The following is a 71,458-nucleotide window of genomic DNA, read 5'->3' as shown; positions in this document are numbered from 1 at the left end:
TTGGACTAGGGGGAGGGGCTGTGCCCCTCCTTCCTTCTCTTCTCTTCCCCCTTTCCTTGACTCCTACTCCCACTACTTGGAAGGGGGGGGGGGAATCCTACTCCCGGTGGGAGTAGGACTCCTCCTTGGCGCGCCCTCCTTGGCCGGCCGCCCCCTCCCCCTTGGCTCCTTTATATACGGGGGCAGGGGGCACCCCATAACACACAAGTTGATCTTCATGATCGTTCCTTAGCCGTGTGCGGTGCCCCCCTCCACCATATTCCACCTCGGTCATATCGTAGCGGTGCTTAGGCGAAGCCCTGTGTCGGTAGAACATCATCGTCGTCACCACGCCGTCGTGCTGACGGAACTCATCCCCGACACCCTGCTGGATCGGAGTCCGGGGATCGTCATCGAGCTGAACGTGTGCTGAACTCGGAGGTGCCGTACGTTCGGTGCTTGGATCGGTCGGATCGTGAAGACGTACGACTACATCAACCGCGTTGTCATAACGCTTCCGCTTACGGTCTACGAGGGTACGTAGACAACACTCTCCCCTCTCGTTGCTATGCATCACCATGATCTTGCGTGTGCGTAGGAATTTTTTTGAAATTACTACGTTCCCCAACACTAGGGCGGTACAAAACTAGCTCTAGTTCATAAAATATAATGTTGGCATGTATGTCGTAAATAGTCATACGTGCTTATGGAAAAGAACTTGCATGGCATCTTTTGTCCTACCCTCTGGTGGCAGCGGGGTCCATAAGGAAACTAAGGGATATTAAGGCCTCCTTTTAATAGAGAACCGGAACAAAGCATTAACACATAGTGAATGCATGAACTCCTCAAACTATGATCATCACCGAAAAGTATCCCAATTACTGTCACACTGGGGTTTACGGATCATAACACATAATAGGTGAATATGACTTTCAAGATCGGATCTATAATGGTGAAAACATAGATGGTTCAGATCTGAAATCATGGCACTCGGGTGCTAGTGACAAGCATTAAGCATGGCAAAGTCATACAAACATCAATCTCAGAACATAGTGGATACTAGGGATCAAGCCCTAACAAAACTAACGTGATTACATGATGAATTTCATCCAACTCATCACCGACCAGCGAGCCTACGAAAGAATTACTCACTCCCGGTGGGGAGCTTCATGGAATTGGCAATGAAGGAGGGTTGGTGGTGACGAAGACTGAAGATTCCCCTCTCCGGATCCCCGAATGCGCTCCAGATCTGGCCTCCCGATGAAGAATAGGAGGTGGCGGCGGCTCCGTATCGTGAAACGCGATGAAACTTCCTCCTTGATTTTTTTCTCCAAAAATAGGTATTTATGGAGTTGGAATTAGGGTCTGCGGGGCCACGAGGTGGGCACAACCCACCAGGGCACGCCAGAGGGGGGGAGGGGCGCCCTGGTGTTTGTGCCTATCCAGGGGCCCCTCTGGTGGTTCTCCTATGTTTTTATTTTATTGTAGAATAATTCTCCAAAAAGTTTCGTTCCATTCTAAGAACTTTTATTTCTGCACAAAAACACACAATGGTAGTTCTACTGAAAACATCGTTAGTCCGGGTTACTTTCATTAAAATTATGCAAATTAGAGTCCAAAACAAGAGCAAAAGTATTAAGAAAAGTACATATGACGAAGACATATCAGCCTCCGTGTGGGATTGATCGTTTTTCTGAGTCATATGTGCCACATCAAAGTCGTGGATTGGTTATCTAAAAAAGTACACATCCGTTTCATACATACATGTTCGGTCCACATGCATGCATTGGTGGTCCTGGGACATTCCGTCGTGCAGTTATCAGCTATGTGCCCATTGGTTAGCCCGCGAAGGTTATTAGTTTCCACCGACAATGAGAGGCATTTGACCGAAGGTGGATTCATCTTCGCATGTGTTACAGTGTGGATCATGTTGAGATTCCATATCCAAGTTCAGGCACATGCGTACACATGAGTCCCTCCCACCGGCTCGAAGTGGGGGTGGGGGTGGGGGGGGCTACGCGTTGTCAACCTCTATGTAGTGCGTTTCCGGTTTGCGAAGCATGTGCCACATCAAAGTTGTGCCTTGGGTATTCAAATATCACACAACACCTCTTTTGGGCACATGCACGCGGTGGTTGTCCTTTGACACTCACTCGCATGTGACTCTCTCTGTGGGCCATGAGGTCGTTGTCGATCAGTTGAACCTATAGCGAGAAACAGGTTAATTTGACAAAAAGGATGGTTCTTTTTTGGTTTGTGTTACATATATGCATGATAGGAGTATGTAGTACATGTCAAAGAGGGGGCAATATATATCTATGCATCATGAACCTCGCTCCATGTGGGGACTTTCTGGTTCCTGAGGCAGGTGCCACATCAAAGTTGTGCATTGGTATTCAAACATCACATACAACACCATGCAGGCAGTGGTTGCCCTATAGGAACTCACTCGCGTGTGCGCTTCCATCTGTGGGCCCGCAAGGTTGTCCTCCATCACTTTGACCCAACGAGAGAGGTTAATTTGACCATCAAGGATGATTCTTTTTGGGTTGTGCTACGGTAGGAGTATATACCACGCGTCGAAGGGGGGGGGGGGTAGCACATACCACGCATCATGAACCTCACTCTCTGTGGGGACTTTTCAGTTTTTGAGGTATAGGTGCCACATCAAAGTTGTGCATTGCGTATTCAAACATCACACAAACACCTCTCTAGGCCACATGCAGATGGTGGTTGTCCTATATAGGACGCTCACTCCTTTGTGGCGTATGCTTTGCTCCTATGGGCTCACGAGGTTATTGTCCATCACTTTGACCCAGCGAGAGAGAGGTTAGTTTGATGAACAAGGAGTATTAATATTTTTAGGACCATGTTATGGCAGGAGTATATAGTACGTGTCAACGAGGGGATGGGACCAACATATACTAGGCGTCATGAACCTCACGTCGTGTGGGCACTTTATGGATTTCGAGGCAGATGCCACATACAAGTTGTGCATTAGGTATTCAAAACGTTACAACCACACACCTCTCCATGCATATGTTTGGCACACATGCAAGCGATGGTGGTTGTCCTCTGGCACTAACTCACGCGGTTATCGGTGATGCTTCCATATGTGGGCCCGCTTGGTCCATCACTTTCACCGACAATGAGAGAGGTTATTTGACTTAGGAGGGGATTAATTTTTTGTTTGTCCCACGGTATAGGTCATGATGTGAGATTGCATAATTGTGCATGTGTACACATGAATCCATCCAGCTGGATCAAAGTGGGGGGGGCGAGCACACGACACGTCATGAACCTCTTGCTCTGTGTGGGGCCTGTGCGATTTTCACCGCATGCACCACATCAATGTTGTGCATTGGGTATTCAACACATATGCATGCATCACGCACCTCCATCAATATGTTGGGGACACATGCATGCGATGGTTGTCTTTGAACACTCTCACTCACTTGGTTATCAGCGGCAAGCCTATATATTCGTGGGCCCATGTGGATGTCCATCATTTCGACCGACAACGAGAAAGGTTACCAGGGTGGATTCTTCTTCTTTGGTTCGTGTTACCATATAGTAGGTTGATCATGGTGAGATTCCAAACCTAATTAAGTTTGAGCGCATGCTATGTGTTGTGAACCCTCGCTCAGTGTGGGGATTCTACGATTCCAAAGCACGATGCCACATCAAAGTTGCGCATTGGGTATTCAAACACCACATACCACTTCCATATACATATGTTTGGGCCACATGCACACAGTGGTTTTGTCTTTAGGCACTCCCTCGGGTGGTTATCGATGACAAGCTAGCCCATTTTGCGGGGCCGTGTGGACGTCCATCACTTTGACCAACAACGAGTGAGAGAGGTTATACGACCAAGTTGGATTTTGCTTGGTCTGTGTTATAGTACTTCTTGGTGAGATGCTCTCTCCCACTGACTCAATGTGTGTGTGGGGGGGCTACTTCGCACTTCCTGCAACCTCCATGGGGCCGGGGAAGTCCGGTTAATTTGCGAGGCACATGTGCCATATAAAAATTGTGAATTGTGTATTTAAATATCACACCACACCCTTTTCATGCATATAGTAGGGCCACCCGCAAGTGGTTCGTATGTGGTCTCACCCATCTCGTGCCACAAGCACACATTTGCGGGCCGGCACACGGTCCACCATTGTCCAGAACTGAAAGGGGGGTTTGACCATGATGGACTCCTATAGGTTTTGTGTTACGGTAGGGTGAGATTTCATACCTAGATATTTGGGGGCATGCGTTCATAGCTAGGATTCCCTTACCGCCGACATGAAGTGGGGTTCATAGGGGGTGGCGAACTAGCAATACTGTGCATTTTGTGCGAGAGGTGCCACATCAAAGTTGTGCATTGGGCATTTGAACGTCAAACCATCCTTTTCATACATATATTTGGTCCACATGCAAGTGTGTTCGTGTTCTGACCCTTTCCCGTGTTTTTTTTGCCAAATTTATAAATAGCAGACGAGTTATGCAGCAACCATCTCCGATTGGGGACACAACAGACACGGTTTGCTCAGACTACCCACGTGCCACGCCCATGCCCCTGTCACTCACATCAACACAGTAGATTGGGCTCCACGAGGCTTCCCTCCTGCTCTCGAAAATATCTACTACCTTGCAATCTCGAAAATATCTACTGCCTGGAGGGTTTTTTTGTTTGATAGCACACGATTAGTATGTGTGGACCGTGTGTGATGTGTGTTACTCCCGCTCTACTTCAAACCCTTGATTCAAATTTTCAATAGCCCCGACATTTTACTCCTGCCTGTATCCTTCGCAATCTCAAAAATATCTGCTCACCTGGAGGTTTCTATTTGATAGCACACGATTAGTATGTTTTGGCCGTGTGTGATGTCTGTTACTCCCGCTCTACTTCTATCCCTTGATCCAAATTTTCAGTAGCAGTACTCCCGCCTGCATCCCTCGCAATATCAAAAATATTTGCTCGCCTGGAGGGTTTTTCTATTTGATAGCACACGATTAGTATGTTTTGACCGTGTGCGATGTCTGTTACTCCCGCTCTGCTTCAATCCCTTGATCCAAATTTTCAGTAGCCCTGTCATTTTACTCCCACCTGCATCCCTCGCAATTTCAGAAATATCTCCTCGCCTGGAGGGTTTTTCTATTTGATAGCACACCATTATTATGTTTTGATTGTGTGTGATGTTTGTTACTCTCGCTCTACTTCAATCCCTTGATCCAAATTTTCAGTAGCCCCGGCATTTTACTCCCGCCTAGTAAATTTTTCAGTAGTCGTGGCATTTCCTCAAACACCACCTTGGCCCCACTCCCCCCCCCCAAAGCCTCCACTCACACAGACACACACTACCCTCCCTCGCTCGAAACCATTGGTAGGTCGCCGCCATCATTGTCGCCGCCGCCTCCATCGTCAGCCTCTGCCTGTCTGCCGGGGAGCTCGAGGAGCGGATTGCGCAAAAGAGGTTTATCGCGGCCTCTTCTCCCGATGTTGGCGAGGTGGCCTCCGAGGCTTCCCCGTCATCCTCTGCGGGATCTTTATCGAGCCGCCATTGCCATCGCCTGATCCACCCGCTGTTGCGCCCCTATGCCGGTTTGAGGACTTCCCTATCTTCCCTCGGGCCCGACCACCAAAAAGGTCCTACCTTGGGGTCCGGCAGCTGCGGTGGGGGACGTGGGTCACCAAGATTACGGATTGGGAGACCCACATGCGCATGTGGCTCCGTAGCTTCCACACTGCCGAGCTCGCAGCCATGGAGTATGACCGCTGGCAGGTCCGCTACCACGGCGTGGCGGCTAGGCTCAATTTCCCCTTCGGCACATGTCCGGTTAACCTCGTCCCGCCGGATCCATGGGTGGTGAGCTTGGCTATTGCATGGCAGGACCATGAGGCGAGGGAGCGCCTCGAGGCCGAGGTCACCGACGAGGCCTACATGCAAGAGTTCCACCGGTAGCACCCGGAGCTCGTGGAGGCGGAGCGGATGATCTTTGCTGGAGGAGGGCGGCGAGGTTATCGTGCTCTCCTCTGAAGATAAGGTCCAAGGCAGCAAGTATGGCGGCGTAGAGGGCGTCCAGGTGGGTGGCGAGGATGTGGAGATCGACGTCGACGAGTGGAGGAGTGTCTTCCCTAACGACAACACTAATACGCCTCCGCAATATATATAATTTTTGATTGTTTCATGCCAATATTCTGCAACTTTCATATACTTTTGGCAACATATTATTATTATTTTTGGGACTAACATATTGATCCAGTGCCTAGTGCCAGTTCTTGTTTGTTGCATGTTTTTGTTTCACAGAATATCCATACCAAACGAAGTCCAAACATGATAAAAATTTATGGCGATTTTTTTGCAATATATCTGATTTTTCGGAAGAAGAATCAACACGAGACGATGCCCGAGGGGCCCATAAGCTCGAGGGGCGCCCCTACCCTGGGCGCGGCCATCAGGCTTGTGGGGCCCCTGTAAGGCAGTTGATGCCCTTCTTTCGCCGCAAAAAGAGAATATCCAGAAGAAAATCGTGTTAAAATTTCAGCCCAATCGGAGTTACGAATCTCCAAGAATTTAAGAAATGATGAAGAGCCAGAAAAATAGGAACGCAAAACAGAAGAGAAACAGTGAGATAGATCCAATCTCGGAGGGGCTCCCGCCCCTCCGCCACCATGGAGGCCATGGACCAGAGGGGAAACCCTCCTCCCATCTAGGGGAGGTCAAGGAAGAAGAAATAGGGGGCTCTCTCCCTCTCTCCTAGTGGCGTCGGCATACCGCCGGGGCGAGGAGCGTGACGGCGATCTACACCAACAACCTCGCCACCATCAACACCAACTCTCTCCCCCTCTATGCAGTGGTGTAACACCTCTTCTCCCTGCTGCAATCTCTACTTAAACATGGTGATCAACGATATATATTATTATCCAATAATATGTGTCTATCCTACGATGTTTGAGTAGATCCATTTTGTCTTACGGGTTAATTGATTATCGTGATTGGTTGAGTTGCATCCTTTATTTTGGTGCTGCCCTATGGTGCCCTCCATGCCACGCAAGCCTGAGAGATCCCCGCCGTAGGGTGATGTAGTATGTTCATGATTCGCTTATGGTGGGTGGCATGAGTGATAGAAACATAGACCCGAGTAAGTGGTTATTGCGTATGGGAGTAAAGAGGACTTGGTACTTAATGCTATGGTTGGGTTTTACCTTAATGATCTTTCGTTGTTGCAGATGCTTGCTAGAGTTCCAATCATAAGTGCTTATGATCCAAGTAGAGAAATTATGTTAGCTCATGCCTCTCCCTCATATAAAATTGCAATAATGATTACTGGTCTAGTTATCGATTGCCTAGGGACAAATAACTTTCTTGTGACAAAAAGCTCTCTACTAAAACTAACTTAATTGTTTCTTTATATAAACATCCCTTATCTTTTATTTACATGTTCTTTATTATCTTGTAAACGTATCCCTTTACTCCTACAAAGTACTTCTAGTTTCATATTTGTTTTGTTCTAGGTAAAGCAAACGTAAAGTGTGCATAGAGTTGTATCGATGGTCGATAGAACTTGAGAGAATATTTGTTCTACCTTTAGCTCCTCGTTGGGTTCGACACTCGTACTTATCGAGAAAGGCTACAATTGACCCCCTATACTTGTGGGTTATCAGGCATCAGCCCAGACCCGGCTCCCGGCACACCGTACCTGACGAGAAGGATTGGCTCGACCTCCACTTCGACCGAAAGCAGTTTAGTTTAGTTTAAATTTATGTTTTATGTTCGGTTATGGAAAACCATCTATCTTTATGTTTGAATGCATGCTACTTTCGATTGAACCTACTTGGAACTTGATCAAATTGAAGTTTACTCTGTTAATTTTGGGGATCGACTTGAAACGACCAAAAATTGCTGGAGTATATATATATATATATATATATATATATATATATATATATATATATATATATATATATATATATATATATATATATATATATATATATATATATATATATGTTGTTCAATTTCATCAATAACAGTTTCAACAATACCACTATGAATGACAATATTTGGTTGTTGTTAAGGATGTTCTAGTTAACATGCCTTTCCTTTTTATAACAATAACTAGTGTACTTTAGACCTGCACAATACCAGTTTGAATGACTATATTTGCTTGTTTTTAATTGTTATGCATGTTGCAGTTAATACCCATTGTCTCCAACGTATCTATAATTTATGAAGTATTCATGGCATGTTTACAACAATTTTATATGGTTTCGGTATGATTTGAATGGAACTAACCCGGATTGACGATGTTTTCAGCAGAACTACCGTGGTGTTGTTTTTAGTGCAGAAATCAAAGTTCTCCAAATCAGCTAAAACTTTTTGACGATTTTTTTGGAACAGAAGAGGCACTAGAAGCTTCATGGGGGGCGAGAAGGTGAAGGAGGTGGCCACCACCCACTGGGGCGTGCCAGGGGCCTTGCCCGTGTGCTGGTGGGTGGTGGCCCCCTCGTGGCCCATCTTCGCATGAAACCAATGCCAAAAAATCCGATAAATATAGAAACCCCTAGAATTAACCCTAGATCAGAAGTTCCACGGCCGCAAGCCTCTGTAGCCACGAAAATCCAATCTGGACCCTGTTCTGGCACCCTGTCGGAGGGTGAAATCATCACCAGAGGCCATCTTCATCATCCTGGTAGCCACCATGATGAGGAGGGAGTAGTCCACCCTCGGGGTCGAGGGTTTGTACTAGTAGCTATGTGTTTAATCTCTCTCTCTCTCTCATGTTCTTGATTTAGCACGATCTTGATGTATCGTGAGCTTTGATAATATAGTTGGATCATATGGTGTTTCTCCCTCTTTATCTTGTTGTGATGAACTGAGTTTTCCCTTTGAGATTTCGATATTATCAGATTGAATACTTTTATGGATTTGAGAGCACTTGATGTATGTCTTGCTATGAATACCCATGGTGCCAATTGGGTATCATATTGATTCACTTGATATGTGTTTTGGCACTCAACTCGCGGATTCCTGAGGTGACATTGGGGTAATCTATGCATAGGGGTTGATGCACGTTCTCGTCCTTGTTTCTTCAGTAGAAATCTCGGGGCACTCTTTGAGGTTCTTTGTGTTGGACTGAGTATTATGAATCTGAAATTGTTTGATGCGTATCATATAATCAACTCACAGATACTTGCGGTGACATTGGAGTATCTAGGTGACATTAGAGTTGGTTGATGTGTGTCATATGGTGTTATTTTAGTATGAACTCTTAGATAGATCGATCGGAAAGGATAAGTTGGTGTTATTTTAGTATGAACTCTTGGATAGATCGATCGGAAATGATAACTTTGAGGTGGTTTCATACCCTACAAACAATTTCTTCTTATGTTCTTCGCTAGATAAGAACTTTGGAGTGAGTCTTCATCGTACGTTGAGGGATGGTTATATGATCCAGTTATATTAGCATTGTTGAGAGATTGCACTAGCGAAAGTACTGATCCTAGGCCTCATTTTCAAGCATTGCAATACCGTTTGTGCTCACTTTTGTTACTTGCTACCTTGCCATTTTTTATTGTTCCTATTACAAAAATTAATATCTAATATCATTACTACACTTGTATCACCATTTATTCGCCAAACTAGTGCACCTATACAATTTACCATTGTATTTGGTGTGTTGGGGACACAAGAGGCTCTTCGTTATTTGGTTGAAGGGTTGTTTGAGAGAGACCATCTTCATCCTACGCCTTCCATGGATTGATAAACCTTAGGTCATTCACTTGAGGGAAATTTGCTACTGTCCTACAAAACTCTGTGCTTGGAGGCCCAACACGAGTCTACAAGAACAAGTTGTGTAGTAGACATCAATGGGGCAATGACATATTCATGAACCAGCATCAACTGAGGAAACTAATAAAGATTGTTAGTAAAATGGGTCAAAAGATGTCAATTGAACTATTTGTTTACGCTTTATCCAAGACAACAGTGAACGGCACCATGGTAATTAGGAACTCTTGTAACATCCCAATTTTATTAAATTTGGATGTTAGTAGGATCATTCGATGCATATCATATTTCTTTGCATTTTGGAGTTTTCAAATATTCAAATAACTTTCCACTCGAGAAGAACAAATGATAGGGGATAAGATGACTTCCTCAAATTGTAAAAGAGTTGGAAATTTCATTTTGAATATTAGTTGGAGTTTCTGTAGTTTGTTTGGTATTTATTCGATTTACCAAAAGTGCATTAGTAGCATTAGAAAATGTTTTTTCTGTGCGTAGATTAATGTTCACTATGCTCTAGAAATTCCAAGATAATTTTAGAAATTATCGTGGTATTTTTAGGATTTTGTTTGAAATGTTTCGAGCCATTTTAGGCTTTGGTTTAAAAAAACACGCATGCGCCACCGCAGCCTGGACCGAAACTGGGTTTGGCCCAGGTGCGTGCCAACCGGCCCAGCTGGCCATTTGGCCCACAGCGACCTCCTAGCACTCGAATCTCCCCGCCCGGTCGACCGCCCGCACCTACCTTCACTCGCTACCCGCCGCCGCCACTGACTGGTGGCCCCCGCTCCCCATCGCCTCCAACCTCCCACCCCGCCGCACGGGACAGAGCCAGGAGCGCGCTCGTCCGCAACCGCCGGCGAGGCCTCTCGGGATAATGTTTATCCCGCAACCCCGTGCTCCCTCTTCGCGCCTATATAAGCCCCTTGACCCCCTCGTTCGATTTCGCCGTCTCGCACAACTCCTCGCTCCTCACAGCCGCCACACTGCCTCATTGGATCTCGCCGGAGTTTTCCATCGTCGTAGACTCCTCTACCTTCATTTTGTTTCTGTCAATCTTTTTTACTCGCCGAGGCACATCTTGTTGACATGTTTTTGCCGCCTAGGTATCACTGGAACCGCCGCCCCGACGACCTGCATCCTCGCCGGAGCACGGAGCCGTTGTCCCCGCGCAGCACAACCTCGACGTCCCCGACGTGCACCGTCACCACCACCATGACCCCCTCGTCGCGCTAGTACCATTCGCCTCCTTCTCCGCCGCTGAGGACCACCGCAGCTGCCGCCCCGTCACCGCCCAACGCCAGCGCCGCCGCCCCTGTACGTCATCATCATCATCGAGGTGAGCGAACCGCTCGCTGGCTGTTAGTTTGGTTTTTTAATTTTCCAGATCAGTTTAGTTTGCTATTTTTTATTAGATCAGTCCATCCGGTTTTGGACTAAACCGATTAGTTTAGATAAACCGATCTCGGTTTTAGTTTTTTTTCTAGCCATGGTAGCTGTTTTACTTAAGTAGCGGTCGTTCACCGTATACGCTTCCGCAGCGAACGCTGCCAGCCACTCGCAGCCTGCCACGTGGCCAGGGGCCTGCATGTAGTAGATTTAATTTTCTGTTTCACTCTTTAGTCCTTGTTATTAGCAGATTACTCCCTCATCTTGAATTAGCCACAACTTTTTAACCGTAGATCTAAACTCGATGAAACCAGCGGCAAATTATTCGTATTGTTTAGATCTATCCAGTAGTATCCTTTTTGGTAAACTTTGGTCAGATTAAAATTTGAATTTATTCAGATTCAAATTCAAACTTCAAATTGCCATATCTACAAAACCATAGCTCTGATTAAGTTGATTCTTTTTGCATTCTGTCACCGTAGCCAAACCCTATCACCTGGACCTTTGTCGCAATAATTTTCACACACTAGGATCTGTCCATTAATATTTTACTAGTATGCCTAGAATGCACTATAGTTCACATCACTTTTTGAGCCATATGCCTAAGTTGTTTTGCACTCAGAATATTTTCATGCTAGTTAAGTGTGTGGTTTGTTCATTTGGTTTTTCCGAGACCTTTTCCTTTTCTTGATATTTTGGTTCTTCGGAATGTTTTCTTATTTATAATTATTTTACTTTGATAGATTGCCCGGAGTGCGAAGCAGAATACTATCAGTCTTTAGAATTCAACCAGCAGTACCAAGGCAAGTTGCATCTTGATCATGTTCCATTACCTATGTTTTTATTATGCACTTAGTTCTTTGCGGTAGGACTGCATGGTAGGAATTTATGCCAGATGGCTATGCTTACATCTAGTAGTTCATTGAGGTAGGTCTGAAACTTATCACATTGTCACCACCGTTTTACATTATGTTGCTTCGCTAAGTAGACGTGGATTGGGGAGTGAACATTGTAAAGTATGAGTGACAATGTAGTTAATAGGACCTAAGATAATTAATGAACTACCTGGGCGGAAACTGGTTGGGATGGTGGCGAAGTACAATGGGGCACGCATGGGAAATCCATGGTGGTGCACCACTAGTGGTCCGTCCGTTCAGGCTCAAAGAGATCAATCGTATTCTCATGTCTAGAAGCTTACCTGTGCAGCCGCAAGCCAATATGGGCTCTGGCTTAGTTGAGTAGATAGTGTGACCCCTTCTAGGATAGGCTAGCAGATGTAGAATGAGTAGGTGTACCGGCCTATCCGTAGGTTAGGGGAAACATTTTCGAAAGGCTATGTCTCGACCGTCCGATCATGGATGTGGTCGAGTCTTGTGTGGAAAAGTGTGCAACCTTTGCAGAGTGTCAACCTAATCGATTAGATGTGTCCCCGGTTACGGACAATTTGAGCATCTAGTAGTGGAAATGTTGTAAGATCTCATCACCTTAATTAAATAGTTGGGATTATAAGTGATAACTTTGGTAAAGGATTGAGTTGGGTTTGCCAACTCATCCTATGCTAATTTCATAGTTGTAGAACACTTACTTTGCAATAGGAAAAAACTAGCTTTATGCCAAACTAAACTTAGAGCTTTCCACCAGCCAAATTGCATGTACAAATAGGTTCATTTACTCTTGATGTGACTTGCCAGTACATTCAACGTACTGACCCATATGGCTACAACTTATCACGTTGCAGATATATCTGACGAGGATTAAGGTGCGATAGGTCGATGTTCTACACTCAACTTGCTCGTGGAGTTGGACTCATTTACTACTTTGCTTCCGCAATAATTTTTTTAGGCTCTATGCCCTATTATGTAATAAATGTATTGCTCCTGGACTATCGATGTAATAAAGAGATGTGTGTTATTTCTGTTATTTCATCGAGTACTGTGTGTGCTAGCAAGTCGATCCAGTGACTAGCATGGTAAGCACAGAGACTTTGACTCTTACCGGGTCGGGTCGCTACAACTCTGTAGCCTTCTTTTTAATACCCATAATGAGTTGTGTTAGATGACAATATCTGAAACTTTTTCCTTTACTGTGGTTCCCGAAGTAGTTTAGTCAAGATTACCTCTCAAACTACATGATTGGCAGTCGGCCATCACAAAGGGTTGGACTAGACTCGTGCGTGCCTTCTGCATGGAGGAGAGCTCATTAGGGACATTTCGCTTCACCTTGTTCAACAACCAGAATGTCTCTCGCCTCTTTATTTACCATCTTTAATAGTACAAGTATACAACCCTGGTTCATCATTCTTTATTTGGTGCTTATGTAATTCTCTTTTTGATGTAATTCTTGAACGTATGTACCTTTGAATCGAATTATGCATTGGTTGTTGAACCTGATGGATATGAATGAAGTTATAGCCTACTTTCAAATTGAAGTTCGGTACAATTTTAAATAGCACCAATTAAATTAGGATGAAAATACGCTCTGTAGGTCATTATGGCGCACACGGTCTATAAGGCACAACATGTGTGATATACATCATAATCCGACATGGTTCACAAAGAGGAAACATGTGCGATGTCAGGCAATATCACAAATGGTGCGAGAAAACTAAATGTTTGTGATAGTCGCCTTATCGTACACGCTTTACAATCACGAACTGTTTCTGATGTGACATGCATCGTAAATGTTGCACCACAGAATACCGACTGTAATGATAATGCGAGCACAAACAAGTAGCAAGGATGGAGCATTTTGGATACGAGTAGCTATGAACGGAAATGAGAGGAAGAACAAGAAGGAGAACACCAAGAACAACAAGATCTAGATCTAGGGGGTTCCCCTCACATGGAGGAGAAAGTGATTGGTGGAAATGTGGATCTAGATCTCCTCTCTCTTTTTCCCCAAAACAAAGCAAGGATCCATGGAGGGATTGACAGATAGCAAGCTCAAAGAAGGTCAACACTGGGGGAAGAACACGAGCTAGAACGATAGGGACCATTGGGGAAGAAGGCCCCTTAAAGAGGCCCCCCGTATCCAACCGTTACGCCCACAAGTCGTGCTCAAGCGGTACCACCGTTTGCGGGAGCGGTACTACTGCTTAGCACGGTTAAAACAACCCAATGAGATATAAAAACATGAATGGTAGTTATGCCAGAGAGGTAGTACCGCTCGGGGGAGTAGTACTAGTGTTTAGAGAGGTACTACCACTCTACTGCCGCTCAAGCGGATTGGTTAATAAAAGCAAAAAAATAAGAGAAAGTGGAAGCAACATTGGTCAGTGACAGTATCGCCTAAGAGGTACTATCGCTCAGGGGAGAGGTACTACCGCTCGAGCTGAAAAACTGCCCAAGCAAAACAGAAGGAGCAAGAAAACCAGAAATGCCATAACTTCTGCATATGAGCTCCGAATTGAGAAAACTCAAGCTTGTTGGATAGATGACGACGAGTACTATCCAAACAGCGACAGTAGAAAAATTCTAATGATATAGATATGTGAAACCTCTATGAATGAAGAACCGGCAAAAACTCCAACATAAAAAACATCATAGAAGATGCATATGAACTCCATTTTGATGAACTCGAGCTTGTCGTGAAGATGACCATAAGCTCTAGAACTCACAAAGAGAAACAACAAACAAGAACCAAGAAAGATTGTGCAAGGATGCAATGGATTGAGATCTCTACGAATGATATGATCAAGCTACTTACTTGAGAGCCCCCCTTGATAGTACGACAATCAATCCTGTAACCCGGTCTCCCAGCTACCACCATGATACCGGTAAAATAGAAAACCCATCAAGGGAAAACCTTTGCCTTGCAAATAATCCACTTGAGCTAGATGATGACGATCTTGAATTCCTCAAGTTGGACCACCTTTCTTGATTGTGTTGGCTTGATGAAGACAAGTAGATTGCTCCCCATACTCCACTATGGGTGAGCCACTCTTCGGCATATCTTCACAAGTCCATTGTCACCACAATGGACGGCAAGCTTCAAGCATGATCTCTTCGTGATGCTCCACTTGAACTTGCACACCACAATCTTGATGACGATCACCACTTGATGTCATCCTCCATGGGTTGTATGAGATCTTCCTCTTGACGCAAGCCCATGGAAGCATACCTAACCCCATATAGAACTCTCACATAGACCATGGGTTAGTACACAAAGCGTAATGGACAATGCTTACCATACCATGGGATCACTTGACCCCTTTCGGTACATCTTGTATGCTTTGTGTGTTGATCAACTTGATTCACACTTTGACTTAGTATTGATCAACCTTGTATCATGTCTTCTACATGACCAATCTTTGGATGCTTCCTTGAATAGCACCTTGCTCATCTCATAAACTCCTTGAAACGAACACATGGACTTCAAGAAATGCCTATGGACAAATCCTTAAAATATAACTCAAGGCGGCCATTAGTCCATAGATATTGTCATCAATTACAAAAACCAAACATGGGGGCACCGCATGTTCTTCCAATCTCCCCCATTTTGGTAATTGATGACAAACATTTTAAAGAGAGTTTATATAAGGAATTGAGCATCACCATGCAATGCAACAACTAGTAATGCATGCACATAAGATGCAAATGCTTAGGAACAAAACCAAAGCAAGAAGAAATATGTGACGCCCTGACTTAATCATGCACTAATCATACACGCAAATGCGCACGATCAAGATCAAAGACTCGTGTGAAGATATCACAACACAACTCTAGACACCAAATAAAATAATATAAGCTTTATATTACAAGCCAGGGGCCTCGAGGGCTCGAATACACAAGAGTCAGTAGAAGCAACAATATCTGAGTACAAACAGAAGTAAACAAGTTTGCCTTGATAAGGCTAGCAGAACAATGACATCTAGATCGAAAAGGCGCGGACCTCCTTCCTGGGAGCCTCCTAACTACTCTTGGTCATCGGTGATCTCCACGTAGCAGTAGGCTCCACCAGGGTAGTAGTAGTCATCGGCGGGATCCATTGACTCTTGGGCTCTGTCATCTGATCACATCAATCGGGTAGAAGGGAAAAGAGGTAGCAAAGCAACCGTGAATACTCATCCAAAGTACTCACAAGACTTACATCAGATCTATACTAAGTATGCATCAGTATCAAGGGACTGGGGCTATATCTTTGGACTGAACTCCAGAAATGCCAGAAGAGAAGGGAAAGGCCTAGCCTATCGAAGACTAGCATCTTGAAGCATCTTGCAACATTAGAAGAGTGAAGATTAACATATTATAAAGTAGTAAGCGTATTTGTAGTAACGCCCAGAGATCGTTCCTAGACTCCCTGCTAGAAAGCAATCCCAGAGCCATCATATCCATTTCATGTCTCCAGCTGTATCCAGTTCAAATGGTGCAGAGTGGTTCTCGATCCATGGAAAGGATATTTAGCTATCAGATGAAAGAAGAAGGTCTCGGTCTAATAGTATTTGTACCTACAGTTGATAACCCACAAGTATAGGGGATCAATTGCAGCCTCTTTTGATAAGTAAGAGTGTCGAACCCAATGAGGAGCTAAAGGTAGAATAAATATTCCCTCAAGTTCTATCGACCACCGATACAACTCTACGCACGCTTAATGTTCGCTTTACCTAAAACAAGTATGAAACTAAAAGGACTTTGTATGTGTTGTTGGATAGGTTTGCAAGAATATAAAGAGCACATAAATAAAAACTAGGGGCTGTTTAGATAAAAAAGCAATAAAGTTAATATAGCGAGTGTGGAAAAGTGGTGGTAGGAGTTGTGAAATTGTCCCTAAGCAATTGACTACTTTATTAAACCGATAGCAAGTTTTATGTGGGAGAGGCCACTGCTAGCATGTCATCCCTGACTTGGAATTCTATGCACTTATGATTGGAACTATTAGCAAGCATCCGCAACTACTAACGTTCATTAAGGTAAAACTCAACCATAGCATTAAGATATATTGGTCCCCCTTCAATCCCGTATGCATCAATTTCTATGCTAGGTTGAAGCTTCTGTCACTCTTGCCCTCAAATACATAGTCCTATCAACATACAACTAACCCTATGGTGTGATCCATGTGCACGCTCATATGATGGGCACCAAAGGACAGCAACATAACCACAAGCAAATTAAACCAATCATAACAATTGACCAATTACCGATAGGACAACGAAAATCTACTCAGACATCATAGGATGGCAACACATCATTGGATAATAATATGAAGCATAAAGCACCATGTTCAAGTAGAGGGTACAACGGGTTGCGGGAGAGTGGACCACTGTAGATAGATGGGGGAAGATGATGGAGATGTTGGTGAAGATGACCGAGGTGTTGGTGTAGATCACAGTGATGATGATGGCCCCGGCGGCGTTCCGGCGCCATCGGGAGAGAGGGGGAGAGAGCCCCCCTTCTTCTTCTTCTTCTTCTTCCTTGACCTTGTCCCTAGATGGGAGAAGGGTTTCCCCTCTGGTCCATGGTCTCCATGGCGTGGGAGGGGCGAGAGCCCCTCCGAGATTGGATCTGTTTCTCTGTCTCTCTCTGTTTCTCTATTTCAAATTCTGGCGTTTCACCATTTCTTATATTCCCGGAGATCCGTAACTCCGATTGGGCTGAAATTTTAACACGATTTCTATCCGGATATTAGCTTTCTTGCGGCGAAAGAAGGGCACCAACCGCCTTACAGGGTGGCCACGAGGGCCCAGGGCGCGCCTGACCCCCTGGGGCGCGCCCCCTACCTCGTGGCCCCCTCAGACATCGTCTCGCATTGATTCTTCTTCCCAAAAATTATAAATATTCCTAAAAAAAATCTCCGTCAGTTTTTTTCCCGTTTGGACTCCGTTTGTTATGGTTTTTTGCGAAACAAAAAAAAATGCAACAAACAGGAACTGGCACTGGGCACTGGATCAATATGTTAGTCCCAAAAATAGTATAAAAATTTGCCAAAAGTATATGAAAGTTGTAGAATATTGGTATGGAACAATCAAAAATTATAGATACGACGGAGACATATCAGCATCCCAAAGCTTAATTCCTGCTCGTCCTCGAGTACGTAAATGATAAAGAAGATAATTTTTGATGTGGAATGCTACCTAGCATAATCTTGATCATATATCTAATCATGGCATGAATATTAAGACACGAGTGATTCAAAGCAATAGTCTATCGTTTGACATAAAAACAATAATACTTCAAGCATACTAATAAAGCAATTATGTCTTATCAAAATAACATAGCCAAAGAAAGCTTATCCCTACAAAATCATATAGTTTGGCCATGCATGACTTTCGTGACACAAAATGCTCCCATCATGCTCAACCCCAGTTTCAGCCAAGCAATTTGTTCATAATTTTTAACGCGCTTCAGCCTTTTCAACCCTCACATAATACATGAGCGTAAGCCATGGACATAGCACTATGGGTGGAGTAGAGTATGATGATGGAGGTTGTGTGGAGAAGACAAAAAGGGAGAAAGTATCACATCGACGCGGCTAATCAATGAGCTATGGAGATGCCCATCAATTGATGTCAATGTGAGGAATAGGGATTGGCATGCAACGAATGCACTAGAGCTATAAGTGTATGAAAGCTCAAACTGAAACTAAGTGGGTGTGCATCCAACTTGCTTGCTCATGAAGACCTCGGGCATTTGAGGAAGCCCATCATCGGAATATACAAGCCAAGTTCTATAATGAAAATTCCCACTAGCATATGAAAGTGATAACTCAAGAGACTCTCTATATGAAGAACATGGTGCTATTTTGAATTACAAGTGTGGTAAAAGGATAGTAACATTGCCCCTTCTCTCTTTTTCTCTCATTTTTTTATTTTTTATTTTCTCTTTTTTTATTTTTTGGTGGGATTCTTTGGCCTCTTTTTTTTGGGCTTATTTGGCCTCTTTTATTTTTCATAAAGTCTGGAGTCTCATCTCGATTTGTGGGGGAATCATAGTCTCCATCATCCTTTCCTCACTGGGGCAATGCTCTAATAATAATGATCATCACACTTTTATTTACTTACAACTCAATATTACAACTCGATATTAGAACAAAAATATGACTATATGAATGCCTCTGGCGGTGTCGCGGGATGTGAAATGATCTAGGGTAACAATGACATCAAAAATGGACAAGCCATGAAAACATCATGCTAGCTATCTTACGATCATGCAAAGCAATATGACAATGAATGCTCAAGTCATGAATATAATGATGATGGAAGTTGCATGGCAATATATCTCGGAATGGCTATGGAAATGCCATAATAGGTAGGTATGGTGGCTGTTTTGAGGAAGATATAAGGAGGCTTATGTGTGATAGAGCGTATTGTATCACGGGGTTTGGATGCACCCGTGAAGTTTGCACCAACTCTCGAGGTGAGAAAGGGCAATGCACGGTACTGAAGAGGTTAGCAAATTGCAAAAACGTAAGAGTGCATATAATCCATAGACTCACATTAGCCATAAAGAAGTCATATACTTATTGCAAAATTTTATTAGCCCTCGAAGCAAAGTACTACTATTCATGCTCCTAGGGGAAGGGTTGGTAGTATTTAACCATCGCGCGATCCCGACCTCCACTCATAAGGAAGGCAATCAAAGAACACCCCATGCTTCAAATTTGTCACACAACGGTTACCATACGTGCATGCTACGGGACTTGCAAACCTCAACACAACTATTTCTCAATTTAACAATTACTCCACTAGCACGACTCTAATATCACCACCTTTATATCGCAAAACTATTGCAAGGAATCAAACATATCATATTCAGTGATCTACAAGTTTTATGTAGGATTTTATGACTAACCATGTGAATGACCAATTACTGTCATCTCTCTAAATAGATATAAGTGAAGCAAGAGAGTTTAATTCTTTCTACAAAAGATATGCCCATGCTCTAACAAATATAAGTGAAGTAAAAGAGCATTCTACAAATGGCGGTTTTCTATGTGAAGAGAAACAGGCAATCCAAACTTCAAATAATATAAGTGAAGCACATGAAGCATTATATTAAGCCATACTCAAAAGACTTAAGTGAAATGCAATGCAAATTATATAAATCAACCATGTACTATCTTATACCAGCATGGTGCATAAAATAAAAGTGAAAACTAAATGCAAAAGACGCTCCAAGATTTGCACATATCGCATGAACGAAACGAATCCGAAAACATACCGATACTTGTTGAAGAAAGATGGGATGCCTTCCGGGGCATCCCCAAGCTTAGACGCTTGAGTCTCCTTGAATATTTACTTGGGGTGCCTTGGGCATCCCCAAGCTTGAGCTCTTGCCTCTCCTTCTTCTTCTCACATCAAGACCTCCTCGATCTTCGAACACTTCACGCACACAAAACTCAACAGAAAACTCGGCAAGATCCGTTAGTATAATAAAGCAAATCACTACTCTAAGTACTGTTGCAAACCAATTCATATTTTGTTTTTGCATTGTAGCTACTGTAATATAACTTTTCCATGGCTTAATCCACTGATAGAAATTGATAGTTTCATCAAAACAAGCAAACTATGCATCAAAAACAGAATCTGTCTTAAACATGACAGTCTGTAGTAATCTGAACATTCACCATACCTATGTTACTCCAAAAATTCTGCCAAAATTAGGAAAAATAAAAAAATTGTATAGAAAGACAGTGCAAAAAGTTTCAGAACCGTTTGACATTCCAGTAAAAATTGTAAAATCACGCATGACAGCCAAAGTTTCTGTCCTTCACCATACAAACCAACAAGCATTGTAAACATCCTAAAGGCAAACGTTGGCACATTATTTTTATTATATAATGGAATTGTACAAGGGGATAATTATTTTTGTTGAAAAGTTTCTGTAATCAAGATTCATAAAGTTTTCGTGAGCATGAACAAAGTTCAAGGCTATCTCACACTTTAACAATGCTCGTCTTTCTCACATTCGCTTTTCTTTTTGAAAAAGTTTTGGGTTCCCCTCTTCTTTTTTTTGTTTTTAAACGTTATGAAAGCACACAACAGAAATGAATGACTCTCTAAAACTTCCGGGTTGTGTCCCTGGCAGCGCTTTTTTTAAAGCCATTAAGCTAGGCATATAGTGCTCAAGTAATGGATCCACCCGGATCCCAAGGTATATCAAAGCCAATTTTAATTAACAATGATTTATGATATAGTAGTGAGCACAAAGTAACATATATCAAGCAACAATGAAGTCTAAATCTCTTCCTATGCATCGGCATGTCATAAAAGAACAATTCATGCACACATACTAAAGGCCAATGCATAGTATAAATAGTTTCTTGCAATTTTATCATATTGGAAACATGGAGAGGCGGAGATGTAGTTCCTCTCTCATAATAATTGCAAGTTGGAGCAGCAAGCACATGCATATTGTATCTATCAAAATCATCATGTGTAGTAGTAAAACGCAACCCATCAATATAATCCTTAATAAGCACAAACTTCTCTGATATAGTGTAGTCGGGAGAATTCAAAAAGATAATAGGACTATCATGCGTGGGTGCAATAGCAACAATTTCATGTTTAACATAAGGAACTATAGCAAGTTCATCTCCATAAGCATAATTCATATTGGCATCTTGGCCACAAGCATAGCAAGCATCATCAAAAAGGGGTATTTCAAGAGAATCAACGGGATCATAACAATCATCTTTCAGTAAGCACGAAGGGAAATTAAACAACATATGAGTTGAAGAGTTACTCTCATTAGAAGGTGGGAACGGGTGATCAATCTGCTCTTCCTCCTTTTGTTCTTCGCTCTCCTCCTCATCTTTTCCATCCAATGAGCTCACAGTTTCATCAATTTCTTCTTCCATAAACTCCTGCAAAATATTAGTCTCTTCTTGGACAGCGGAGACTCTCTCAATAAAATCATCAATATCGGAATTGAATTCATAATCATCATAGCAAAATTTTCAGGTCTGTAAACAACATCATCAAGATTTTCACACTCTTTAAACAAAGATTCAATTTCATAAGCACCCATAAAAGCAAAAAATTCTTCTATTTGTTCCACATCATAGTAATCATATATACGATTAGCATAAGAAGCCAAGGTTTTATCATCATTAAATTTGCATGAAAAGGGAAGGTGTGGAGCCTTCATCCTAGAGCAACAAGTATAATCATATCTCAAGCATAGTTCCCGAGCATACCAATGCAACATATGAATTTGATCCCATAATAATTTCCCTTTTTGAGTCAAGAGATAACCCCTGAAGTATTCATGTTGATCCAACGTGTCTCCCATTACATAATTGAATGGGGTTTTCTCGGGATAATTAAAGTAGTACATAATATTTTTCACATAACCAGCATCGAGGGTTTGAGGAGGTTCCCCATCTCCATGAGTAGCAAGTACACCTAATTTTTTTTGGTATTTCGTGTTCCATGTCCATAACTAAAGATAGAGAACAACTTAGAACATCAAATAAAATATACTTAGTGATAAAGCAAACAAGCACACACGAGAATATTCACCCCACGTTATAACTCCCCGGCAACGGCGCCAGAAAAAGGTCTTGATAACCCACAAGTATAGGGAATCAATTGTAGCCTCTTTCGATAAGTAAGAGTGTCGAACCCAACGAGGAGCTAAAGGTGGAACAAATATTCCCTCAAGTTCTATCGACCACCGATACAACTCTACGCACACTTAACGTTCGCTTTACCTAAAACAAGTATGAAACTAGAAGGACTTTGTAGGTGTTGTTGGATAGTTTGCAAGAATATAAAGAGCACGTAAATAAAAACTAGGGGCTGTTTAGATAAAAACACAATAAAGTTAATATAGCGAGTGTGGAAAAGTGGTGGTAGGAGTTGTGAAATTGTCCCTAAGCAATTGACTACTTTACTAGACCGATAGCAAGTTTTATGTGGGAGAGGCCACTGCTAGCATGTCATCCCTGACTTGGAATTCTATGCACTTATGATTGGAACTATTAGCAAGCATCCGCAACTACTAATGTTCATTAAGGTAAAACCCAACCATAGCATTAAGATATATTGGTCCCCCTTCAATCCCGTATGCATCAATTTCTATGCTAGGTTGAAGCTTCTGTCACTCTTGCCCTCCAATACATAGTCCTATCAACATACAACTAACCCTATGGTGTGATCCATGCGCATGCTCATATGATGGGCACCAAAGGACAGCAACATACCACAAGCAAATTAAACCAATCATAACAATTCACCAATTACCGATAGGACAATGAAAATCTACTCATACATCATAGGATGGCAACACATCATTGGATAATAATATGAAGCATAAAGCACCATGTTCAAGTAGAGGGTACAATGGGTTGCGGGAGAGTGGACTGCTATAGATAGATGCGGGAAGATGATGGAGATGTTGGTGAAGATGACAGAGGTGTTGGTGTAGATCACGGTGATGATGATGGCCCCGGAGGTGTTCCGGCGCCACCGGGAGAGAGGGGGAGAGAGCCCCCCTTCTTCTTCTTCTTCTTCCTTGACCTTGTCCCTAGATGGGAGAAGGGTTTCCCCTATGGTCCATGGTCTCCATGGCGTGGGAGGGGCGAGAGCCCCTCCGAGATTGGATCTGTCTCTCTGTCTCTCTCTGTTTCTGCATTTCAGATTCTGGCCTTTCACCGTTTCTTATATTCCCGGAGATCCGTAACTCCGATTGGGCTGAAAGTTTAACACAATTTCTATCCGGATATTAGCTTTCTTGCGGCGAAAGAAGGGCACCAACCGCCTTACGGGGTGGCCACGAGGTCCCAGGGCGCGCCCCCTGCCTCATGGCCCCCTCGGGCATCGTCTCGCGTTGATTCTTCTTCTCAAAAATCATAAATATTCCAAAAAAATCTCCATCAGTTTTTATCCCGTTTGGACTCCGTTTGATATGGGTTTTCTACTAAACAAAAAAACGTGAAACAAACAGGAACTGGCACTGGGCACTGGATCTATGTTAGTCCCAAAAATAGTATAAAAAGTTGCCAAAAGTATATGAAAGTTGTAGAATATTGGCATGGAACAATCAAAAATTATAGATAGGAGAGAGACGTATCAACAGTCTATATATAATCTTACACATTCACAAATCTTGCATTATGAGATACTTCATATTGCACTTTTTAACAAGATAATGTTAATTGCCACACTTTTTGTGCTTTGGAGAGTTACACTTCGAGAACCTATGAACCCTGACCCAATTTTAAACATAAGAATCACCTTCCAACAACTTTACACGTTGTTTTATTTTTAGTTGTGCTTTATTCCAAAATACCAAAAAACACACATTATTTTTTGATAGCCTTATACAACTATCAAGACTAGCCAGGATTGTTGGGGTACACAAGCCAAGTTTCATTGTGTTGCAGGGCATTCAACGGTTGCAAGATATTGGTACCTCCCCGGACTGATGCATTGGTTTATCAGTGAGGAAAATTTTGTTTCATACTACAAACTCCTACATTGGGGAACCCAACATTGCTAGGATTACTAGAAATAACCACCAGGTTCAGTGGAGGTTATCATCCCACAATGCCAGAAGGCGCACGCCACCGTGAGCCAGGGAGCCACCATTGTTACCCACCTGGGAACCGACCATAACGCTGCATTAGACGTTGATCAGGGACCCACCGCCAGCCGCCGGAGACCGCACTAGTTAGCACATGCGAGAATATCCCCTCCGCCACCACATGCTTGGGAGCCAACACCGTCGTTGCATTCACCTCAGACTAGGGACCCACCGCCCGCCGTCGGAGACAACATGTGCTAACACAGAAGAGAAGGTGGCCGCCATCGCATAGGCTTTGCCCGGTGATGTCCGCTAGTGGCGGCGAAAAGGGGATGCTCGTGTCGCCTAGGTTTCAGTGGTGCGGAACTACCCTTTTTTGTCATTGAGTCTAATGATGATTGTATTGGGATCACCAGTTGCGTTCCAAGAGAAGCATACACAATGATACAAAATTTAACCTCATCAGAGAATGCATCAACATCTTGGTATGGATGAACAACTTGCAGATCTTCTTACCAAAGGCGCTTGGGTGAGTGAAATTTGTTGAAATGAGGCAAAAGTTCCATGTCATCGAGATGAAGGTTGTGCGGCGTGTTTAAAGGGATGTTTTGTTATGCACATAAACCCATAGCCCAAGTTTCTAGCAAGTACTTCCTCCGTTCCGAATTGTAAGTTGTTTTAAATTTTTTTTGAATCAAATGTATATAAACACGTTTTAATGTATTTGTTCACTAATTTTAGCCTATATGTAGTCCATATTGAGATCTAAAACATCTTAGAATTCGGAAGAGAGGTGACAGTTTACATGTATCGGAATCGTGTGAAGCCGGAAACTTGGTCTTTCTGTGTGTTCGTTCCCTGACAGTGTTGCGGCGAGTTCGCGTTGAGTTCTTGAGATGCTGCAACTACATAGATTTAGAAGAACTTTGAAAGAGGAGTTGATTAATTATTTCACAGGGCGAAAAGAAAGGACTACCTTCTTTGATAAATTTCATAGGTATTCACCTACTGTATAGGTTCATATCATTTTCTACAAGCTAGAGTGGCTTCTGCCATCTTCAATGGGAATTAGAAGTGATTGAATTGTTGAAGCAATAGAGCTTGATGGATCGCTTTTCCCGTGGGAGACGATCCACATATTGTTCATTGTGTCTCGAATCTCTTAAAAGTTACATAAAACAACTTTACACGGCAACAGTACCATGCACTAGAATATATAGGAGCTAAGCAGTCAACATTGTAGCCTGGAACTCGATAGAGCACGCGACCCACCTTGTCTGAACTTTCTGCCAAATCCTATAATCAACTCATGGATACTCGCGGTGACATTGGAGTATCTAGGTGACATTGGAGTTGGTTTATGTGTATCATATGGTGTTATTTTTGTATGAACTCTTAGATATATCAATCGGAAAGGATAAGCTGGTGTTATTTTAGTACGAACTCTTGGATAGATCGATCGAAAATGATAACTTTGAGGTGGTTTCATACCCTACAAACAATTTCATCTTATGTTCTTCGTTAAATAAGAACTTTGGAGTGATTCTTCGTCGCACGTTGAGGGATGGTTATATGATCCAATTATATTAGCATTGTTGAGAGATTGCACTAGCGAAAGTACGGACCCTATCACTACTGGAATCAGCTACTTTGCCGTCCGCCATGGCTAACGGCAAAGGCATGTTCAGTGGACGGCAAAGGCCTTTGCCGTCCGCCAGCAGACGGCAATAGGTCCGGTTGAATAAGCGACAACACAGGGTTCTTTGCCGTCTGCTGGCGGACAACAAAGATGAAATGGTCTTTGTCGTCCGCCAGTAGAGGGCAAAGAGCCTGGATGGCACACGTGGCAGGTTAGGTCCATTAGGTGGCTAACGGCATGCTTTGCCGTCTGCTGGCAGACGACAAAGAAGCAAAGGTCTTTGCCGTCTGCCAGCGGACGACAAAGTGTCCAGATGCACAGAAGGCAAATCTCCTTCTTTGCCATCTCTGTCATTGATTTACAGTATGTTCAGCAATTCATATTCATATGTATAGCCCATGCATATATCACAAATATCAACACAGACCACACAAAAATAAGAACATCACAAGATCATCCATAAAAACATATATATCATATGACCTGTATCACAAAGTAAGACGAGATCACACAAGTGTTGACAAATAAGATCACAAAGGTGGCCTCCACAGAACACAAAACTTAGGTGAGCATCATGGGATCTAGCAACAATAGCACCTAACCTACTGGATGGACACTGCAGTAAAGACCCAACTCCGCAAGCACACTACATACACTGCAGTCTAGACCCAACAGGTCCAGGTTGTGGTCATCAGCCTTCTTCATGCCATCAGCATGATCACCATTGCCTCCCACACCCCGTCATCATCAGGCTGATTTGCTGCTGCTGCTCGTCCTCCTACTCCATCTGCATGGGCAAGAGCAAGTTAGTTGAATGGCATGCGCGATAAAACTGCAAGGCATATATATTCATCTACATTAATTCTACCACAGTGTAGATTTTGCGTGGATGGGTTTTGACTTCAACAGAGACTGAAAGAAGAGCATTTTCTCCTCCTAATCCAAAACCTATTGTACAAGTACAGCTCAAAGAGAAGGAATCGTGGTACAACAGGAGGTGCTCCAAATCTAACTAAATCTCAGTTTCTTTATTTACCTAAGAAACAGCACAACCATAACTTCTGCCAAGCAAGCAGTTATCATACTATCAGCTAAAGAAAAACAAAGGAAGATCGCGTGTCACTTTCAGGGAAAACATCAGAAGTAGATGATAGGAAAAAGTAGACGACCATAAAATTCCCTCACACTCAACAGTGAATAATGCTACTACTATTGATAGCAAGGACTAACTATTCCCACTACCTGGATGGAGTGTCCTTCATTTTGCAAACAAAAAAAGAGCACATTATCCAGTTCCTTCACATACATAAATGAATAGCAGCAACCAAATTCAACGGTACTACCAAAATCAAATTACTAATATAATAGCTGGACGCCCATCATCAAAATTGGTAACATAATCCAAGAACTTCAGTAACTAGAATTAATTAATATAATCTAGTTGATTAAGAGGAGCAAGCATGGATTGGGTTTGAAGCAGTCAACCTACAAGGGTCCAAACCTCATCTTCTCGTCGATCTTTAGGATGGTCTCCTACAAGGGTCCTACAAGTAGCTGATACGTCTCCAACGTATCTATAATTTTTTATTGCTCCATGCTACTTTATCTACTATTTTAGGCAATATTGGACTTTATTATCCACTTTTATATTATTTTTGGGAGTAACCTATTAGCCGGAGGCCCAGCCCAGATTTGCTGTTTTATGCCTATTTCAGTGTTTCGAGGAAAAGCAATATCAGACGAAGTCAAAACGGAACGAAATCAACTGGAGAAGTTATTTTTGGAAGGAAACCAACCTGATGGACTTGGAGTGCACATCAGGGGAGTCACGGGCTGCCCACGAGGGTGGGGGCGCCCCCCTGGGCGCGCCCCCTACCTCGTGAGCACCCCGGAGGTCCACCGACGTACCCCTTGCACCCATATATACCTACGTACCCTAAAACTTCCAGAACAGAAGATAGATCGGGAGTTCCGCCGCAAGCAAGCCTCTGTAGCCACCAAAAACCAATCGGGACCCTATTCCGGCATCCTGTCGGAGGGGGATCCCATCACCGGAGGCCATCTTCATCATCCCGGTGCTATCCATGACGAGGAGGGAGTAGTTCACCCTCGGGGCTGAGGGTATGTACCAGTAGCTATGTGTTTGATCTCTCTCTCTCGTGTTTCCTCTATGGCACGATCTTGATGTATCCCGAGCTTTGCTATTGTAGTTGGATCTTATGATGTTTCTCCCCCTCTACTCTCTTGTGATGAATTGAGTTTCCCCTTTGAAGTTATCTTATCGGATTGAGTCTTTTATGAGAACACTTGATGTATGTCTTGCCATGATTATCTGTGGTGACAATGGGATATCATGTGCCACTTGATGTATGTTTTGGTGACCAACTTGCGGGTTCCACCCATGAACCTATGCATAGGGGTTGGCACACGTTCTTGACTCTCCGGTAGTAGCTTTGGGGCACTCTTTGAGGTACTTTTATGTTGGTTGGATGAATCTGATATTGTGTGATGCATATCGTATAATCATGCCCACGGATACTTGAGGTGACAATGGAGTATCTAGGTGACATTAGGGTTTTGGTTGATTTGTGTCTTAAGGTGTTATTCTAGTATGAACTCTTTTATAGATCGATCCGAACGAATAACTTTGAGGTGGTTTCGTACCCTACCATAATCTCTACGTTTGTTCTCCGCTATTAGTGGCTTTGGAGTGACTCTTTGTTGCATGTTGAGGGCTTGTCATATGTTCTATCTATGTTATTATTGTTGAGAGAACTTGCACTAGTGAAAGTATGAACCCTAGGCCTTGTTTCCTACCATTCCAATACCGTTTACGCTCACTTTTACCGCTCGCTACCTTGCTGTTTTTATTATTTCAGATTACAAAAACCTATATCTACTATCTATTTTGCACTTGTATCACCATCTCTTCGCCGAACTAGTGGACCTATACAATTTACCATTGTATTGGGTGTGTTGGGGACACAAAAGACTCTTTGTTATTTGGTTGCAGGGTTGCTTGAGAGAGACCATCTTCATCCTACGCCTCCTACGAATTGATAAACCTTAGGTCATCCACTTGAGGGAAATTTGCTACTGTCCTACAAACCTGTGCACTTGCAGGCCCAACAACGTCTACAAGAAGAAGGTTGTGTAGTAGACATCAGTAGCCCTTTTTCATGAAAGGAGTACAAGTAGCATTACTTTGATTCTAATTGTAATTCCTAGTTGATTATCAAAATTCTGTATGAGCAAATATCCATTGCCAAATACTCCTACATGACAGATCTAGCACATGACCAAAAGAAGTGCTCCATAGCCACAATCGGACTGACCAAAATGTAACTAAATATGACCAATAACTACCAACTCATGGATGATGATCTGAACCTGCACCCGCCGATGCTCACCGTCAACTCCGCCATCAGCGCCAAGATGACGCCGTTGAGAATCTTGAAGGGCTGCGACCATCCCGACCATGCCGACATTGATGTGCCCACAGCAACATCAGCTCGACGCCACTGGGGCCTTCTCTAAACAAGACTGAAATAAAAAGCATGTACTTGCATGTAGAGACATTTGAAGTTCGTTTCATCAGTAGGAGTGCAAGTGGCAGCCTACTTCGTCCCACGAAACTCATCCATTAGTTCAAAATTTGCTCAACATTTGCCTAAAAGTAACACCACATTTGTACTACTATGTTACTGTCCACTAGCCCACCACACTTGCATTGCATCCTTAATTTGAAGTGATTGATGAACTAGCTAATAAATGTCGTTTTGCTTGTACCACATAACTAGTCAGTTTTGTGATGCCTTTTGATCCCTAACCTGTGACGTGAAGGCTTTCTGGAGCTACTGTCGAAACAGTGCTCTGAACTGGCGGGCTGCAGCCAGGGTCTCGTCCAGCTTGGCCTTCTTAGCCATGAGGTCGGCCTTCCTGGCTTCCGCAGCCCCGATCCCGGCGTCGTCCGAGTGCAACCCGCTGCTCTGCATCTCCTGCAGAGCTGCCTGCAGTTGAGACACAAAGGCCTTGAGCCTCTGCACTTCCTGACGAGCTCCTGCCTCGAACTGCTGCGACATCGCCCGGAACTCCTCCATCTCCTTCCTCTTGGACTCCTAGAAGCGGTCCCACTCCTCCGCCTTCCGCTGCGTGTCCTCGATCTCGCTGTTGGTCGAGCTGATGTCACGGGCGACGGCGAGGCAATGCGCGTGGGTGGCGTCAATGTCGGCGCGGGCGGCGAGGGCGCAGGAGGCGAGGTCCACGGCGTGGCGCTCGAGGATGTCCGGACGCGCTCCTCGAAAGCAGATGACAACTCCATCGCGTAACTCTCCTGGGCGAGGAGAGAAACAGGACGGTGGAGATGGTGAGCGGGGAGAGGTGACCTCGGGGAGGAGAGCTGGCGGTGGGGAATGGCGGGGATCGCCGGAATCTTGCAGCGGCGTGGGGGTGTGATAACCCACAAGTATAGGGGATCGCAACAGCTTTCGAGGGTAGACTATTCAACCCAAATTTATTGATTCGACACAAGGGGAGCCAAAGAATATTCTTAAGTATTAGCAATTGAGTTGTCAATTCAACCACACCTGGATAACTTAGTATCTGCATCAAAGTATTTAGTAGCAAAGCAGTATGATAGTAATGGTAACAGTGGCAAAAGTAAAGAGAGCAGTTTTGTAATAGTTGTAATAGTAGCAACAGAGAAGTAAAAAAGTGAAACACAATATGTGAAAAGCTCGTAGGCATTGGATCAGTGATGGATAATTATGTCGGATACGATTCCTCATTAATAGCTATAACATAGGGTGACACAGAACTAGCTCCAGTTCATCAATGTAATGTAGGCATGCATTTCGAATATAGTCATACGTGCTTATGGAAAAGAACTTGCATGACATCTTTTGTCCTACCCTCCCGTGGCAGCGGGGTCCTAGTGGAAACTAAGGGATATTAAGGCCTCCTTTTAATAGAGAACCGGACCAAAGGATTAACACATAGTGAATACATGAACTCCTCAAACTACGGTCATCGCTGAGAAGTATCCCGATTATTGTCACTTCGGGGTTGTCGGATCATAACACATAATAGGTGACTATAGACTTGCAAGATAGGATCAAGAACTCACATATATATTCATGAAAACATAATAGGTTCAGATCTGAAATCATGGCACTCAGGCCCTAGTGACAAGCATTAAGCATAGCAAAGTCATAGCAACATCAATCTCAGAACATAGTGGATACTAGGGATCAAACCCTAACAAAACTAACTTGATTACATGGTAAATCTCATCCAACCCATCACCGTCCAGCAAGCCTACAATGGGATTACTCACGCATGGCGGTGAGCATCATGAAATTGGTGATGGAGGATGGTTGATGATGACGACGACGATGAATCCCCCTCTCCGGAGCCCCGAACGGACTCCAGATCAGCCCTCCCGAGATAGATTAGGGCTTGGCTGCGGCTCCGTATCGTAAAACACGATGAAACTTTCTCTCTGATTTTTTTCTCCGCGAAACGGAAATTATAGATATGGAGTTGAGGTCGGTGGAGCATCAGGGGGCCCACGAGACAGGGGGCACGCACAGGGGGAGGGGGCGCGCCCCCAGCCTCGTGGATAGGGTGTGGGCCCCCTGGCCTTGATTCTTTCGCAAATATTTTTTATATTTTCCAAAAGTTATCTCCGTGTATTTTCAGGTCATTCCAAGAACTTTTGTTTTCTGCACAATAAACAACACCATGGCAATTCTGCTGAAGACAGCGTCAGTCTAGGTTAGTTTCATTCAAATCATGCAAGTTAGAGTCCGAAACAAGGGCAAAAGTGTTTGGAAAAAAGTAGATACGTGATAGATGTATCAACTCCCCAAAGCTTAAACCTTTGCTTGTCCTCAAGCAATTCAGTTGATAAACTGAAAGTGATAAAGAAAAACTTTCACAAACTCTATTTGCTCTTGTTGTTGTAAATATGTAAAGCCAACATTCAAGTTTTCAGCAAAGATTATGAACTAACCATATTCATAATAACACTTAGATCTCATATTTACTCATATCAATGGCATAATCAACTAGCGAGCAATAATAATAAAACTCAGATGACAACACTTTCTCAAAACAATCATAATATGATATAACAAGATGGTATCTCGCTAGCCCTTTCTGAGACCGCAAAACATAAATGCAAAGCACCTTTAAAGATCAAGGACTGACTAAACATTGTAATTCATGGTAAAAGAGATCCAGTCAAGTCATACCCAATATAAACTAATAGTAATGCATGCAAATGATAGTGTGCTCTCCAGCGGGTGCTTTTTAATAAGAGGGTGATGACTCAACATAAAAGTAAATAGATAGACCCTTCGCAGAGGGAAGTAGGGATTTGTAGAGGTGTCAGTGCTCGATTTTAAAATAGAGATGAATAACATTTTGAGCTGTATACTTTCACTGTCAATGCAACAACTATGAGATGGCGATATCTTCCATGCTACATACATTATAGGTGGTTCCTAAACAGAATGGTAAAAGTTTATACTCCCCCACCACCAACAAGCATCAATCCATGGCTTGCTCGAAACAACGAGTGCCTCCAACTAACAACAGTCCTGGGGAGTTTTGTTTTAATTATTTTGATTTACTTTGATCTTTTTGATCATGGGACTAGGCATCCCGGTTACCAGCCATTTTCTCGTGAATGAGGAGCGGAGTCCACTCCCCTTGAGAATAACCCACCTAGCATGGAAGATACAGACAACCCTAGTTGAAACATGAGCTACTCGAGCATACAAAATAGAATTTCATTTGAAGGTTTGGAGTTTGGCACATACAGATTTACTTGGAACGGCAGGTAGATACCGCATATAGGAAGGTATGGTGGACTCATCTGGAATAACTTTGGGGTTTATGGAGTTTGAATGCACAAGTAGTATTCCCGCTTAGTACAGGTGAAGGCTAGCAAAAACTGGGAAGGGACCAACTGAGAGAGCGACAACAGTCATGAACATGCATTAAAATTAACTTACACCAAGTACAAGCATGAGTAGGTTATAATCCACCATGAACATAAATATCGTGAAGGCTATGTTGATTTGTCTCAAGTACATGCGTGAACATGTGCCAAGTCGAGTCACTCAATTCATTCAAAGGAGGACACCATCCCATCATACCACATCATAATCATTTTAATAGCATGTTGGCACGCAAGGTAAACCATTATAAACTCGTAGCTAATTATTCATGGCATAAGCAACTATAATCTCTAAATGTCATTGCAAATATGTTCACTTCATAATAGGCTGAATCAGGAACGACGAACTCATCATATTTACAAAAACAAGAGAGGTCGAGTTCATACCAGCTTTTCTCACCTCAATCAGTCCATCATATATTGTCATTATTGCCTTTCACTTGCACGACCGAATGGTGTGTATAATAATAATAGTGCACGTGCATTGGACTAAGCTGGAATCTGCAAGCATTCAATTCAAGAGAGAAGACAAAGTAATATGGGCTCTAAGTTAAATTAACAATCATGCAAATGAGAGCCACTAAGCATTTTCAATAGGGTCTTCTACTCTCGACCCCCAAAGGAAAGAAGAGAAAATAAAACTGTTTACACGGGAAAGCTCCCAACAAGTAAAAAGAAGAACGAGAAATATTTTTGGGTTTTCTTTTTAATTACTACTACAAGCATAGAAATTAAACTAACTAATTTTTTTGGTTTTTCTTAAGGTTTATCAAACACACAAGAAGAAAGCTAGAAAAAGAAATTAAACTAGCATGGACAATACAATGAAAGATTATGAGCACCAACAACTAGGAATAGTGTGTGAACATGAATGTAAAATCGGTGAGAAATACATACTCCCCCAAGATTTCGCTTTTGGCCTAAGTTGGTCTAATGCCAAGACCGCAGTTACTCTCCCCTGTGTACTGAGGAGTCTCATCAGGATACGACTGGCTAGCAATCTCCTTCGGATCCCACTTATAAGATGATGGACGATAAGGGTCCAGTGGAGGTTCCGGCTCAGGCTCTGGAGCGGATGTCTGGCCTCGATGAGTGTACACCGCTTCCGGCAAGACAAGATAATTATCTGCAGTTAAATCAAACAACAAAGGCGCAGGCAGGGTAATAATCTCATTGTGTTTCTTATTAAATCTCAGGTTATACAGAAGCATCTTATCTTTGTTGTCAACAATAAACTCACGCGCTACCATGCTCCTGTAATCTCCAAAGATGGGGCCCTTTGTACGGTTCAGGCTTAGCCGCTTAGCAATAACGGCACCCATACTAAAATGTTATCACCAAACAAGGCATGGAACAGAATAATGATATCAGGAACACTGAAGTTTCCACTATTTCCATGACCAATTAAGCATCGACTAGCAAATATGGCAAAGCAGCGTAAAATAGGAAAATGTATGCTAGTGATTCTCTCATCGGAACCCTTCTTCGAATCCCCTACAGCAATAGTGTTAACAAAACCATCCACATCTTTACGACGTGGTTCATCTAAGCTGCCCTCAAAGGGTATTCTACATACCGCGCAAAAATTACGTAATGACATTTCCTTGAACTCATCATATAAATGAAATGATGCTGAAGGAGGTGAATTCTTGGGATAATAATAAAAGTTTTGCACGAAAGTATTGGTGAGTAAGAGATACTGATCGATCTGGTCGTGGAGGAAGTCGGTGAGGCCCGCATTTTCAACCAAAGAATAAAGTCTTCATAAATCCCGGTTTCTCTCAAGAAATTATCACAAGGCCATTCACACGGCCGTACTTCCGCTACGCGAGGAAGATTATACTTGGCCTTTTCCTTCTCTTTAGCTTGTTTATCCTTGGAGCCTTGGCTAGAAGAGCCCCTCAAAAATCTCCTTATCATTTTTTGAAAATTTCTGAAATTTTTAGTAACTTCAAAATAAAAGTGAATAAAACTAAATAAGATTGATAGCAACTACTCCCACAAGTGCCTAGAGCCTATATCATGCATTAGAATTACTTAGGACTTCATAAATTTGACATGCAAGCTCAAGAACAGGGTCACCTATGCAGCAAAAATTTGCAATGAATAAAGCACTAGAACAAAAACTAATTGGACCAATGGAGGAGTCACATACCAAGCAACAATCTCCCAAAGCAGTTTTATGAATGGAGCTTTGAGCAAGGAGATCGAAAATCGCAGCAAAATGAGCTAGAACTCGTGCTTGAGCTGGATGATGATTTTTTGGGGAGGAAGATGGAGTGTGTGGGTGAAGGAATAAGTGGAGGGGGGCCACCATGGGCCCACGAGACAGGGGGCACGCCCAGGGGGTGTGGGCGCGCCCTCCACCCTCATGGCCAGGTGCTTTCCCCCCTTGCAGTGTTCTTAGTGGCTAAAATCCTCAATATTCCATAAAAAATCATACTAAATTTGCAGGGCATTTGGAGCACTTTTATTTTCGGGATATATTTTTATTGCATGTATAATTCAGAAAACAGACAGATAATACTATTTTTGCTTTATTTATTCTAAATAACAGAAAGTAAAAAGAGGGTACAGAAGGTTGTGCCTTCTAGTTTCATTCATCTCATGGTCATCAAAATGAATCCACTAACAAGGTTGATCAAGTCTTGTTAACAAACTCATTCCGAATAACACGGAATCAGAGAAATTTCGAATAACACTAGGTTACCTCAACGGGGATATGAACATCCCCAATAATAAGAATATCATATATTTTTCTTGATAGTAGGAAGAGGAAATTCAAAACCTCCAATAATGATAGTTGGAACTTTTCCAATAGAATTGATTCTATGAACTTGAGGTTGTTTCCTCGGAAAGTGTATCGTATGCTCATTACCATTAACATGAAAAGTGACATTGCCTTTGTTGCAATCAATAAAAAACCCTGCAGTATTCAAAAAGGGTCTACCAAGGATAATCGACATACTATCGTCCTCGGGAATATCAAGAATAACAAAGTCCGGTAAGATAGTGACATTTGCAACCACAACAGGCACATACTCACAAATACCGACAGGTATAGCAGTTGATTTATCAGCCATTTGCAAAGATATTTCAGTAGGTGTCAACTTATTCAATTCAAGTTTACTATATAAAGAGAGAGGCATAACACTAACACCGGCTCCAAGATCACATAAAGCAGTTTTAACATAGTTTCTTTTAATGGGGCATGGTATAGTTGGTACCCCTAGATCTCCAAGTTTCTTTGGTATTCCACCTTTAAAAGTATAATTAGCAAGCATGGTGGAAATTTCAGCTTCCAGTATATTTCTTTTATTTGTAATGATATCCTTCATATATTTAGCATAAGGATTCAATTTAAGCATATCAGTTAAGCGCATACGTAAGAAGATAGGTCTAATCATTTCAGCAAAGCACTCAAAATCCTCATCATCCTTTGTCTTGGATGGTTTAGGAGGAAAAGACATGGGTTTCTGAACCCATGGTTCTCTTTCTTTACCGTGCTTCCTAGCAACAAAATCTCTTTTATCATAACATTGATTCTTTGATTGTGGGTTATCAAGATCAATAGCAGGTTCAATTTCTACTTCATTATTATTGCTAGGTTGAGCATCAATATGAACATTATCATTAACATTATCACTAGGTTCATGTTCATCACCTGATTGTGTTTCAGCATCAGAGATAGAAATATCATTGGGTTTCTCAGGTGTGTTTACAACAGGTTCACTAGACGCATGCAAAGTCTTATCATTTTTCCTTTTCTTCTTTTTAGAAGAACTAGGTGCCTCTAAATTATTTCTCTGAGAATCTTGCTCAATTCTCTTAGGGTGGCCTTCAGGATACAAAGGTTCCTGAGTCATTCTACCAGTTCTAGTAGCCACTCTAACAACAACATCATGTTTATTATTTAATTCATCGAGCAAATCACTTTGAGCTTTGAGTACTTGCTCATCTTGAGTGGTAACCATAGAAGCATATTTTCTAATGAGTTTAAGTTCACCTTTAACTCTAGCCATATAATCACTCAAGCGTCCAATCTCAAAAGCGTTATTCTTTAATTCTCTACCAACATAAGCATTAAAACTTTCTTGTCTAGCCATAAAGTCATCAAATTCATCTAAGCATGGGCTATGAAATTTAGTAGACGGGATTTCAACTTTATCATATCTATAGAGAGAATTTACCTTTACTACCTGTGTCGGGTTATCAAGACAATGTGTTTCTTCAACAGGCGGTAAATTAAGACCATGTATTTCTTGAATAGGAGGTAAATTGTTAACATCTTCAGCTTTAGTACCTTTTTCTTTCATTGATTTCTTTGCCTCTTGCATATCTTTAGGACTGAGAAATAAAACACCCCTCTTCTTCGGAGTTGGTTTAGGAATAGGCTCAGGAATTGGCTCCGGAAGAGTCCAATTATTTTCATTAGTCAACATATTATTCAATAACAATTCAGCTTGGTCGACTGTTCTTTCCCTGAAAACACAACCAACACAACTATCCAAGTGGTCCTTGGAAGCATCGGTTAGTCCATTATAAAAGATATCAAGTATTTTATTTTTCTTAAGAGGATGATCAGGAAAAGAATTAAGTAATCGGAGAAGCCTCCCCCAAGCTTGTGGGAGACTCTCTTCTTCAATTTGCACAAAATTATATATTTCCCGCAAGGCAGCTTGTTTCTTATGAGCAGGGAAATATTTAGCAGAGAAGTAATAAATCATATCCTAGGGACTACACACACAACCAGGATGAAGAGAGTTAAACCAAGTTTTAGCATCACCCTTTAATGAGAAAGGAAATATCTTAAGGATATAATAATAGCGGGACTTCTCATCATTAGTAAACAGGGTGGCTATATCATTTAACTTGGTAAGATGTGCCACAACAGTTTCGGATTCATAGCCATAAAAAGGATCAGATTCAACCAAAGTAATTATCTCAGGATCAACAGAGAATTCATAATCCTTATCAGTAACACAGATAGGTGAAGTAGCAAAAGCAGGGTTATGTTTCATTCTAGCATTAAGGGATTGATGCTTCCATTTAGCTAATAACTTCTTAAGATCATATCTATCATTGCAAGCAAAAATAGCTCTAGCAGCTTCTTCATCCATAACATAACCCTCAGGAACAACAGGCAATTCATAATTAGGGGGAGAACCTTCATCATCACTATCTTCAATAATTTGGTTCTCTCTAACCCTAGCAAGTTGTTCATCAAGATATTCACCGAATGGCACAGTAGTATCAAGCACAGAAGTAGTTTCATCATAAGTATCATGCATAGCAGAAGTGGCATCATCAATAACGTGCGACATATCAGAATTCATAGCAGTCGCAGGTTTAGGTGTCGCAAGCTTACTCAAAATAGAAGGAGAATCTAGTGCAGAGCTAGATGGCAGTTCCTTACCTCCCCTCATAGTTGAGGGAAAAATCTTACTTCTTGCGTCTTTCATGTTCTTCATAGTGATCAGCAGATATAAATCCCAAGTGACTCAATGAATAGAGCTATGCTCCCCGGCAACAGCGCCAGGAATGAGTCTTGATAACCCACAAGTATAGGAGATCGCAACAGCTTTCGAGGGTAGAGTATTCAACCCAAATTTATTGATTCGACACAAGGGGAGCCAAAGAATATTCTTGAGTATTAGCAGTTGAGTTGTCAATTCAACCACACATGGATAACTTAGTATCTGCAGCAAAGTATTTAGTAGCAAAGTAGTATGATAGTAATGGTAACAGTGGCAAAAGTAAAGATAGCAGTTTTGTAATAGTTGTAACAGTAGCAACGGAAAAGTAAATAAGTGAAACACAATATGTGAAAAGCTCGTAGGCATTGGATCAGTGATGGATAATTATGTCGGATGCAATTCCTCATGTACTAGCTATAACATAGGGTTACACAGAACTAGCTCCAGTTCATCAATGTAATGTAGGCATGTATTCCGAATATAGTCATACGTGCTTATGGAAAAGAACTTGCATGACATATTTTGTCCTACCCTCCCGTGGCAGCGGGGTCTTAGTGGAAACTAAGGGATATTAAGGCCTCCTTTTAATAGAGAACCGGACCAAAGCATTAACACATAGTGAATACACGAACTCCTCAAACTACGGTCATCACCGAGAAGTATCCCGATTATTGTCACTTCGGGGTTGTCGGATCATAACACATAATAGGTGACTATAGACTTGCAAGATAGGATCAAGAACTCACATATATTCATGAAAACATAATAGGTTCAGATCTGAAATCATGGCACTCGGGCCTTAGTGACAAGCATTAAGCATCGCAAAGTCATAGCAACATCAATCTCAGAACATAGTGGATACTAGGGATCAAACCCTAACAAAACTAACTTGATTACATGGTAAATCTCATCCAACCCATCACCGTCCAGCAAGCCTACAATGGAATTACTCACGCACGGTGGTGAGCATCATGAAATTGGTGATGGAGGATGGTTGATGATGACGACAGCGACGAATCCCCCTCTCTGGAGCCCTGAACAGACTCTAGATCAGCCCTCCCGAGAGAGATTAGAGCTTGGCGGTGGCTCCGTATCGTAAAACGCAATGAAACTTTCTCTCTGGTTTTTTTCTCCGCGAAACAGAATATATAGATTTGGAGTTGAGGTCGGTGGAGCATCAGGGGGCCCATGAGACAGGGGGCGCGCCTAGGGGAGGGGGCGCGCCCCCCACCCTCGTGGACTAGGCCCCCTGGCCTTGATTCTTTCGCCGGTATTTTTTATATTTTCCAAAAGTTACCTTCGTGGATTTTCAGGTCATTCCGAGAACTTTTGTTTTCTGCACAATAAACAATACCATGGCAGTTCTGCTGAAAACAGCGTCAGTCCAGGTTAGTTTCATTCAAATCATGCAAGTCAGAGTCCAAAACAAGGGAAAAGTGTTTGGAAAAGTAGATACGTTGGAGACGTATCAGGGTGGATAAAAGGGATCAAGGAGGACGAGAGAGATGGGATCCAACGTGGGTGTGTGTGTGTGCGTGGGTTGGGCGTGTGTGCATCGTGGGTGGGGCCCGGGGCTGTGTGGCTCGTGGGTGGGTGGGTGCCAAGTCATCGATCCGTGGGATCGATCCGTGCCATGCGTTTTTCTTTGCCGTCTGCCGGGGGCGGGGCGGCCGTTAGATACATTAGGTTATTTTCTTTGCCGTCTGCTTTCTGGCTCTTTGCCATCTGCTAGCAGACGACAAAGAAAGTGGTTGTTAAGTCCTTCTCGTTAATGGTTCGTCCATCCTCTTTGCCGTCTGCTAGCAGACGACAAATATTCTATGCCGTCAGCTAGCTGACGGCAAAGAGCAGGCTGACGGCAAACACCCGCTTTGCCGTCCACTCTTTATTTGCCGTCAGCTTTCTGTAAGCTGATGGCAAAGACCTTCTTTACCGTCAGCTAGCAGACGACAAAGAGCTGGCTGACGGCAAAGATCCTGATTCCAGTAGTGTATGCCTCATTTTCAAGCATTGCAATACCATTTGTGCTCACTTTTTTTACTTGCTACCTTGCTATTTTTTATTATTCCTATTACAAAAATCAATATCTTATCATTACTACAATTGTATCACCATCTCTTCGCTGAACTAGTGCTCCTATACAATTTACCATTGTATTTGGTGTGTTGGGGACACAATAGACTCTTTGTTATTTGGTTGCAGGGTTGTTTGAGACAGACCATCTTCATCCTACGCCTTCCACGGATTGACAAACCTTAGGTCATTTACTTGAGGGAAATTTGCTACTGTCCTACAAAACTCTGTGCTTGGAGGCCCAACACGAGTCTACAAGATTAAATTGTGTAGTAGACATCAATGGGGCAATGAGATATTCATGAACCAGCATTAAGTGAGGAAATCGATAAAAAAATATTAGTAAAATGGGTCAAAAGATGTCAACTGAACTATTTTTTTAAACTTTATCCAAGACAACAGTGAACTGCACCATGGTAATTAAGAACTCTGTAGTGTTCTTTTTACCGCCCATAATGAGTTGTGTTAGATGACAATGTCTGAATCTTTTTCCCTTGCAGTGGTTCCCGAAGTAGTTTACTCAAGATTACCTCCCAAACTACATGATTGGCGGCCGGCCATCACAATGGGTTGGACTAGAGTCGTGTGTGCCTTCTGCATGGAGGAGAGCACATTAGCGACATTTCGCTTCACCTTGTTCAGCAACCAGAATGTCTCTCGCCTCTTTCTTTACCATCTTTAATAGTACAAGTATACAACCTTGGTTCATCATTCTTTATTTGGTGCTAATGTAATTCTCTTTGTGATGTAATTCTTGAATGTATGTACCTGTGAATCGAATAATGCATTGGTTGTTGAACCTGATGGATATGAATGAAGTTATAGCCTACTTTCAAATTGAAATTTGGTACAATTTTAAATAGCAGCAATTAAATTAGGGTGAAAATACGCTTGTAGGTCATTACGGCGCACACGGTCTATAAAGCACAACGTGTGTGATAATACATCACAATACGACATGGTTCACGGAGAGGAAACATGTGTAACCATGCACATAGTTGTCGTTTGCAAAGCGTGTGTGGTGTCAGACAACATCACAAACGGTGCGAGAAAACTAAATGTTTGTGATAGTTGCCTTATCATACATGCTTTACAATCATGAATTGTTTCTGATGTGATGCGCATCGTAAATGTTGCACCACAGAATACCGACGACGGTGGTAATGCAAGCACAAACGAGTAGCAAGGATGGAGCGTTTGGGATACGAGAGATATCACAAACAATTGTCTGAAGACTCGCGTTTGGGATACATGTCGGCAACACATATGCTTTGTTATCCAAAATGTATGCATTGCTACTCCCTATCCCCGATGGTTTCTGGGTCGTGTGGGAAGGACCCCCCTATCGCACACATTGGCTAGGCAACGGTTTAAAATGCCGTCGCGGAAAGGCGTTAAAAACCATTTGTATAGCAGCTCGCTCTACCAATGATCACTCTCAAATCCCAGCAAAGCAACAAAATCTATGAACAGAAATGAGAGGAAGAACAAGAAGGAGAACACCAAAAACTCCAAGATCTAGATCCAAGGGGTTCCCCTCACATAGAGTAGAAAGTGATTGGTGGAAATGTGGATCTAGATCTCCTCTCTCTTTTCCCCCAAAACCAAGCAAGGATCCATGGAGTGGTCCACAGATAGTAGGCTCGAAGAAGGTCAACACTGGGGGAAGAACACGAGCTAGAAGGATAGGAACCATTGGGAAAAAGGCCCCCTTAAATAGGCCCCCCGAATCCAACCATTATGCCCTTAAGTCGTGCTCAAGCGGTACTACCATTCGGGGGAGCAGTACTACTGCTTAGCACTGTCAAAACAACCCAACGAGATAGAAAAACATGAATGGTAGTTCTGCCGGAGAGGTGGTGCCGCTTGGGGGAGAGGTAGTACCACTTTAGAGGTAGTACCGCTCAGGGGAGTAGTACTACTGCTTAGAGAGTTACTACCGCTCAAGCGGTTGGTTAACAAAAGCATAAAAATAAGTGGAAGTGGAAGCAGCACTGGCCAGCAAAAGTATTGCCTAAGAGGTACTACCGCTCGGGGGAGAGGTACCACCACTCTCTACTACCGCTCAAGCTGAAAAACTGCCCAAGCAAAACAGAAGAGCAAGAAAAACCAACTGCCATAACTTCTGCATATGAGTTCCGAATTGAGCAAACTCAAGCTTGTTGGATAGATGACGACGAGTACTATCCAAACAACGACAGTAGAAAAATGCTAATGATATAGAGATGTGAAACCTCTATGAATGAAGAACCGGCAAAAACTCCAACATAAAAAACATCATAGAAGATGCATATGAACTCCGTTTTGATGAACTCGAGCTTGTCGTAAAGATGACCATAAGCTCTAGAACTCACAAAGAGAAAAAACAAACAAGAACCAAGAAAGATTGTGCAAGGATGCAATGGATTGAGATCTCTACGAATGATATGATCAAGCTACTTACTTGAGAGTCCCCCTTGATAGTACGACAATCGATCCTATAACCCGGTCTCCCAGCTACCACCATGTCAATGATATAGAGATGTGAAACCCCTATGAATGAAGAACCGGCAAAAACTCCAACATCCAAAACATCATAGAAGATGCATATGAACTCCGTTTTGATGAACTCGAGCTTGTTGTGAAGATGATCATAAGATCTAGAACTCACAAAGAGAAACAACAAACAAGAACCAAGAAAGATGGTGCAAGGATGCAATGGTTTGAGCTCTCTATGAATGATGGGACAAATTCATTTTCCCCCCTAGATGGAACCTACCCACGGGTTTTGCCCTTACTTTTCGACTATGCTCAGTTTTGCCCTTAGATTTCCCTCCGAGGTCGCCCGAATGCCCTTTGACCGTTTGACCAATACTTTGAAAATTCATAACAAATTGATATGAACTTAGAAAATGCAAATAAGATATCAAAATGTTCACATAAACATTACCTTTATGTGTATGTCATTTGCATTCAGGACAAAAGTACCATTTCAACAACTTAAAGTTATTAATGTTATTAACATTATTAAAAATAAGAATTTATAAACAATAACTTTTTCAGGAATAAAAATTACACGCAAATGTAGGTGACATTTTTTGAACTTCCTTATATCTTATTTGCATTTTTTCGAGTTCATATCAACTTGTTATGAAGTTCCAAAATAATGGTCAAAGTCGTTTGAGCATTCATCACAAGTTGATATGAACTTAGAAAAATGCAAATAAGATATCAGGATGTTCAAAAAATGTCACCGACATTTGCATGCATTTTTTATTCCTAAAAAAGTATTTTCATACCTTTTTATTTATAGTAATGTTAATAACATTAATAACCTTAAGTTGATTAAATGGTACTTTTGTCCTGAATGCAAATAACATACACATAAAGGTAATGTTTATCTGAACATTTTTATATCTTATTTGCATTTTTCTAAGTTCATATCAATTTGTTATGAATTTTCAAAGTATTGGTCAAACGATCAAAGGGCATTCGGGCGACCTCATATCAATTCTGAGAACTTTTCCTCACAAGACTCGATCTCCTCCGTTGAATTTCTCGCACTTCATGATGTTTGAGAAACGGATGACCGAGACACAGTCTTTCAGAAGCATTAACTATTTACTCTGGGTAGACAGTACTACCTACATCCCCTATATCTGCTAGTCCACCACTAAAAGAGTTCACACAACTTATTCAACTATACCAGAGCCCATAATGGTTTGTGGCTGCACACGGAAGTTTCTAGCATGAATAATCTTATGATCCCTTTGAGCCTTGGTCGCGAACCATAGGATGATCACACGGGTACTCCGGGATATCCTAGGACAACACTGGATTCTCCAGGTGCCCTGACAACCACTCGGTACTCCAAGGTGCCTCAACCAATCCACCCAAATGTGTATTTAAGCAGCCACCTTAAGTTAACCATTAATTAACAATACTCACATCTGTCATGGATACACTCACCCAATCCACGTCTACGAACATAGCATAGCAATTCTGAGCATAACGTAGAAGTAACTCCCAAAGGTTTGATAATAAAAGGGCAATAGGTTCTACCTCATCATGTACTTTCCAAACCCACATGTTATTCAGATCCTAACCATGCAATGTTTGAGGATTGAGACTAATGCATAAAAACTGGGTAATAAAGAGGTATGATCAAAGTGTTACTTGCCTTGCTGATGATCTGCAAAACCTAGAGACTCGTAATAGCATGATACGTCTCCGTCGTATCTACTTTTCCAAACACTTTTGCCCTTGTTTTGGACTCTAACTTGCATGATTTGAATGGAAATAACCCGGACTGACGTTGCTTTCAGTAGAACTGCCATGGTGTTATTTTTGTGCAGAAATAAAAGTTCTCAGAATGACCTGAAAATCCACGGAGCAACTTTTCTGAATTAATTAAATATACTGGCGAAAGAATTAGCATCAGGGGGCCCACACCCTGTCCACGAGGGTTGGGGGCGCGCCCCCTGCCTCGTGGGCCCCCTCGACGTCCACTGACCTCAACTCCAACTCCATATATTTGCTTTCGCGGAAAAATCAGAGAGAAAGTTTCATCGCGTTTTACGATTCGGAGCCGTTGCCAAGCACTAATCTCTCTCGGGAAGGCTGATCTGGAGTCCACTCGGGGCTCCGAAGAGGGGGATTCGTCGTCGTCGTCATCATCAACCATCCTCCATCACTTTCATGGTGCTCACCATCGTGCGTGAGTAATTCCATCGTAGGCTTGCTGGACGGTGATGGGTTGGATGAGATTTACCATGTAATCAAGTTAGTTTTGTTAGGGTTTGATCCCTAGTATCCACTATGTTCTGAGATTGATGTTGCTATGACTTTGCTATGCTTAATGCTTGTCACTAGGGCCCGAGTGCCATGATTTCAGATCTGAACCTATTATGTTTTCATGAATATATGTGAGTTCTTGATCCTATCTTGCAAGTCTATAGTCACCTATTATGTGTTATGATCCGACAACCTCGAAGTGACAGCAATCGGGATACTTCTCGATGATGACTGTAGTTTGAGGAGTTCATGTATTCACTGTGTGTTAATGCTTTGGTCCGGTACTCTATTAAAAGGAGGCCTTAATATACCTTAGTTTCCACTCGGACTCCACTGCGACGGGAGGGTAGGACAAAAGATGCCATGCAAGTTCTTTTCCATAAGCATGTATGACTATATTCGGAATACATGCCTACATTACATTGATGAACTGGAGCTAGTTCTGTGTCACCCTATGTCATAACTATTGCATGAGGGATCGCATCGGACATAATTATCCATCACTGATCCAATGCCTACGAGCTTTTCACATATTGTGCTTTGCTTATTTACTTTACCGTTGCTACTGTTCCAATTACTACAAAACTGCTACTGTTACTTTTGCTACCGGTACCGTTACTTCCATACTACTTTGCTACTAAATACTTTGCTGCAGATACTAAGTTATCCAGGTGTGGTTGAATTGAAAATTCAACTGCTAATACTTGAGAATATTCTTTGGCTCCCCTTGTGTCGAATCAATAAATTTGGGTTGAATACTCTATCCTCGAAAACTGTTGTGATCCCCTATACTTGTGGGTTATCATAGCACGCCTCGCACTCCGGGTATTCTATCGCAAACAAACAATAAGATACATAAGCACTCAACTAGAAGCACAGGTAAAACTCAAATAAGAAGATCTAACCAGAAAGTTCAACTGAAGAACTCCGGTTTGCAAATTGAATCAAATCAAACGGAGCAACGAAACTCAAACTACGAGAAACAAGATTCATTTACTAATCTAGACTAAAGTCAAATTTTACAGTACCAAAATCTTGTTCAAGTTGGTTAAACGGAAAGAGGACTTCGGTACGAAGATCTAGGCACTTGTTTCATCTAATTTGGATAAACGAGCGAAAAGATAAACTCAAACGAAGATCAGGGCAAAAATTGCGATCGAAAATAATCGCGGAAAACCCTGGAAAAATAAAACGAGACGAACAGGCTAATGAACGAACGTTCGTTGTCTGCGACTAACTGACGAACAACGTTCGTTAAAACGAACGTACGGACGAACGTCCGCTAAATAACTAAACCGAAAAAAATTGAACTATCTATTTAAAAAAATAGATCTAGGTTTCTATAAAAAAACAAACGGTTTTCCGAGAAAAACCGGGACGGCGGCGGCGGCGGCTACCTCTGGCGAGTGGCGGCGGCGGCAGTGGGATCGGGGTGGCGGAAGCGACTCTGGTGGCGGACGGTTGGCGACGATGGCGGCGGCGACTCCGGCGGGCGGGCGGGCGGCGGCGGCGGCGACGCGACGGGGAGGCGGCGCGCGAGGTGACTGCGGTGGCGGCGCGCGTCTCGCGGAGGCGGCGGCTAGGGTTTCAAGCGGCGGAGCGGCTTGGGCTGGTGGGGTCGGGCCTCGCCCTTATAAAGGCTGGCTGGGTGGTGTCCGGGTCGGGCACGGCCCGTTAGGTCGGTGCGTTGTTTTTTTAAAATAAATCTGATGCGGAAAAACAAACAATAGAAATACTAAACGGAGTCCAAAAATCCTGAAATAAATTTGTGCGGTCCTATACTAATATTGCGGACAAAGTGAACATTTATTTGGGCCACTAATACAATTTTGAAAAACACATTTTTTTCCTAATTCAAATAAAATAGCAATAAAAGTCCAAATAAAATCTTAATTGATTTTAACATTTTTCCTCCAATATTTCTTTTATTTTGGATAAGTCATTTTATCTCCTCTCTTTTATTTTAACATTGGAAAGACTCAGAGAGAGAAATGATTAAAACCAAATTATCCTCTTTTCAAAATTTGAGAAAACTCAAATATGAAAATAACGAAATCCCCAACTCTCTCCGTGGGTCCTTGAGTTGCTTAGAATTTCTAGGATCAACCAAAATGCAATAAAATATGATATGCATATGATGACCTATGTATAACATTCCAAATTGAAAATAAGAAGATTAAATTTGGGATGTTACAAACCTACAAACCTATGTAAAACTCAAATAAGAAGATCTAACTAGAAAGTTCAACTGAAGAACTCCGGTTTGCAAATTGAATCAAATCAAACGGAGCAACGGAACTCAAACTACGAGAAACAAGATTCATTTACTAATCTGGACTAAAGACAAATTTTACATACCAAAATCTTGTTCAAGTTGGTTAACCGGAAAGAGGACTTCGATACGAAAATCTAGGCACTTGTTTCATCTAATTTGGATAAACGAGTGAAAAGATAAACTCAAACGAAGATCAGGGCAGAAATCGCGATTGAAAATAATCGCGGAAAACCCTGGAAAAATAAAACGAGACGAACAGGCTAATGAACGAACGTTCGTTGTTTGCGACTAACTGACGAACAACGTTCGTTAAAACGAACGTACGGACGAACGTCCGCTAAATAACTAAACCAAAAAAAATTGAACTATCTATTTAAAAAAATAGATCTAGGTTTCTATAAAAAAAATGAACGGTTTTCCGAGAAAAACCGGGACGGCGGCGGCGGCTACCTCTGGCGAGTGGCGGCGGTGGCGGTGGGATCGGGGCGGCGGAAGCGACTCCGGTGGCGGACGGTTGGCGACGATGGCGGCGGCGACTCCGGCGGGCGGGCGGTCGGCGGTGGCGGCGACGCGACGGGGAGGCGGCGCGCGAGGTGACTGCGGTGGCGGTGCGCGTCTCGAGGAGGCGGCGGCTAGGGTTTCAAGTGGCGGAGCGGCTTGGGCTGGCGGGGTCGGGCCTCGCCCTTATAAAGGCTGGCTGGATGGTGTACGGGTCGGGCACGGCCCGTTAGGTCGGTGCGTTGTTTTTTTAAAATAAATCTGATGCGGAAAAACAAACAATAGAAATACTGAACGGAGTCCAAAAATGCTGAAATAAATTTGCGCGGTCCTATACTAATATTGCGGACAAAGTGAACATTTATTTGGGCCACTAATACAATTTTGAAAAACACATTTTTTCCTATTCAAATAAAATAGCAATAAAAGTCCAAATAAAATCTTAATTGATTTTAATATTTTTCCTCCAATATTTCTTTTATTTTGGATAAGTCATTTTATCTCCTCTCTTTTATTTTAACATTGGAAAGACTCAGAGAGAGAAATGATTAAAACCAAATTATCCTCTTTTCAAAATTTGAGAAAACTCAAATATGAAAATAACGAAATCCCCAACTCTCTTCGTGGGTCCTTGAGTTGCTTAGAATTTCTAGGATCAACCAAAATGCAATAAAATATGATATGCATATGATGACCTATGTATAACATTCCAAATTGAAAATTTGGGATGTTACAAACCTACTCCCCTTAAGATGAATCTCGCCCTCGAGATTCGGGTTGGCTAGAAAATAGGTGTGGGTGGTCCTTCCGTAGGTCTTCCTCTCGTTCCCAGGTGTCTTCATCCTCGGTATGGTGGCTCCACTGAACTTTGCAAAACTTGATAACCTTGTTGCGTGTGACTTGGCTAGCAAACTGGAGAATCTTCACTGGTTTCTCTTCGTAGGTCAAATCATTATCCACATGAATCACTTCCAGTGGCACTGTATCTCTCAGGAGAATATTGGCCACCTCCACGTGGCATTTCTTTAACTGGGAAACGTGGAACACATCGTGAACTCCTGACAATCCTTCTGGAAATTCCAGCTTGTAAGCAACTTCTGCCATACGTTCCAAAACTTTGTATGGTGCCACAAAACATGGTGCAAACTCTCCCTTAACTCCAAAATGCTTAACTCCTCGAAGTGGTGACACACGAAGGTATAATCTGTCTCCAACTTCGTAAAATGTCTCGTTGCGTTTAGAATCTGCATAACTCTTCTGCCTGGATTGGGCTACCTTGAGTCTGTCGCGAATCAGTTTAACCTTCTCTGCAGACTCCTTAATCAAATCTGGTCCAAACAACTGACGATCTTGAATTTCGTCCCACAATAACGGTGTCCTCCACCTCCTTCCGTACAAGGCTTCGAAAGGGGCCATCTTCAAACTGCCTTGATAACTGTTGTTGTAAGAGAACTCTGCATACGGCAAATTGTCATCCCAACTAGGTCCATAATCTAGCGCACAAGCTCTCAACATGTCCTCCAGAATCTGATTGACTCTCTCGGTCTGTCCACCTGTGTGTGAATGAAAGCTTGTACTGAACTCTAGCCTAGTACACAAAGTCTCCTGCAACTGATTCCAGAATTTTGAGGTAAACTGGGTTCCTCTATCTGATACTATGGTCCTTGAAACTCCATGCAGACATACGATCCTGGTCATGTATATCTTTGCCAACTTTGCACTTGTATAAGTGGTCTTCACTGGGATGAAATGAGCTACTTTCGTCAATCAATCGACTACAACCCATATAGAGTCATAGCCCGAACGGGTCCTGGGCAATCCCATGATAAAATCCATGCCAAGCTTGTCCCACTTCCATTCGGGTATTGGCAATGGCTGTAGCAATCTTGCTGGCTTCGGATACTCTGCCTTAACTCTCTGACATACATCACATACAGCTACATACTCAGCAATATCCTTCTTCATTCTGGTCCACCAGAAACTTTCCTTCAAATCTAGATACATCTTGGTGTTTCCTGGGTGAATCGAATATGGCGAATCGTGGGCCTCCTGCAGAATCAACTTCCTGATCTCGGGGTCATTAGGCACATAAACGCGATCCTCAAACCATAAGGTATTGTGCTCATCCTCATGAAATCCTTTAGCCTTTCCTTTATCTCGGCAATCTCCTTGTCGGTCTTCTGTGCTTCTCTGATCTTATCCATCAAAGTAGACTGGATTTCCAATGCTGCTACATAACCTCTCGGAACTATTTCCAAACATAGCTCGCGAAGATCCTCTACTAATTCCTTGGGTAATCCTCCGGTCATGAGCGTATTGACACAACTCTTGCGACTCAATGCATCGACTACTACATTAGCCATTCCGGGATGATAGTGCAACTTCATATCATAATCCTTAATGAGCTCCAACCATCTCCTCTGCCTGAGGTTCAACTCCTTCTGCATGAATATATACTTCAAACTCTTGTGATCCGTGTATACCTCACAATGGTTTTCGATGAGAAAATGTCTCCAAGTCTTCAATGCATGCACTATGGCTACTAACTCCAAATCGTGTGTAGCATAATTTTGCTCATGAGGTTTAATCTATCGTGAGGCATATGAAACAACTCTTCCCTCCTGCATAAGCACTGCTCCAAGTCCTCGACGAGAAGCGTCACAATACACTTGATAATCCTTATGTTGATCTGGAAGAATCAGCACTGGGGCTGTAACCAAACGTTTCTTCAACTCCTGAAAACTGGCTTCAAACTCCTCAGTCCATTTGAACTTGGTGTCCTTCTTCAACAACTCTATCATGGGCTTTGCAATCCTGGAGAAATTCTCAATGAACCTCCGATAATATCCTGCGAGTCCAAGAAAACTCCTGATCTCTCCAACTGATGTGGGTGCTACCCATTTAGTCACATAAACAACCTTGGTGGAGTCTACTGCTATTCCTTCTCCGGATATAACATGTCCGAGGAATCCAACTTCCTTCAACCAAAACTCACACTTGTTGAACTTGGCATATAACTAGTGTTCCCTGAGCTTTTCAAGAACCAAACGCAAATGCTCCTTATGCTCCTCTTCATTCTTCGAGTAGACCAATATATCATCAATGAACACCACGATGAACTTATCCAAAAACTCCATAAACACCTTGTTCATCATGTTCATGAAATAGGCAGGCGCGTTAGTCAGACCAAATGACATAACGGTATACTCATATAGCCCGTACCTTGTGGTAAAAGTTGTCTTAGGTATATCCTGCTCTCAAATCTTCAGCTGATGATATCCTGATCGCAGATCGATCTTGGAAAACACTTTAGCTCCTTGCAACTAGTCAAAAAAATCATTGATCATCGGCAGTGGGTACTTGTTCTTGATTGTCACTTCATTCAACACACGATAATCAACAACCATCCTCAATGATCCATCCTTCTTCTCCACTAGAAGTACCGGGGATCCCCAAGGTGACGAACTTGGTCGGATGTAACCTTTATCCAGTAACTCCTTAATCTGCTTCTTAATTTCCTCCAAATCCTGTGCGGGCATCCGATACGGTCTCTTTGATATTGGCCATGTGCCTGACAAAAGCTCAATCAAAAACTCAATGTCTCTATCCGGTGGAATGCCTGGCAACTCCTCTAGAAATACATCGGGGTAATCCTTCACCACTGGTACTTCCTCATGTACAACTCCTAATAAGGAATTCACTTGAGTCCTCTTTGGCACATGCCGGGATACATATTTAATCCTTCTTCCTTCTGGGGTGGTGAGCATAATCGACTTACTAGCGCAGTCAATGTTCCCTCCATACTTTGATAACCAATCCATGCCTAATATTACATCTAGTCCTTGCGACTCCAATAGTATTAGGTCTGAGGGGAACACGTAGTTAACAATCCTTAATGGTAACCGATCACACCATAGGATGGCCATATACTCTGCTCCTGGCAAGGTTACTAATATGGGTTACCTAAGGGCTTGGGTTGGCAGGTGATACTTATCCACAAATCCCCTTGATATGTATGAATGCAGTAAATGACTTAACCAAAAACTTACCTATAACTGCATCTGGTTGCGCTTCAACCTCCTCCACGCTAACGTGGTTCACTTGTCCCCTGTTGAAAGGGTTGGGCTTCTTCCCAGAGATTCCATTGCCATTTCCATTCTTTACTTCAGAACACTCGGTGGCGTAGTGTCCATTCTTCCCGTACTTGAAACAAGTAATGTGACTTAGATCCTTCTTGGCGGGCGTTGCTGGGTTGGAATGGTTCTGGACGTTGCTTCCTCCATTCTCATTCCCATTCTTGGGGCCACTGTGGTTATGCGAACTTCCTCCATTGGAATTATGGCCTCCATGGTTATGGTGAATGTGTCCTCCCGAGTTCGGGGTAAAACGGGGTTTCTGCTGAGCTCCTGAATTGTACTTCCCTTGTCTGTACTTCCCTTCAATCATAAGAGCTCTGTCTACCAACTCATGGTAGTTGTTGAAGATTGCCACCATCAACTACATGCTCAGCTCATCATTCAGTCCTTCCAGAAACTTCTCCTGCTTAGCAGCATCTGTAGCTACGTCATCAGTGTCATAACGTGCTAACTTACTAAACTCATCCACATACTGGCCCACTGTGTGTCCTCCTTGGCGCAAGTTGCGAAACTCACACTTCTTCATGTTCATAGCTCCTGCTGAAACATGGGCAGTGCGGAAAGCCTTCTGAAACTGGTCCCATGTAACCGTGTCAATGGGGTAAGTGTGATAGAGGCGGGGTGTCCCGATCTTTCGATGAGATGATAACTATCGATTTGGTAAAGATGACTTTGACGATCCGACTACAAACAAGCACGACGTTGCGCCTTAGCAATCGCTAAACCAACTCCGAGAGGTTATTGACCATGCCGAAGCACAATCAACCTGACCACGAAGGTCTATTCCTGCAAGCAATCGAAGAACAAGCAAAAATATGATAAAGCATTCTGAATATTGCGAATATAGATGAAGTATTGATAAAGGTGGGGATCCGGAAGCGGTCTTGGTCTGGTCGTTGGACACAAACGAAGTACACGAAGTTGCAATGGCTAACTTTTAACTAAACAAATCCCAAGGAAAAAGCTACTAGATGGATCTACTTGTATAGGAGCAAGGGGTGGCGGCCAAGGAGGTGGGAGGACGTACCAAGGCAGCCTAAAACTAACCCTAGGTCGTACAAGGCTCATGGGCCCAAGTGGAGATGATGCAACACCTTTGGGCTTGTAGTTTGACTCGGAATCTGCTGCAACGTCAGATTGTTTCGTCCGTAACTCAACGCTCCGGACGAATTTGAAGGTGAATCCAATTGGGATGGAAAGAGCACGAAATCTAGTTTCCAACAAAAAAAGAATCACCCAATTCGGAGTCCGTATGAAAAAGTTGTTGGCGTTTTGAGTCAGGTATGTCTGTGCAGTCTGAATCTGAATCCAGAACGTGAGAGACTTGGACTCTATCTTCTCTTGGCCCAAAAGTGACGTGAGAGGACTTTTTGAATACAACCTAAACATCTCCTTTTCCCTTATCTTCATATGTGGATTGTACAAATGTCCCATACACCTGCAATTAGACAAAACACAAAAGTGTGTGAAGTATTTTTGTTCTGGATAACATAAATAGACTATTGAATAGTTTGCATTAGAAATCACCTGACAAATATGCATTTATGCAATATTTTTGGTCGTATCCAAGGTAGTCATGTCCTCATCAAAGTGGCTATGAAATTCTCCCACCATGATGATGCGGGTCCATCAAGCTGATGTGCAGCAAAACGCACTCTCTCCGCATCTGTGCATCCTACAGTGGTCAGCTCCCTTCCAATCTTGCGGAGCCAATCATCTGCAACAATCGGCTCGGTGCTACTAGAGAACACCGGCGGATTCAGCCTTAGGAAACGGGCTAAGTGATCAACATGTAGTGGTGGTGGTGTTTTTTTGTTGTTGTTGTTGTTTCCTTGGTTTTGATTCTGAACTAATAGCTGCATCAGGGTATTCTGCTGCTGGATCAACTGAGTGAGCTTCGGTGGGAAAGCAAATCCATTGTCACGTCTCGGAGGCATCTGATGGGTTTAGGAAAGGTGAGAAAACAGAATAGAAATGAGGTCTAAGGGGAAAACACTACCCATATGCACATGAGACAAACACAATCATATCACTTCAATCAATTCAAACAAGGGCATATAATCGGTCTAACTATCATACAAAAGTGCTCGGACTATACTATATACATGGGAGAATACTACTACTGATATGGTGGTCGTCCATAAGTTTTAATAGGTAGAAGACTCCATGATATCTACTCCAGCTTCATCGACATAGTCATCATCGCTGTCGTCGGGGTCTGACTCAATGTCGTCGATGATGATGTAGTCCTCTGAATGAATGTCCTTGGAATCGTCGTCATCTCCTCCTGGCGTGAGGTCTCCCATGAACACTCCTAGCTTCCTCGTCAGATCGTCATTCTTCTCCACTAGCATCGTTATTTCCTCCTCATATCCATCGCATGTAGACTTGAGTTCTTCCTCCAGCTCTGAAATCCTGGTCATTGCCTTCTTCAGATCTATCATGCATGTGCACATCTGGTTCTCCTGGCGACAAATGTGCTGGTTTAACTCCTGGATGAAAGCTGCAATGGAAATGTTCCTCCTGGTGTTGATCATCTCCCATTGCTCATCTCGGCGTCCACATATTTGGTAAATAGTATCCTTAAGATCCTTGTGGTAAACTTCTCCAATGCGTCCATAGCGATGTGGGATGCCATGCTCTTTCCTAGACTCAAGGTTGGTGCATCAAAGGAAAACTCTATGGGCTCAGTGACTGTCATGAACGTCCTTCCTGGAATTTGAACTCAAATCATCCAACGCTCCTCTTCTGGTAAAGTGGCGATGTAGGTCCCGGTGAAGCTTGGTATTCCGATGTTCAGGTACCTACTAACTTCCTTCAAGTGTTGTCCAAAAGGTGTATCTTCATCCAGTTGTGTAAACTTGTTCCTTGATTCCGCCACCCTATAGAGTAGAAAAGGGAGAGGAGTCAGAAATGAGTAGAGAAGAGTGACCTACGGTTTTAGCTTAGTGGTCGTGTCCTACAGTCAGCGTGTGTTCTGATACTATCTTGTAGCGACCAGACCTCAAACAGTCTAGTCTTTGTGCATCAGTGTCATCCCTGGATCGGTAATGCTGACACGCACAGTACTTGAGGATTTATAACAGAGTTTCAACCACACACTTATTACATCGAATGTCTCAAAAGAGAACTTATTACAATAATATGGCTTAAGGCCATCTAAATAAGATAACAGCGAAAGGCTTGGGGGATAAAGTGAGTCCATCAATTCCAATGGCATAGCTGAGTGAACGACAACGACCTATAGCACCTTACTCGTCGTCTGGAAAGTTTGCAACATGATATGTTGCAGCCCGAAATGGGTCAACACATGGAATATGCTGGCAATGTAACACATAGAGTAATGAACAGGTAAATGCTATCACTACATGCATATATGGCTGGTGGAAAACTCTATGGTTATAGTTTTTGCATACAGCCAATTTTTCCCTACAACAAAGGAATAAATTTTATTTAACTATCATGGTGGTTTTTAAACATTGAGAAGGTTCCTCCAACTCAATACCAATTAAACATCATCAATTAACCCAATCAAATTAATTTAGACTGATGAGATCAACATGATAATCCAAGAACCATATACTCAAGATGTCCATAACCGGGGACACGGCTAACCATGATTAGTTTGTACACTCTGCAGAGGTTTGCGCACTTTTTCCCACAAGACTCGATCTCCTCCGTTGAATTTCTCGCACTTCATGATGTTTGAGAAACGGATGACCGAGACACAGTCTTTCAGAAGCATTAACTCTTTACTCTGGGTAGACAGTACCACCTACATCCCCTACATCTACTAGTCTACCACTGAAAGAGTTCACACAACTTATTCAACTATGCCAGATCCCATAATGGCTTGTGGCTGCACACGGAAGTTTCTAGCATGAATAATCTTATGATCCCTTTGAGCCTGGGTGGCGAACCGTAGGATGATCACACGGGTACTCTGGGATATCCTAGGACAACACTGGATTCTCCAGGTGCCCTGACAACCGCTGGGTACTCCAGGGTGCCTCAACCAATCCATCCAGATGTGTATTTAAGTAGCCACCTTAAGTTAACCATTAATTAACAATACTCACATCTGTCATGGATACACTCACCCAATCCATGTCTACAAGCATAGCATAGCAATCCTGAGCATAACGTAGAAGTAACTCCCAAAGGTTTGATAATAAAAGGGCAATAGGTTCTACCTCATCATGTACTTCTCAAACCCACATGTTATTCAGATCCTAACCATGCAATGTTTGACGATTGAGATTAATGCACAAAAACTGGGTAATAAAGAGGTGTGATCAAAGTGTTACTTGCCTTGTTGATGATTCGCAAAACCTAGAGACTCGTAGTAGCACGCTTCACACTCCGGGTATTCTAACGCAAACAAACAATAACATACATAAGCACCCAACTAGAAGCACAGGTAAAACTCAAATAAGAAAATCCAACAAGAAAGTTCAACTGAAGAACTCCGATTTGCAAATTGAATCAAATCAAACGGAGCAACGAAACTCAAACTACGAAAAAAACAAGATTCATTTACTAATCTAGACTAAAGTCAAATTTTACAGTACCAAAATCTTGTTCAAGTTGGTTAAACGGAAAGAGGACTTCGAGACGAAGATCTAGGCGCTTGTTTCATCTAGTTTGGATAAACGAGCAAAAAGATAAACTAAAACGAAGATCAGGGCAGAAATCGCGATCGAAAATAATCGCGGAAAACCCTGGAAAAATAAAACGAGACGAACAGGCTAACGAACGAACGTTCGCTATCTGCGACTAATTGACGAACACCGTTCGTTAAAACGAACGTACGGACAAACGTCCGCTAAATAACTAAACCGAAAAAAATCGAATGATCTATTTAAAAAAACAGATCTAGGTTTCTAAAAAACCGAACGGTTTACCGAGAAAAACCGGGACGGCGGCGGTGGCGACTACCTCCGGCGAGTGGCGGGAGCGGGATCGGGGCGGCGGCGACTCCGGCGGCAAGCGGTCAACGGAGGCGACGACTCCGGCGGGCGGGCGGTCGGCGGCGGCTGCGACGAGACGGGGAGGCGGCAGCGGCTAGGGTTTCGGGCGGAAGGGCGGCTTGGGCTGGCGGGGTCGGGCCTCGCCCTTATAAAGGCCAGCCGGGCAGTGTTCGGGTCGGGCACGGCCCATTATGTCGGTGTGTTGTTTTCTTTTTAAATAAATCTGACACGGAAAAACAAACAAAAGAAATACTAAACAGATTCCAAAAATCCTAAAATAAATTTACACGGTCCTCTAATATTATTGCGGACAAAGTGAACATTTATTTGGGCCACTAATGCAATTTTATAAATGCATTTTTTTCCTAATTCAAATAAAATAACAATAAAAGTCTAAATAAAATCTTAATTGATTTTAATATTTTCCCTCCGTTATTTCTTTTATTGTGGAGAAGTCATTTTATCTCCTCTCTTTTGTTTTAACATTGGAAATACTCAGAGAGAGAAATGATTAAAACCAAATGATCCTTTTTTCAAAATTTAAGAAAACTCAAATATGAAAATAATAAAATCTCCAACTCTCTCCGTGGGTCCTTGAGTTGCTTAAAATTTCTAGGATCAACCAAAATGCAATAAAATATGATATGCATATGATGACCTATGTATAACATTCCAAATTAAAAATTTGGGATGTTACATGCAGGGCATTCAACGATTGCAAGATATTGATACCTCCACGGACTGATGCATTGGTTTCTCACTGAGGAATTTTTTTTGTTTCCTACTACAAACTCCTACATTGGGGAGCCCAACATTGCTAGGATTGCTAGCAATAACCACCAGCTTTAGTGGAGGTGATCGTCCCACAATGCCAAAAGGCGCACACCACCGCGAGCCAGGGAGCCACCGTTGTCACCCACCTGGGAACCGACCATAATGCTGCATTAGACATTGATTAGGGACCCACCGTCAGCCGCTGGAGACCGCACGAGTTAGCACATGCGAGAATATCCCCTCCGCCGCCACATGCTCGGGAGCTGACGCCGTCGCCTCAGACTGGGGATCCACCGCCAGCCGTCGGAGACAACATGGGCTAACACAGAAAAGAAGGCCGCCGCCACCACATAGGCTTTGCCCAGTGGTGTCCTCCAGCGGCGGCGAAAAGGGGATGCCCGTGTCGCCTAGGTTTCAGTGGTGCGGAACAACCCTTTTTTTGTCGTTGAGTCTAATGATGATTGTATTGGGATCACCAGTTGCGTTCCAAGAGAAGCAAACACATTGATACAAAATTTAACCTCATCAGAGAATGCATCAACATGTTGGTATGGATGAACAACTTACAGATCTTCTTACCAAAGGCGCTTGGGTGAGTGAAATCTGTTGAAATGAGGCAAAACTTCCGTGTCATACAGATGAAGGCTGTGCGGCAGGTTTAAAGGGATGTTTTGTTATGCACATAAATCCATTGCTCAAGTTTCTAGCAAGTACTTCCTCCGTTCCGAATTATAAGATGTTTTAATTTTTTCCTAATCATATGTATATAAGCACGTTTTAATGTATTTGTTCACTTATTTTAGTCTATATGTAGTCCATATTGAGATATCCAAAACATCTTAGAATTCGGAAGAGAGGTGACAGTTTACGTGTACCGGAATCGTGTGAAGTCGGAAACTTGGTCTTTCTGTGTGTCCGTTCTCTGACAGTGTTGCAGCGAGTTCGCGTTGAGTTCTTGAGATGCTGCAACTACATAGGTGTTAACTTTGGAAGAGGAGTTGATTAATTATTTCATAGGCGAAAAGAAAGGACTATCTTCTTTGATAAATTGCATAGGAATTCACCTACTGTATAGGTTCATCGTTTTCTACTAGCTAGAGTGGCTTCTGCCATCTTCAACGGGCATTAGAAGTGATCGAATTGTTGAAGCAATAGAGATTGATGGATCGCTTTTCCTGTGGAAGACGATCCACATATTGTTCATCGTGTCTCGAATCTTTTAAAAGTTACATAAAGCAACTTTACACGGCAACAGTACCATGCACTAGAATATATATAGGAGCTAAGCAGTCCAAATCGTAGCCTGTAACTCGATCAAGCACGCGACCCACCTCGTCTGAACTTTCTGCCTCATGCACCACATAGACGAAAGCAGCCCGTTGGGTGCCATACATTTTGCAGAACGTGTTTCATCTTTTATCTACTGTGTGCATGCATGCAGAAGGAGTTTTTCAACCTTTTACCACTGAATGCAGCCAGTATATAGTTTTACCGCTAGCGCCCAGCAGGCAGGCAGGCAGGCAGGAGGCAGGGGCGAGAACTAAAGCCTAATTCCAAGTTCATCCGACGACGACTGATCCGCCGACGAGCTGCTGAATATGTGTGCCGTCCCAGCTCCAAACTTGAGCGACAAGGATTCAGGAGTAGCTTCTGGCAAGCTACCTGCTTGGCTCGGGAGTGGTCAGGAATCAGAATGATGCATGTGGCGCAATGAGCCCATATGAACCTCCTGATAATCTGTCAAGAATGATCAAAAAATGAAAGTCTAAGAGCAACTCCAATGGAGCGACCCATTTCGTCCGTCCGCGTCTGTTTGGGTTGGCGCGGACAAAAGTGGCGGTCCAATGCGCCGACCCAAACTTAAATCGTGTCCGTCTGGTGTCCGCGCCGACCCATTTCCAGCCCAAAATTACGCCTGGAATGTGTCGGCGCAGACGCGAAGCGGCCGCGCCGCGCGTCTCCTTGCCGTCCGCCGCATCCCCACCTGGCGGCCACCCAACCGTCATCGGTCGTCTTATTTATGACGACCACCGACAGCGGGCCCACGCGTCAGCCAGTGCGCGCGTCCTTTTTTAACCACGCGTGCGGCGGGGTCGGCCTCATCCACTTCTCCCGTTCACATCTGGCCCCCCACCACTCCCTTTGCTTCCTCGCCGGCGATCGCAAACCCTAGCGCGCGCCATGGGCCTCTTCAGCAGCAGCAATGGCAAGGGCAAGGGCAAGGGCACCCCTGGCACCTCGTCATCCCGTGCTCCCCCTCCCCCTCCATCGTCGGCGCGTTTCCGCCCTGAACGCCGGTGCCTGCACATCCTGGTGCACCAAGCGCGGTGGCACTGGAAGTACAGGCAGCCCCTCCCCTACCCCGATGTGACGCTGCCGCACCATTGGCATTTGGATCCAAACCGGATCCCGGTGCCGGCAGTTCCGCGGACCCAGCGGACGCACGACGACGAGTGCGCGCTGCTCATGCCGAAGCAGCGTCGGCTGCCCGAGTACGCCGCCAACTCTCCCAACTGGGAGGCTTAGTTCGCCCTCGAACACGAGGAGCAACGGCGCTTGGGTGTCGACGCCGTCCCACCGCCGCCCCGGAGGTAGAGCCGGAGGACATGGAGGCGGAGGCGGAGTACCAATCCGCCCTCGAGGAGGCCCTGCAGCACGCGCTGGAGGCTAGCCGTATCGACGAGGATGCGCACTGGGATGGGCTGGAGCAAGCCCTTGCCCTGTCGGCGGCGGGGGACTCCGTCCACACCCCGCTCTTCGTGCCGCCGCCTCCACCGTCGTCGCCCGTCCAGCCCAAGCCGGAGCCGGAGCCGGAGCCGTCGCGTAAGCGCTCCCCGCCTCCACCCAGTTGGCCGGAGGAGGCCTACTCGTGGACGTGTCAGTACCGCGAGTTGGTGAGCGTGCCTCCCGTCCACTTCGCCGCCACGCCAGAGGAGGAGGCGGCCCACCTCGAGCGATGGAAGGAGCACTGACTCCGCCAGGAGCAGGCCGACGGCGAGGAGTAGATGCGCTACGAGGCCATGCTCCAACACGACGCCGAGGCGCTTCGGCTCGAGGAGAAGGAGGAGGAGCATGCGCGGCTTGCCGCAATGCCGCCGCCCCAGCAGACGCCGGAGGAGGCTGCCCTAGCAGCGTACCAGGCGGCGTTCGGGTGGGCTGGCCCTGCTTCGGTCTTCATCGACCTCACCGACGACGGCGGCGTTGAGGGCAAGGGCAAGGGCAAGACCGATGACGTCTAGGGCAGCGTGCGGGGCGGCAGCAGGCGGACGCAGACTTTTTTTTATATTTTATTTAATGTTTATTAGATTTAGGTGGACTTTGGCCATCGTTTAACCGGCCATTTTATGTTTAATTATGTTTATTTATGTTTATTTCGTGCAACTTATTTTTTTTTCACGCCGGTATATTTGGGTCGACCTTCCCGTTGGGCGGTCAAGCTGACCCATTTTAAAATACGAATGTGCACGTCCGCCTGACCGACCCAAACATACAAAAAATGGACAAAGCGCACGTTCGTTTGGGTCGCCCCGTTGGAGTTGCTTTAATCCAAGCTCATCCAGTCTGGGGCTGTCTGCTGGTCCTCCCCCTCCAACCCGGCCTGGCCTACTGGCAGAGCCGTTCATCCCTAACCGGTCATATGGACAACCTGCAGTTTCGTCAAGAATTTGCAGCCAGCATGCAGGAGGGACACACATACGCAGCTACATGCCTCGTTTCTCGCGAGAATGCTGCAGCAGCAGCTGAAAGCCTGAGAGCGAGAGTCCGTCGTCTCGTCCACATGTGAAGCCTGCTGCCCCTCGCTTATATCTGCATGGCGTTTCCCCCTCAATCCGAGATGCCCGCTTGTCCCCCTCCTGCACGGATCTCTCGTCGCTCTCGGTCTCAGGCACCACAGTTGCAGTATACGACCATCTCCCTGGCATTTGCGTCTCAAGTGCATCATTCATTTACCAACACCAAAAGCCAGTCTGTTTGTCAAAAAAAAAGTCACTGTACGCATGACTCTTTTCTCTCTAGAGCATCTACTGCCGGACTCCTCAAATTGATCAGACGAATTTAAGACCGCTAACCGGACAGATAAGAGAAGAAACAAGTTAACCCAACCGAACCTTTCAAAGCCTTCCTTAACATCCGGGATATCTGATACTTCTCATATTGCCCCAATATATGGGTTGAGTATGAGGAGTGCCCAGACATATCCGACCAGTGGTCCTGCGTCTGTCATATAGGATTTGACTAATTGCGGATTATATTTTTTGGGGAACGCTAAAACTCAGTCGATTGAGACTTTAGGAAGTCTCAGTCGACGAGATTAGCTGTCCCAATTCCATCGCCCTGTGTTTCAGTCGCTGATGTGTTCTTCTTTTAGGAACATACATTTTGACACGCATGAACAATTTTTATTCTCACATGTTGTTGTCTTAATTTTTTATTCTGAGATGTGGTTGCCTTTTCTACATGTACTCTTTTTATTTGCTTATTTGTATCATGTCTATATTTTTTATATTTTTTACTTTCTTTCTTTGTGTATTAGCCAAAAGCAATTTTTTATTGTGTTTATATGCTATGTTTTTTCTTTTTTTTCACGGGCGTACACCGTAAAGTTGCAGGCCTGACACTAGGCATGCAACTTCAAGTGTTGCCCTCGACTGCAACTGACCTTTGTTTTGTTGGAGAATAGCGGGAGAGGGGAGGAGTAGTTTCATGTTTGTCACTAAGCATGCAATTGAAAATGTCGCCCTCAACTACAACTGCATGTCTACACAAGCGGCTGCAATTGACTTTGCTTTTAGCGATGGGCGGCAGGAGAGGGGGTAGTTGCATGCCTCAGACTAGGCATGCAACTGCAAGTGTCGTCCTTGAGTGCAACTGCATGTCTACCCACCCGATTCCAACTAATCTTTCTGTTATGTCGGAGGACGTCAGGAGGGGGCGGAGTTGCATGTCTGACTGTAGGCACGCAATTGCAAGTGTCGCCCCCGATTGCAATTATATGTCTACCCATCCGACTTGAATTGTCATTTGTTTCGTTGGAGGGTGCCAATAGAGGGGGGGGGGAGTTGCATGTCTGCACTAGGCATGCAACTGCAAGTGTCGCCCTGAGTGAAACTGCATGTCAACGCACCCGACTGCAACTGACCTTTGTTTATCGGTGGGCGGTAGGAGAGGGGGAGGGGCAGTTGCATGTCTGATGCTAGCCATGCAACTGCAAGTGTCGCCCTCAATTGCAACCGACCCTTGTTTTGCAAGAGGGCAGCGGGAGAAAGTGTGTGGGCGGAGTGAGGTAGTTGCATGTCCGACACTAGGCATGCAACTGCAAGTGTTGCCCTCGAATGCAACTGCATGTCTACCCAAACAACTGCAGCTGGCCTTTTTTTGTCAGTGAGCGCGGGAGGGGAAAGGGTAGTTGCATGTCTGACAGTAGGCATGCAACTGCAAATGTCGCCCTCGACTCTATGGTGCTTTTCGATGCGAGGGGCAGTTGCATGTCTGCCATTAGACACACAACTCCAAGTGTCGCCCCCAAGTGCAAATGCATGTCTTCAAGGCAACTACAACTTTGTGGTGTTTCGTCGGGGGAGGGACAGTTGCATGTCTACCACTAGGCATGCAACTACAAGTATCGCCATGGCTGTAGCTCTATGTTGTTTTTCAGGGGAAGGAGTTGTTGCATGTCTACCAGTAGGCATGCAAATGTAAGTGTCATTCTCGGGTGCAACTACATGTCTTCGATGCGACTACAACTCAGTGGTGTTTTGTTGGAAGAGGGAAGTTTCATGTTTTTCACTAGGCATCCAATTCCAAGTTTGTCCCACGGCTACAACTCTGTGGTGTTTGTTGGGGGGGGCAGTGGGCATGTCTTCCTAAAAGGTACACAATTGGAAGTTTTGGCCCCGAGTGCAACTACATGTCTTCAATGCGACTACAAACTTGTGGTGTTTTGTCGGTGAAGGGCAGTTGCATCTTTTTCATTAGACATGCAACTACAAGTGTCGCCCACGACTGCAACTCTATGATGTTTGTCAGTCAGGAGGGGCAGTTGTATGTCTGCCACTTGGCATGTAACTGCAAGTGTCATCCCTAAGTGCAACTGCATGTCTCCAACACGACTGCAACTCTATGGTCTGTGGTGTTTTGTCGATGGTTGACGGCAGATGCATGTCTGCCGCTAGGCATGCAGCTGCAAGTGTCGCCCGAGTGCAACTCTGTGGTGTTTATTAGGGGTAGAGGCGGCAATTGCATATCTGTCACTAGGCACGCAACTGCAAGTGTCGCCCTCGACTGCAACTTACGCGAAGGGATGTCAGCCAGTTGCATGTATAGCACTAAACCTTTAACTGCATGTGTCACAATCAGCCCGCAAATGCGAGCGGTACAACAAGGCTGCAACTATGAATTTGTTTTCTAATTTTTTAACATCAATTTTTCTTTTCATTTTCCTTTACCTTTCCCTTATTCTGTTTTTATCCTTTGTTTCCTTTTTTCATTTTCGTTTTTCTATTTTTTTTTAAATTCCTCTTGTTTATCTGGTTAATTTGCTCCCCCCCCCCTTTAATATGATTTTCATTTCCCATTAGTAGGAATACATTTCCTTCTGTGTATATGAATACTTTAACAATAGATGTTCAAGTTTTTCTAAAAATAATAAGTGAGCACTTTTCGAATATGCAGTGAACATTTTTTCAATACGCGATGAACAATTTTCTAAAATTGTTCATGCAGTTCTTAATAAATGTCCATACATAAAAAAAAGTGTTTATGTATTTGAAAACATAATTCATATTTCTTTTAAACTGTCCATAAAAATGAAAATTGTCCACGGTTCTTAATAAAATGCTCATGTGATTTTAAGAAAATGCTCACACACTTTTTAAAAAATTGTTCGTGTAACAAAAATGATGTATATACTGTATACACCTGTGTGTTGACCTTTGTCCTTATGTACTTTAACAACCGCAGGCAGCAACTTCATAGCTCGCCAAGCAATAGCAATCACAAAACTATTTTTTTTCTTCAATTTGTATTTTGCATGAATGAAAAATGACAAGAAGTTACATGCCCATATAAAAAACACTGCAAGCATGCATCATATTGCATATACAAGAATTTTTCCGGCAAAAAAATGCTATTATTTGAACTAAAAAATTACCTCACTCGTTAAGGTTGTAGCTGGATACAAAACACATATTTTTATTTGTAGTCGTACAACCCAAGTACAAGGAGAGGAAAAGATCAGGCAACGAAGCAACGGATCACAGGGGAAAAGATGAGATAAAAGCCCGGTAGAAGTACAAAGCCACAGCAAAAAACACGCAACCAATTTCATAAACAAAGCAAGCTTGGTTTGTACAGATGCTGAAGTCATATACGTATGCTGATGTCATCAATCGACTAGACACACCCATATTTTTTCTTTTTTTATTTTTTCTTTTCTTTCTCTTTGTTCATCTTAACAAATCACATGCATGTGACCGGGCATATAAAAAAAATATAAGATATAGTTATGTGCGCGGATAAATAGGGACTCAAAATGGGCACACCCGGACACTAACCGGGGCCTTCCGTGAATGTTTGGGGGCCAAATTTGTCAAGTCCAGCTATAGATGCCATAGTTTCTGACGCTTACTGTTGACAGTCGGGACCAGGGCATAATACGTATGTGGCGTCTTCAGAAGATTGTACCTGTGGGATAAATCTTTGTTTCGGCATCAAGAGATATAGCGAGATGGACGTGACGAGGAAAGGATATGTCTAGGACACATCTGGATGTGACATAATTATGTCATATCTAAGCTGATATCCACTTTGTTTGTGATCTTCTTTTTTCCCCTAGTTTTTTTCTTGTTGTTGCATTATATATTTGTGGGTGCTTAGATGTGACATCCTTAAAAAAACATCTAGATGTGAATTAGACAAACTGACGAGGAAAATCGTTTGAATTGTGACCCAATATTATTGGTATATCGCTTGCACCGGTGGTCGCCGTTTATTTTCGCGCGCCGTTTGCTTTTATGAAGCTTCCCTCTATTTTTTATCAATGAAGCTTGCCCCTGTTTACCTTACCTTAAGAACTCTCTTCTTTGTTTCCTTCATGTTCGGAAATCGGTTTCGTTGGCCTCTGCAGTGCTTGCACGCATTCTTCCCATTCTTTGGATGGCATAGCTTTTGCTTTCCAAGTTTCCGGCTAAACATAAATAAAAATAAGACGGTGAGAGCATCTACAATCGGATTGGGCGAATCCAGGGCCTTATACATCCGCGGACGCTACTGCGGACAGTGCCGATCCATCCCTCAAATGTCCACATTTGGAACCTTAACCTATACTTTTGAAAACTCGAATTCATGCAAACACATGCACGTCGATCATCACAAACAAACAATGAGTAGTGCACACAAACCTTTTCCTAATTAATAATCAACCTGCAATACATGTGGCAACTTTTCTGTTTTCTCCTTGCTGTAGTCTGCTCTTCAACATCTGGATCAGCCCACGCACCCACCTGGGCCTTCGGCAACGCGCTGATCGGCCTGCTCATACGCGACAGAAAAATAATGGTTAATCGTGGGATTTGAACGCGCTACCTCACATTAGCTACCTATATACAAGTCCCAGGCAACCAAACTAGGTCACCATGTTGATTGGAATAGGATTGCTTCTCTATTATTTCCACCTGGCCCCTTATATCAAACTAGTAGAATGCCCGTGCGTTGCTACGGGCTTTTGAAACTAAATTACGATGTTAATAACGGATTCTATGGCCATGTGTTGCTACGGGCTTTTGAAAAGAAGTTAAGATGCTAATGATGGAGCTAGCTAAAATAAGCGAGAACAATGTCATCTCAGCTAACACGACAATCAGGTAACACACTTCATACTCTCAATCCTCCACAAATGTCCTTGGACACGCCTGGTCAGTGACCAAACATGAGAGAGAAGGAAAAAAGGTGACCCAACCACACCCCTTATATCATCCCTAATGTCCTATACGTCCGGGTTGTCCGCAAACCCTCTATTGACACCATATATGGAGAGGATATGTGGGCTCGCGGACATGGTCCATCTTTCTTTCTTTTCTTTCTTCCTCTTCATCTCCACCAATAACATGCAAGTGAGGGAGAAAATGTGGAACATGACTGCATGCACAGACAAAAAATGGCTCAAAACGGACACAATCAGACACTGACCGGGCGCATCCGCCGATGTCTAGGGAGGCGGATTTGGTAAATCCAGCTATAGATGAATACGATCCGACGTATAAAATATGTTTTTTATTTCATAACATCATGAATACGATCCGACGGATACCTAACCCAAGTTTTATATACAACTTATTCGCACAACCCTCCTCCGCTAGCCAATGAGCGGATCCCTAAGCCAAGCATCTCACCCATGCCACCATGTACTCCTCCATAGATCGCATGCACTTCTTTACCTCAGGGATAAGGCTATAGAATGAACTATCAATTTCTGAGCTTCTTAACTTAGAAGCCACCGTTTCTTGAGTCCATCTTCAGGATAAGCTTTGCCACGTCCAGACCATGTGTAAGCTAAGCAGCCCATTGACACGTCTAGAGTTAAGCAAATTCAGGGTCTATGGTGAAGGAAAAAAATGGCATGTGCCCCTGCCCGGAAAAAATATTTTTGAACCAACCAGTAGTTAAATGGTTAGGATAGTGGTGGTACCGACCATGTGTGAGTGCATGTGTGTATTGATGGTGTGCATACTGTTAGTCATATTTCTTTAAACTTCTATCAAGACACAGAAATTCAAATACAAACACATCAAAAAAAATCTGGAGTTCGTGGGCTTTTCTCATTCCCCGCCAGTTGGTTTTTCATGGGGAGTACTAATGCACACTTCCTAATATCTCAACGAACCAACCTTGTAGACATGTCCAAAAACGTATTTTTTTACCATTATCACTTAGTTACCTAGAAAAAGATGCCATCTTTTTTTACAGAATTATGGAATGATTTTTTAATTACTTAATTATACTATCTTCATTATGAATAATGCATTTGTATGTCAAGTCATACAAGTTCGATTGCACACCCGTGGAACATCCAATGAATTCTCAAGATTCACTTACACGCCAAGCATGACAGGACCCTAAAATAATCAAAGAGATGTCATGCTTGTTTTGACATAAGCTCATTGGTTGTTGGCCCACATAAACTGGCAACATTCAAATACACCAGACGACCTTCCATTATGGAAATCTGGTAATAGAGGTGAACATATACAAGGCTATAAATCAAAACGAACAAATTGACTATGATACAAATAAAATGTAAGAAGCTGGCAACATTCACCGCTAGGAAACTATATAGTGCTACCCATCTTCAAGTTGTTCCCCCTCCCTGCATCCCCACACCAACATTCACTGCTAGGAAACCAAGATCTTCCAGATATAAGCACGCACACTTTAAACCAGATTCGCACACCAAATGAAACAACCATTTCTCCCTTTTTCATTCTTCTAGAAATCCAGCAATGGAATTATGATATAACTGTTGTGTTACCTTTAGATGTAGGGTCTTCCTTGAATTAACCACAAAAGAACGACAAGAGAAAATAATTAGATTTTTAGTACATGTTGATATAACTGTTGAATTAACCACACCAAACCTGCATAAAACATGAAAATTATTAACTGTACCCAAGAAAAATATGGGAACATCCTGAATAGTAAACTAAGTAGTAATTCACTATAAATCTAACACCTGGAAGGGTTCTGGTTATATAAAAAGTTACACTCTTATACAATGAGAGCAGATGGGAGCGGGTTTCACATTACATATTTCAGTGGCACGAGAAATATGCAACCAACTGAAACTCTTAAGTAGGTAACTGGGCATAGAGTGCATGAAATAAGAAAGACACATGGCCTTCATTAGTATTCATATATTTCGTGTGTATTCATTGCATATGAATTGGGTATATTATTTCCGGCTCTGAGATAAAAACCTATTAAGGATAAGTACTATTTGCAAAATAAGGGTGAATAAGTGCCTTTCTCGGGATGAAGTCTGCTTTCAAGCTGGTTGCCCTCCTCCCTGCTTGCCGGTTCTGACTTCACTGCTACCGTGATCCTCATTATAGTCGTCGCCGCCTGTGAAATGAAAAATACACAAGAACTATCATCTCCAAGATTCATATAATTATCACAATCGATAATGGTCTTGTGGTTTTCACAAGGATACTTGAAGTTGTAACACTTGAAAGAAGACCAATTGAAATAGGTGTCATGAGTGCATAAAAAAAGTAGTGAGATGTTTAAATTTTTTCCCCTGCAACAGTTTGGTGTTCATCCCTAGCAAGTAATATTTTCCCACTATAGTTAAATTATAAGTATGCAACTTTTCTCATGAATAGTAAGTAAAAAAGATTGCCAGCTCTTACAACTACAAAGTTAAACAAAAATAGCAAAACTTAGTCAAGACCAACATACGGTGCTGTTATTAATCACAAGAAGTGGACATGATCTCTGAATCCTTCGGTACACATCACTTGCGCCTTTTGGCAACTAGTTTAGCTACAAGCCTACAAGATTCAGATTATCATGGCCATTCTTGTATATTCTTGTTTACTTAGCAGCAGGCAAGATCATTGAAACAGGAGTGCGCTGTCACTGTAAGAAAAAAGATGAAAATAAGATATTACCTGTGGAGACTTTGCATGCATGGCAGCTTCAAGTTTCTTCACGCCGACACCAACCACTTCGCTAGTCTTCTCACTTTTGTGATAAAAGTGGAAAGTTGGTTGTGCAACATCCAACATTAGTCAAGTATTTGCATTACAAATTAGGAAGGGTTGTGAGAATCATGTTTATATCTACACACAAACATGCTTGTAGAAAGATAACATTCCTATAATCATGGCTATCTTTAATTGAACAGGACGAACATTCATGTAAGCATTTAACAGGGTAAGGTTAAATCACAATGTGTTCTCAGATTCCTCCATTCACTAAAACATATACAACGCATCATTACCATGAAACATAATGAAAGAAACACTGAACTTTATATCATAAGGACGAAAACGAAATGTCATAAATTACTGTTTAGGATATGCAACTTACGACACGGAATTATTTCAACTACCAAGTTTGGTTCCAGTTCCATCCTACAGCACGAGAAGAGGCAAACAAAAATTGCGTATCAGTAACCATGTGAGAGAGTAGGTATACTTTTTTAAGATTAAACATTATAACAATAACAGCAATGACTTCTAATGCATCCCACGTTTCTTGTGCTGACAATTGATTTGTGTTTATTCCCAATAACATGTTCTAGTTAACAAACTGATCTAATTAGTTGAACATGTGTCCCTTTTGCACACAATCACAAATTCACAATATAGTAAAACAAGCGACTGATTTGATTTTGAATCATCTCTACTGAAAATACCATGCATGTATGCACCAGGGCATAAGCCAATCTTCCTACTGTAAACAAGCGACTCCTCCTCCGTGGGCCTCCTGCTCGTCATGCGTGGGGCCGTGTAGCTCATCAAGCTCTTCTCTTGCACATACAGTTTAAGCTTCAGTTCAGTTCTGCTTCAGAAGCAGCAAGAGACAACATGTCGAGTTCACGTGTGCAGAGTACATACAAGTGGGTACAGGCTCTTTTCACTAGTAGAAAATGGGTCAAAGGTCCAGGTCGGGTCGGCCCATTAGTCCCGGTTCAGTCCAGAACCGGGATCCATGGGTGCATTGGACCCGGTTCATGAGCCCCAGGGGCCGGCCGGGCCACGTGGGCCATTAGTCCCGGTTCGTCTGGACCTTTTGGTCCCGGTTGATGGGACGAACCGGGACCAATGGGCCTCACTCCTGGCCCACCACCATTGGTCCCGGTTGATGGCTTAAACTGGGACCAATGCATTAGAAAATAAATAAGTAATTAGAATTTCGTTCAAAACATTAAAAGCAAAAAGAATTATCATAAAATAAAATAAATAAGTAATTAGAATTTTGTTACAAAGTTTAATATCAAAAAGAATTATCATAAAATAAAATAAATAAGTAATTAGAATTTTGTTCAAAACATTAAAAGCAAAAAAGAATTATCATAAAAGAAAATAAATAAGTAATTAGAATTTTGTTACAAAGTTTAATAGCAAAAAGAATTATCATAAAATAAAATAAATAAGTAATTAGAATTTTGTTCAAAACATTAAAAGCAAAAAGAATTATCATAAAATAAAAATAAATAAGTAATTAGAATTTTGTTACAAACTTTAGTAGCAAAAAGAATTATCA

General features: G+C 43.0%; 1 long non-coding RNA gene and 1 pseudogene across 10 annotated transcripts in view; both read right to left on the bottom strand.

The window, feature by feature from the left end:
* Nucleotides 1-30,052: 30,052 nt before the first annotated feature.
* Nucleotides 30,053-60,198, bottom strand: LOC119360922 (annotated as a pseudogene).
* Nucleotides 60,199-68,349: 8,151 nt separating this feature from the next.
* Nucleotides 68,350-71,458, bottom strand: part of LOC119363973 — a 10,700-nt gene continuing 7,591 nt past the window's right edge. For 8 of the 10 annotated variants that reach the window (XR_005174539.1, XR_005174544.1, XR_005174546.1 and 5 more), the window contains exons 9-10: nt 69,859-70,323; nt 68,350-69,307 (exon numbers count right to left, since the gene is read on the bottom strand). This is a non-coding gene — a long non-coding RNA (uncharacterized LOC119363973). The remainder of the gene's footprint in view (nt 69,308-69,858; nt 70,324-71,458) is intronic. The other 2 variants (XR_005174540.1, XR_005174547.1) reach the window with 2 other exon arrangements.

Source organism: Triticum dicoccoides, chromosome 2B (genome assembly GCF_002162155.2).
Source record: "Triticum dicoccoides isolate Atlit2015 ecotype Zavitan chromosome 2B, WEW_v2.0, whole genome shotgun sequence".
NCBI lineage: Eukaryota > Viridiplantae > Streptophyta > Magnoliopsida > Poales > Poaceae > Triticum > Triticum dicoccoides.
Note: the sequence above shows the minus strand (reverse complement) of the source record. Positions and strands in the feature narration are given on the sequence as shown.